At 55.1% G+C, this 68259-nt stretch overlaps 3 protein-coding genes and 1 non-coding gene across 5 annotated transcripts; 3 read left to right on the top strand and 1 right to left on the bottom strand.

The window, feature by feature from the left end:
- The first annotated feature begins 19187 nt into the window (after nucleotides 1–19187).
- Nucleotides 19188–28247, top strand: EEF2 (eukaryotic translation elongation factor 2). Its single transcript, NM_001185044.1, is given in 15 exon segments — nucleotides 19188–19273; nucleotides 20278–20492; nucleotides 21416–21597; nucleotides 21685–21896; nucleotides 22293–22471; nucleotides 22719–22824; nucleotides 23310–23423; nucleotides 23752–23890; nucleotides 24034–24229; nucleotides 24583–24841; nucleotides 25282–25389; nucleotides 26226–26579; nucleotides 26787–26969; nucleotides 27047–27179; nucleotides 27555–28247. Coding segments are annotated over 15 exon segments (2577 nt in total). The 5' UTR covers nucleotides 19188–19270; the 3' UTR covers nucleotides 27749–28247.
- On the top strand, nucleotides 22142–22207 carry LOC118150374 (small nucleolar RNA SNORD37). The gene has a single exon (XR_004738481.1). It is a non-coding gene; the product is annotated as a small nucleolar RNA SNORD37 (small nucleolar RNA).
- A 6025-nt stretch (nucleotides 28248–34272) lies between the features above and the next one.
- DAPK3 (death associated protein kinase 3) lies at nucleotides 34273–51146 on the top strand. The gene is made up of 9 exons (XM_008986995.5): nucleotides 34273–34364; nucleotides 35536–35691; nucleotides 44785–45145; nucleotides 45264–45393; nucleotides 45731–45779; nucleotides 46331–46357; nucleotides 48162–48314; nucleotides 49493–49538; nucleotides 49967–51146. The coding sequence occupies exons 2-9, from the start codon at nucleotides 35630–35632 to the stop codon at nucleotides 50501–50503; spliced, it is 1365 nt and encodes a 454-aa protein (XP_008985243.1). The 5' UTR covers nucleotides 34273–34364; nucleotides 35536–35629; the 3' UTR covers nucleotides 50504–51146.
- Nucleotides 51147–59012: 7866 nt separating this feature from the next.
- On the bottom strand, nucleotides 59013–67425 carry NMRK2 (nicotinamide riboside kinase 2). 2 transcript variants are annotated; one of them, XM_035286245.3, is made up of 7 exons: nucleotides 67322–67425; nucleotides 63468–63558; nucleotides 62849–62897; nucleotides 62605–62761; nucleotides 60976–61047; nucleotides 59923–60029; nucleotides 59013–59345 (listed from the first exon to the last, which is right to left on the bottom strand). In XM_035286245.3, exons 1-7 carry the CDS (start codon nucleotides 67345–67347, stop codon nucleotides 59149–59151), a joined length of 699 nt encoding a protein of 232 aa, XP_035142136.2. In that variant the 5' UTR covers nucleotides 67348–67425; the 3' UTR covers nucleotides 59013–59148. The 2 variants fall into 2 exon arrangements, with proteins under 2 accessions (XP_035142136.2, XP_035142137.2); XM_035286246.3 differs by lacking the exon at nucleotides 60976–61047.
- Between the last annotated feature and the right edge of the window lie 834 nt (nucleotides 67426–68259).

Below are 68259 nucleotides of genomic sequence, written 5' to 3'. Positions count from 1 at the left end.
TACTCGGGAGGCTGAGGCGGGAGAATTGCTTGAATCTGGGAGGCAGAGGTTGCAGTGAGCCGAGACTGGCGCCTGGCGACAGAGTATGACTCTGTCTCAAAAAAAAAAAAAAAAAAAAAAAGAGACAGAGTCTCGCTCTGTCACCAGGCTGGAGTGCAGTGGTGTGATCTTGGTGACTGCAACCTCTGCCTCCCAGGTTCAAGCAATTCTCCTGCCTCAGCCTCCTGAGTACCTGGGATTAAAGACGCACACCACCACACCCGGCTAATTTTTGGTATTTTTAGGAGAGATGGAATTTCACCATATTGGACAGGCTGGTCTCAAATTCCTGACCTTAAATGATCCGTTTGCCTCGGCCTCTCAAAGTGCTGGGAATACAAGTGTGAGCCAAAGTGCCTGGCCCGGTTTTTTAAATCATAAGTTGTGTGTGTTTCGGTGAAGTTTAAGATTCACAAGAAGTTGCAAAAGTAGTAGACGGTTCTGTGCACCTTTCTCCCAGCTTCCCCCAGTGATAACATTTTACACAACTGGCCAGACGCGGTGGCTCAGGCCTGTAATCCCAGCACTTTGGGTGGATCACCTGAGGTCAGGAGTTCAAGACCAGTCTGGCCAATATGGTGAAACCCCATCTCTAGTAAAAATACAAAATTTAGCAGGGCGTGTTGGTGCCTGTAATCCCAGCTATTTGGGAGGTCAGGGCAGGAGAATTGTTTGAACCTGGAGGGTGGAGGTTGCGGTGACCTGAGATCGTGCCATTGTACTCCAGCCTGAGCAACAGAGCAAGATTCCATCTCAAAAAAAAAAAAATTGCTGAGCCTGCCTGTAGAAACTGCCAGACCAAGGCGTTTCCATGTTAGCTGCTTCCCCATTGACCCCAGTTCTCTGATGATGAAAGCCAGGATCAGATGGGAACCGCCTGCTCAGGCCCTGGCCAAGCCACTTTTTTCTTCTTTTTTTATTAGAGTCCCACTCTGTCACCCAGGCTGGAGTGCAGAGGCATGATCTCTGCTCACTGTAATCTCCTGCCTCAGTCTCCTGAGTAGCTGGGATCACAGGTGCGTGCCAACACACCCAGCTAATTTTTGTATTTTTAATAGAGACAGGGTCTTGCCATGTTGGCCAGGGCAGTCTCGAACTCTTGACTTCAGGTGATGTACCTGCCTTGGCCTCCCAAAATGCTGGGATTACAGGCATGAGTTACCACACCTGGGCTTTTAAAAAAAAAAAAAATTGTTTATAGATTTGGGGGGTGGGGTGGGTGATACTATGCTGCTTAGGGTGGTCTCGAACTCTTGGCCTCAAGCCATCCTCCTACATTGGCCTCCCAGAGTGCTGAGATTACAGGTCTGAGTTGCCCTGCCCAACCTAAACCACTGTCTTCATCTGCATCCAACATGCCTTTGGAGACAGCTGGATGCAGATGAAGACAGTGGTTTAATAATGACCAGGCACAGTGGCTCATGCTCATAATCCCAGCCCTTTGGGAGGTCAAGCTGGTAGGATTGTGTGAGCCCAGGAGTTCGAGACCAGCCTGGGCAACACAGTGAGACCTGTCTCTGCAAAAAATAAAAAATCAGCTGGATGTGGTGGTGCACACCTGTAGTCCCAGTTACTCAGAAGGCTGAAGCAGGAGGATTGCTCAGGAGGTTGAGGCTGCAGTGAGCTGTGACTGTGGCACTGCACTCCAGCCTGGGCCGAAGAGACCTTGTCTCACAATTAAAATAAAACATGAAAAAGACGTGCAAGTAATGATCGCTCTGTGTTCTCCAGCGCCTACTGTATACAAGGCACGGTTTTGGTTCAGGGATTTGCAAACGTTTTCTGTAGAGAATCTGGCAGTATTTTCTAGTTTTTTGTTTTTTTGAGATGAAGTTTTGCTCTTTCAATCCTATTTTTGTTTTTGTTGTTTTTGTTGTTGTTTTGAGACGGAGTCTCACTTTGTCGCCAGGGTGGAGTGCAGTGGTGCTATCTCAGCTCACTGCAACCTCCGCCTCCTGGGTTCAAGTGATTCTTCTGCCTCAGCCTCCCAAGTAGCTGGGACTACCAGTGTGCACCACTACACCCGGGTAATTTTTTTTTTTTTTTTTGAGACAGAGTCTCACTCTGTAACCCAGGCTGGAGTGCCCTGGCACGATCTCAGCTCACTGTAACCTCTGCCTGCAGGTACAAGCAATTCTCCTGCTTCAGCCTTCCCAGTAGCTGGGACTACAGGCACCCACGACCATGCCCAGCTAATTTTTTTGTATTTTTAACAGAAACGGGGTTTCAGCATGTTGGCCAGGGTGATCTTGATCTCTTGGCTTCGTGATCCGCCCGCCTCGGCCTCCCAAAGTGCTGGGATCACAGGTGTGAGCCACTGTGCCCGGCCCTAATTCTTGTATTCTTAGTAGAGACAGGTTTCACCATGTTGGCCAGGATGGTCTCAATCTCTTGACCTCATGATCTCCCTGCCCGGGCCTCCAATCTTTTATTTTATTTATTTATTTATTTTTGTGGAGGGGGGGCCTCCAATCTTATGTATTTTCACATGTCATGGTATTATTATTATTACTACGCTTTTGTTTGAAGGTTTAAAAGATAAAAAAAGGCTGGGGACTATGAGTCATGCCTGTAACCCCAGCACTTTTGGAGAGCCGGGCGGAAGGATCGCGTGAACACAGGAGTTCTACACCAGACTGAGCAGCAGCAGCTCTGCCAAAAGTAAGACCTGAACCGCGCATGGTGGTGCACGCCTACAGTCCCACGTGCTCGGGAGGCTGAGGCAGGAGGATGGCCTGAGCCCGGGAGTTGGAGGCTGCAGTGAACTGTGATGGTGCCATTGCACTCCAGCCTGGGCGACAGAGCAAGACTGTCTCAAAAACAGTAATACAAGTGTCAAGTTAGATGAGGGCTGAAGGCTGTGGTTCGATACCCTGTTAGAGATGCTTGGACACAGCGCTGACAGCAGGCAAAATTCCCTGTTCTCGTGGAGTTGACGTTCCAGGAGATGAACGGCAAACACCATCAAAAGCTAATTACAGGGCCGGGCGCCGTGGCTCACACCTGTGATCCCAGCACTTTGGGAGGCCGAGGCGAGCAGATCACCCGAGGTCACGAGTTCGAGACCAGCCTGGCCAACATGGTGAAACCCCGTCTCTATCCAAAAATACAAAAATTAGCTGGGCGTTGTGGTGCATGCTTGTTAATCCCAGCTACTCAGGATGCTGAGGCAGGAGAATCGCTTGAACCCGGGAGGCGGAGTTTGCAATGAGCTGGGATCACGCCATTGTACTCCAGCCTGGGCGACAGAGGGAGTCTCCATTAAAAAAAAAAAAAAAGCTGAATACAGAACAAGTTCAGGCACTGCTAGGGGGTAGACAGCCAAGAAGGCAGAGAGGGAGGCTTTGGAAAATCCCCACACAACCAATTTAAAGCCTGTTTTAGGGCAGAATTTAGCAGATCTTAAATCAGATCCTTTGCGACAACCTTCACAAACCACCTCCACCGTTACGTAAGATGCACAGAGATAGATGGGGAGAGGCAGATACACAGACACAGTTATTCCCTTTGGCACTTAGATAAATGGAGTCGTTTCCTGGGTAAGCATACCTGTGAAACTGAGTTTGGTGTTAGCTGCATGTTAAAGCATCTCAGTTCTATGTGTTTGTGTATATACGTTTCAATACATAGCAATATATTGCCACAGTTGATTGCATTTCCTGGCTCTAAAAGATTGTAGGCTGGGCACCGTGGCTCACTCCTGGCATCCCAGAACTTGGGGAGGCGAGGCAGGAGGATCACCTGAGGTCAGGAGTTCTCGAGAAGACCGTGCGAAGTGGTGAAACCTCGTCTCCGCTAAAAATCCAAAAGACTGAGTACCGGCTCGGCCGGAGAGACCCCCACCCAAGCAACGGTGAAGGAACTGAGAGGCAAACACCCAGACAGAACAGCAAGGTGGGGGTATTGGAGGGCCAGCAACCTTCCGAATGGAGAGCCTCAGGAGCTGACAGCCTTCAGGGTCAGAAAGCCCCGAGTAGACACCGACCCCGGCATTTATTCTCCCTGATCAGGTGAGCCTCATTGACAAACAGGTGTTCAGTATTTTCTCCTAACAAAACACGCTAAGCAGGCAGCTGGTGCCCACTTACCGCGGATCACAGACAACCTAAAAAGTATTCCCCAGGAGGGAAGGGTCGGATATCTTAAAGAATTGTGGCTTTTGGGGGACAGGTGAGGGAAAGAAAAAAACAATCGTGGTTTTTGTTTGTTTTTGTTTTTTTGAGACAGAGTCTTGTTCTGTCGGGAGGCTGGACTGCAATGGCAGGATCTCAGCTTACTGTAACCTCCACCTCCCGGGTTCAAGCAATTCTGCCTCAGCCTCCCAAGTAGCTGGGATTACAGGCACGTGCCACCGCACCCAGCTAATTTTTGTATTTTCAGTAGAGATGGGGTTTCACCACGTTGGCCAGGCTGGTCTCGATCTCCTGACCTTGTGATCCACCCGCCTCAGCCTCCCAAAGTGCTGGGATTACAGGCGTGAGCCCCTGCGCCCGGCTGAAGAATTGTTTTAAACAGTGTATGATATTTATACATTGTCCTGCCCCTTTCGAACGCCCCAAGTAGTTTTCCACTTGGTGGGGGCGCTTAGGTTTTCCTTGCCATCGTTTTTCCTAGCAAACAATACATTCTATCATACACTCAGCATTCATCAATATTCATAAACTTAATATTTCTCAACAAAAATTAGCTGGGCATAGTGCTGTGCACCTGTAATTCCAGCTACTTGGGAGGCTGAGGCAGGAGAATTGCTTTAGCCTGGGAGGCAGAGGTTGCAGTGAGCCAAGATCATGTGTGCACTCCAGCCCCGTCAATAAATGAGACTCCCTCTAAAAAAACATGTAAGTAAATAAACCAAACAGATTGTAGAAACTAAATCTAATCTACTTAGGAGGTAGTTGGGTGCCAGGGCTCACAGCTGGAATCCCAGCACTTTGGGAGGCGGAGGAGGGAACATTGCTTGAGTTCAAGAGTTCAAGACCAGCCTAGGCAACATAGTCACACCCCATCTATACAAAAGTTTAAAAAGTACCGGAGCACAGTGGCGTGAACCTGTAGTCCCAGCTAATCAGTAGGCTGAAGTAGGATAACTGCTTGAGCTGGGAGGTTGAGGCAGCAGTGAGCTCTGATCACGCCAACGTTCTCCAGCCTGGGTAACAGCGAGATCCTGTCTAAACATAAATAAACAAGGAAGTAATTGAATTGGGAGTTAGGGAATGTGTTCTCGTTCCCACCACCCCACCCACAGGCCATGTTCTCAGGGACACAGAAGTCTCTCTCATAGACATAACCACTTACTTTTCTTTCTTTCTTTTTTTGAGACAGGGTCTCACTCTCTCAGGCTGGAGTGCAGGGGCACGATCTTGGCTCACTGCAACCTCCATCTCCCGGGCTCAAGCAATCCTCCCACCTCAGCCTCCTGAATTGCTGGTTTTCCGGGCACGAGCCACCATGCCTAGCTATTTTTTTTTTCATGTTTTGTGGAGATGGGGTTTCACCCTGTTGGCCAGGCCGGTCTCATGCTCTTTTTTGTTTTTTTTGGAGATGGAGTTGTGCTCTTGTTGTCACCCCACCTGGCCTCTTAATTTAAAAAAAGAAGGCTGGGTGCAGTGGCTCATACCTGTAATCCCAGCACTTTGAGAGGCTGAAGCAGGGAATCACCTGGGGTCGGAAGTTCGAGACCAGCCTGAGATATCCCGTCTCTACTGAAAATGCAATATAAGCTGAGCGTTGTGGCATATGCCTGTAATCCCAGCTTCTCGGGAGACTGAGGCAGGAGAATCGCTTGAACCCAGGAGGTAGAGGTTGAGGTGAGCCAAGATCACACCATTGCACTCCAGCCTGGGCAAGGAGAGCAAAACTCTGTCTCAAAAAAAAAAGTGCGTCTTCTTTGGTGCTTTTTTTTTCTTTTCTTTTCTTTTTTTTTTTTTTTGAGCTTAAGTCTTTCTCTGTCGTCCAGGTTGGAGTGTAGTGGTGTATTCTTAGCTCATTGCAACCTCTGACTTCCTGGTTCAAGTGATTCTCCTGTGAGCCGAGGCTGTGCCATTGCACTCCAGCCTGGGTCATAGAGCAAGACTCAAAACAAAACAAAACAAAAAACTGGCTGCACGTGACGGTTCATGCCTGTAATTCAGAACCTTGAGAAGCTGAAGTAGGAGGATCCCTTGAACCCAGGAGTTCAAGACCAGCTTGGGCAACACAGCAAGACCCGGTCTCACACAAAAAAAAGAAAGAAGGAAGGCCGGGCGCGGTGGCTCAAGCCTGTAATCCCAGCACTTTGGGAGGCCGAGGCGGGTGGATCACGAGGTCAAGAGATCGAGACCATCCTGGTCAACATGGTGAAACCCCGTCTCTACTAAAAGATACAAAAAATTAGCTGGGCATGGTGGCGCGTGCCTGTAATCCCAGCTACTCGGGAGGCTGAGGCAGGAGAACTGCCTGAACCCGGGAGGCGGAGGTTGCGGTGAGCCGAGATCGCGCCATTGCACTCCAGCCTGGGTAGCAACAGCGAAACTCCGTCTCAAAAAAAAAAAATAAAAAATAAAAAAGAAAGAAGGAAAGAAAGAAACAAGGAAGGAAAAAAGAAGGGAGGAAGGGAAGGAAAGGAAAAAAGACGGTTTTAAGTCAAACACATGGCCTCCCATACAAAAAAGACTACATGTCCCAGTCACCCTTGCAGCTGAGTGAGGTCACGTGACACAGTTCTGGCGAATAGCAGGAGTGGCGTGTAAACTTCCTGTTTTTCTCTTACCTTTTTCTTATTGGCTGACGGGTGGACGTGACGGTGGACGCTTTGGGTTATGATGCCGGCTGAGGACGATACTTCGGGGAAGAGCAAGGCCCAAAAAGGTGCTGGAGCTCTCGACGCCGCTGCTGTAAATAGGACTGTTTACCTGGAAGGGTAATTGTTTCGGTTACCTATTCACAAGGCAGCAGTCCCACGCCTGGGTGTATATACCCAAGGCCGGGCGCGGTGGCGTCACTTTGGGAGGTCGAGGCGGGCAAATCGCCTGACCTCCGGGTTCGAGACCAGCGTGAGCAACGTGACGAAACCCGGTCTCTACTAAAAAAAATACAAAATAATTAGCCGAGCGTTGTGGCGCGCGCCTGTAATCCCAGCTACCCAGGATACTGAAGCAGGAGAATCGCTTGAACCCGGGAGGCAGAGGTTGCAGGGAGCCGAGATCGCGCCATTGCACTGCAGCCCGGGAGACAGAGCGAGACCCTGTCTCAAAAAAAAAAGATAGACTCATGAAAGCATATAATGCTTGTTCATCACCTTTACAGCGCCATCATTCCAAATAGTCCACAAGTGCAAACAACCAAGGAACGTGGTGCAACCACACAATGGATTTTTTTTTTAATTTTAATTTTAATTTTTAGTTAGTACAGAGTCTCTCCCTGTCGTCCAGGCTGGAGTGCACTGGTGTGATCTTGGCTCACTGCAACCTCCGTCTCCAAGGTTCAAATAATTCTCGCGCCTCAGCTTCCTGAGTAGCTGAGATTACAAGCCTGTGTCACCACCCCTGGCTAAATTTTTTTTTGTATTTTCAGTAGAGATGGAGTTTCACGGCCGGGCGTGGTGGCTCACGCCTGTAATCCAAGCACTTTGGAGGCCAAGGCGGGCGGATCACCTGAGGTTGGGAGTTCAAGACCAGCCTGACTAACATGGAGAAACCCTGTCTTAAAAAAAAAAAAAAAAAAAAAAAAAAAGCTTCACGTCGGGCTGTAGTCCCAGCTACTCGGGAGGCTGTGGATGGAGGATCGCTTGAGCCCAGGAGTTCTGGGCTGTAGTGCGCTATGCCGATTGGGAGTCCACACTAAGTTCGGCATCAATATGATGACCTCCTGGGAATGGGGAACCACCAGGCTGCCTAAGGAGGAGTCAGCCGGCCCAGGTTGGAAATGGAGTAGGTCAAAACTCCCGTTCTGATCCGTAGTGGATCGAGCCTGTGAATAGCCACTGCACTCTAGCCTGGGCAACATAGCGAGACCCTGTCTTAAAAAAACAGAGATGAAGTTTCACCATGTTGGCTGGGTGGTCTCAAACTCCTGCCTTCAAATGATCTGCCTGCCGTGGCCTCCCAGAGCTCTGGGATTACAGGCGTGAGTTGCTGCACCTGGCCCATTTTTATTTTTAAAAAATAGAGACAGGAAAATCCTCCCAACTTGACCTCTCAAAAAGTACAGGGATTATAGGCAGGAGGCAGCATACCCGACCCACATAATGGAATATTATTCAACCATGGAAAGAATGAAGGTCTGTGACACACAGTCCAACGTGGATGAACCTTGAAAATTTTGTGCTCAGGCCAGGCATAGTGGCTCATGCGTGTAATCCCAGCACTTTGAGAAGCTGAGGTGGGCGGATCACCTGTGGTCAGGAGTTCGAGACCAGCCTGACCAACGTGGCGAAACCCCATCTCTACTAAAAATAAAAAATTAGCTGGATGTGGTGGCAGGTGCCTGTAATCCCAGCTACTCGGGAGGCTGAGGCAGGAGAATCACTTGAACCCAGGAGGCGGAGGTTGCAGTGAGCCGAGATCGCACCACTGCACTCCAGCGTGGATGACAGAGCAAGACTCTGTCTCTCAAACAACAAAAACAACCAAAATAAAAGAAAACCTTATGCTTGGCTGAGAGTGGTGGCTTCCCCCTGTAATCCCAGTAATTTGGGAGGCAGAGGCAGGAGGATTGCTTGAAGGCAGGAGTTTGACATCAGCCTGGGCAATGTAGCCAGACCCCAGCTCTACAAAAATAGAAACAAAAAAAGTAGGCATGGTGATGCATGCCTGTAGTCCCAGCTACTCAGGAGGCTGAGGCGGAAGGATCAGTTGATTCCAGGAGTTTGAGACTGCAGTGAGCTGTGATTCCACCTCTGTACTCCAGCCTTGGCCACAGAACAAGACCCTGTGTCAAAAAAAAAAAAAAGAAAAAAGAAAGAAAGAAAGAAAAGATAAGAAAGAAAACGTTAGCTGGTGTGGTAGCTCATGCCTGTAATCCCAGCACTTTGGGAGGCCAAGGTGGGCAGATCACCTGAGGTCAGGAGTTCGAGATCAGCTTGGCCAACATGGAGAAACCCCATCTCTACTAAAAAAAAAAAAAGAAAAAAGAAAGAAAATTAGCCAGGTTTGGTGGTGCATGCCTGGAATCCCAGCTACTCGGGAGGCTGAGGCAGGAGAATCGCTTAAAATGAAGCAGAGGTTGCCATGAGCCAAGATTGTGCCATTGCGCTCCAGCCAGGGCGAAAAGAGTGAAACTTTGTCTCAGGAAAAAGAAAATGAAAGAAGGAAAATGTCACTCTGAGTGAAAGAAGCCAGTTGTGGCCAGGCGTGGTGGCTCATGCCTATAATCCCAGCACTTTGGGAGGCTGAGGCGGGTGGATCACAAGGTCAAGAGATCGAGACCATCCCGGTCAACATGGTGAAACCCTGTCTCTACTAAAAATACAAAAATTAGCTGGGCATGGTGGTGCGTGCCTGTAGTCCCAGCTACTCGGGAGTCTGAGGCAGAATTGCTTGAACCCAGAAGGCGGAGGTTGCGGTGAGCCGAGATCGCGCCATTGCACTCCAGCCTGGGTAACAACAGTGAAACTCCGTCTCAAAAAAAATAAAATAAAAAATAAAAAAGGCCGATTGTAAAAGGTTAAATATGGCTGGGCGCCCTGGTTTGTGCTTGTAATTCCACCATTTGGGGAGGCCAAGATGGGAGGCTTGCTTGAGCCCAGAAGTTCCACACCAGCCTGGGCAACATAGTGACACTCTGTCTCTACAGAAAAAAAAAAAAAAAAAGTGGAAACCCAGCATGATGGCTTGCACCTGTGGTCCCAGCTACTCAGGAACCTGGGGCAAGAGGATCCTTTGAGCCTGGGAGATTGAGCCATGTTTGCACCACTGCACTCTAGCCTGGGTGAGCCAGCGAGATCCCGCCTCCGGAAATAAAAATTGTGCCTTATGGTATTTGCAGCTGAACGCATTCCTAAGTGACCCACCAATATTAAAGGCCAGGCATGGTGGCTCACGCTTGTAATCCCAGCACTTTGGCTGAGGCAGGCGGATCACTTGAGGTCAAGAGATTGAGACCATCCTGGCCAACATGGTAAAACCCCATCCCCACTAAACATACAAAAGTTAAGCGGATGTGCTTGCCTGTAGTCCCAGCTACTGGGGAGCCCGAGGCCGGAGAATCGCTTGAACCTGGGAGGTGGAGGTTGCAGTGAGCGGAGATTGAGCCACTGCACTGCAGCCCAGTCACAGAGCGAGACTCTGTCTCAAGCAAACAAACAGCAAACTCACACCACGGCAGGCCAAATGAACATCATGTTGGCATCTGGTCCCCACGCGGCCGTGGAAAGGGTCCGGGTGATCGCAGCCTCTTCCTGTTCTCCCCGCAGCAGCCAGCAGAGGGCGCGGGTGAGCACCCGAGTCAAACCCCATCTCTCTGCCCACCGCCCTAGGTGGCTCCCACCTTCCTCCAGATAAAAGCACCAGTCTTGGGCCGGGTGCGGTGGCTCAAGCCTGTAATCCCAGCACTTTGGGAGGCCGAGGTGGGTGGATCACCTGAGGTCAGGAGTTCGAAACCACCGTGACCAACAAGGTGAAACCCCGTCTCTATTAAAAACAAACAAACAAAAACCACATAATTTTAAACAATTATGTTCAGCGCTTCTCTTTTCTGGGGAGGGAGGTTTGCTCAGTCGTCCAGGCTGGAGTGCAGTGGCACGTGGTTCAAGCATTTCTCCTGCCTCAGCCTCCCAAGTAGCTGGGACTACAGGCATGTGCCACCACGCCTGGCTAATTTTTTTGTATGTTTACTAGAGACGGGGTTTCAGTGTGTTAACCAGAATGGTGTTGATCTCTTGACCTCATGATCCGCCTACCTCGGCCTCCCAACGTGCTGGGATTATAGGCATGAGCCACCACGCCCTGCCAATCACAGCACTATTGAGCATTGGGCTAGATGAGTCTCTTGGGTGGGGCCGTCTCGGACACTGCAGGGTGCTGAACAGCACCCACTCTGCCAGGACAAGCACAGATGTCCCCAGACCTTGCCAGTGTCCCCTGGGGAGGCAGGATCAACCTTGGCTGAGACCTCCCCTGGGTTAGGGGATTCTACGGAACTCCAAGAGACTCTGTGTCCCTCTATCCTGTGCCCTGCTGAGGTCCCAGGAGGCTGCACACATTGAAATCCACAGCCTGAGTGGGGACGGATGGAGGAGGTGAATCCCAGGAGCTGTGGTCTGTTCACCCCATTGGGAGTTTACTCGGGTGTCTCAATGGTTTTTTTTTTTTCCAAATAATTGATGCAGGGTTTCAACTGCAGCCTCAACGTCGTGACATTTGGGGCCAGATCCTTCTCTGGGGTCCGTCCTGCGTAGTCACCGCACTGAGCAGCTTCCCTGGCCTCCACACACTCTGTCCCAGGAGCACCCTGCATTTCTCCAGAAGTTTCTAGGTATCCCCTTGTGGCAGAATCCACACTGGGGTTTAGTTATGGGCAGGAATTCCTGCCTGTGACACCAGCTGCTCAGGAGTCTGAGACGGGAATCGCTTGAGCCTGTGGTTCCAAACCAGCCTGGCAGTGTCTTGCGGGGGGGAACCCTGGGGCAGCCGGGCAAGGGGGTTCATGCCTGTAATCCCAGCACTTTTGGAGGCCAGGGCAGGCAGATTACTGGAGGCCAGGAGTTTGAGACCAGCCTGGCCAACATGGTGAAACCCCATCTCTACTAAAAATACAGAAATTAGCCGGGCATGGTGGCGGGTGCCTGTAGTCCCAGCTACTTGAGAGGCTGAGGCAGGAGAATCGCTTGAGCCCAGGAGGTGGAGGTTGCAGTGAGCTGAGATTGTGCCATTGCACTCCAGCCTGGGGCACAGAGCGAGACTACGTCTCAAAAAAAAAAAAAAGAGGGACTCCATGTTTGGGTCCCCTTCCACGAACACTTTCTTCGTGGAATATGTTTTTCTCTCTCTGGATCTCCCCTCTGGAGTCCCCTTCCACACTCTCTCATGGAAGCCTGTCTTCCCTCCTAAACTCCATCTCTCTCTAATCCCTTCCACTCAGTATAGAAGCTGCTTTCCCCTCCTGGATTCCATCTTTCTGAATTCTCTCACTCAGTGTGAGAGTCAGCTGTTTCTTTCTCTCTTTAAATAAATCAATTTCTACAAAAAAAAAAACAAAAATTTTGTTTTCTTTTTTAAGAGAAAATTTCTTTTTTTTTGAGACAGAGTTTCGCTCTTGTTACCCAGGCTGGAGTGCAATGGCGCAATCTCGGCTCACCGCAACCTCCGCCTCCTGGGTTCAGGCAATTCTCCTGCCTCAGCCTCCCGAGTAGCTGGGATTACAGGCACGCGCCACCATGCCCAGCTAATTTTTTGTATTTTTAGTAGAGATGGGGTTTCACCATGTTGACCAGGATGGTCTCGATCTCTTGACCTCGTGATCCACCCGCCTCGGCCTCCCAAAGTGCTGGGACTACAGGCTTGAGCCAAATTTCGTTATTTTTAAAGAGATGATGTGCCGGGTGGTAGTCTTGCTCTGTCACCCAGGCTGGAGTGCAGTGGGCAGGATCAGAGTTCACTGGTTACTGGAACTCCTGGGCTCACCCGATCCTCCTGCCTTGGCCTCCCAAGGTGCTGGGATTACAGGCGTGAGCACCTCGCTGACCCTGTGCAAAGTCTTTTTTTTTTTTTTTTCTGAGACAGAGTCTTCCTCTGTCACCCAGGCTGCATGGAGCACAGCGGTGCCATCTCTGCTCACCGCAACCTCCACCTCCTGGGTTCAAGCAATTCTTGTGCCTCAGCCTCCCCAGTAGCTGGGACCACAAACCCCCGTCATCACGCCTGGCTAAGTTTTGTATTTTCAGTGGGTTTTGCTATGTTGCCCAGGTTGGTCTCTAACTCCCAACCACAAGTGATTTGCCCGCCTCGGCCTCCCAGAGTGCTGGGCTTATAGGCATGAGCCACGCTGCCCGGCCCCTGCGCAACTTCTCAAGCCCGAGTCCCACCCTCAGGGAACAGCTTAAAAATTACCTACTCAGGTTGGGCGCGGTGGCTCACATCTGTAATCCCAGCACTTTGGGAGGCCGAGGTGAGTGGATCACTTGAGGTCAGGAGTTCCAGGGTAGCCTGACCAACATGGCGAAACCCTGAATCTATTAAAAAAAAAAAAAAAAAAAAAGCCAGGGATGGTGGCAAGTGCTGTAATCCCAGCTACTCAGGTGGCTGAGGCAGGAGAGTTGCCTGAACCTGGGAGGCGGGGGGTTGTAGTGGGCCGATATGCCACTGCATTCCAGTCTGGGTGACAGAACAAGACTCTGTCTCAAAAAAAAAAAAAAAAATTAAAGCAAAAATAACCTCCTCCAGGAAGCCCTCCTTGATCCCCCACGCTTGATCTCAATCCTCTCCTGCTCCTTTCTTTTTTTATTGTTGAGACGGAGTCTTGCTCCCTTTGTGAAGCCTGGAGTGCAGTAGTGTGATCTCAGCTCACTGCAACCTCTGCCCTCCCTGCTTCAAGCAATTCTCCTGTGTCAGCCTCCTGACGGAGGGATTACAGGTGCCCGCCACCACACCTGGCTAATTTTTGTATTTTTAGTAGAGATGGGGTTTTGCCACGTTGGCCGGGCTGATCTCGAACTCCTCACCTCAGGTGAGCCACGTGCCTTTACCTCCCAAAGTGCTGGGATTACCGGTGTGAGCCACCGCGCCCGGCCTATCCTCCACTATGATGCCCTCTCCTGACTCAGTCTCCCCCGCCCTCCCGGGGCAATTTGAGAGCTTCCACCTGTGCAGCTGTTTCATTGGCTGTGACCTCTCCAGCGTCTCCTGAGGGCCGGGATTTCCGCGTGAGTCTTTTCCAGCTGTGTCCCAGGTTTGCTGGACCCATGAGTGCTGGGGGCTGAGTTATGTTAGGAACTGGGTTTCGGGAGAAGTTGAAAACCAGGGGAAAATCTGATGGGTGTGTTTGCCGGCAAGATGGGTGTGGCCCAGTGGAAAGTCCCCCAGCCCGGAGGCCCCAGGGCGGCTACAACACCAGAGAAATGCGAAACAGGTGCCAGGGCTCTGCTGCCCGTCCCTGAGGTTGCACTGGGAGCCCTCGGCAGAAGGGGGAGCTCTGCACACGCTGACACCCGGTGTTTAAGCCTCAGTTATCTGGGGCTGCATAAATCTGTATTCACCATAAAGGCTCTGCATAGCCCTGTGGTCAGAAGTACCAGCTTTTGCTTGGAGCTCCTGTCCTTCCTTCCTTCCTTCCTTCCTGCCTTCCTTCCCTCCTTCCTTCCTTTATTCCTTCCCTCCTTCCTTTATTCCTTCCTTCCTTCCCCTCTCTCCCCTCTCCTCCCCCTTCCCTCCTTCCTTCTTTCCTTCCTTCCTTCCTCCTTCCTTTCCTTCCCCTTCTCTCCTTCCTTCTCCCTTCCCTCCTTCCTTCTTTCCTTCCTTCCTTCCTCCTTCCTTTCCTTCCTTCTTCCTTCCCTCCCCTTCCCTCCTTCGTTCTTTCCTTCCTTCCTTCCCTCCTTCCTTTCCTTCCCCTTCTCTCCTTCCTTCTTCCTTCCCTCCTTCCTTCTTTCCTTCCTTCCTCCTCCCCTTCCCTCCTTCTTCCTTCCTTCCTTCTCTCCCTCTCTCTCTCTTTTTTTTTTTTTGGATGGAGTTTTGCTCTTGTTGCCCAGGCTGCAGTGCAAGGGCATGATCTCGGCTCACTGCAACCACTGCCTCCTGGGTTCAAGGGATTCTCAGGTCTCAGCCACCCAAGTAGCTGGGATAACAGGCATGTGCCATCACACCCAGCTAATTTTTGTATTTTTTGTGGAGATGGGCTTTTCCCATGTTGGCCAGGCTGGTCTTGAACTCCTGACCTCAGGCGATCCGCCCGCCTGGGCCTCCCAAAGTGCTGGGATTACAGGCGTGCGCCACCACGCCCAGCTAATTTTGTATTTTTAGTAGAGACGGGGTTTTACCATGTTAGTCAGACTGGTCTCGAACTCTTGACTTCAGATGATCTGCCCACCTTGGCCTCCCAAAGTGATGGGGTTACAGGCGTGAGCCACCACGTCTGGCCTTACTAATTTCTTTAAATCTCACAAGAGCCCTATAAAACCATTTCTGCTATGATTCAATACATTACATGCAGCACCTGCGGCTCAGAGAGGTTGAGTAACTCGCCTAAGGTCACACAGCCAGAGAGGGCAGAAGCTAAGTGTAAACTCAGCACGCCTGGCTTTGTTTTCCCCAATTTTTTTTTCCTTTGAGACAGTTTTGCTGTCGCCCAGAGCTCTGCGACCTTGGGCAAACGCCTTAACTTTGCTGAGCCTGTTTTCTCGGGTGTGAAGGAGCCCACCCAAAGCCCAGGGTGTGGGTGGGTTAGGTGAAGGATTTGATTTAAAGGGCAGTGAATGAATAAAAGCTTGAAAGGTTAAAAGAAAGAAAAGGGTGGGCTGGGCGCGGGGGCTCACGCCTATAATCCCAGCACTTTGGGAGGCCGAGGCAGGTGGATCACGAGGTCAAGAGATCAAGACCATCCTGGTCAACATGGTGAAACCCCGTCTCTACTAAAAATACAAAAAATTAGCTGGGCATGGTGGTGCGTGCCTGTAATCCCAGCTACTCGGGAGGCGGAGGCAGGAGAATTGCCTGAACCCAGGAGGCGGAAGTTGCGGTGAGCCGAGATCGCGCCATTGCACTCCAGCCTGGGTAACAAGAGCGAAACTCCGTCTCAAAAAAAAAAAAAAAAGAAAAAAGAAAGAAAGAAAAGGGGAGTGAGGTCAGGACCTGGTACGCGATCAATAAGTAATTAAAAGGCAGCGTTGGCCGGGCGCGGTGGCTCACGCCTGTAATCCCAGCACTTTGGGAGGCCGAGGCGGGCGGATCACAAGGTCAGGAGTTTGAGACCAGCAAGGCCAACATGGTGCAAACCCCCCCCCCACTAAAATACAAAAAAATTAGCCGGGCGTGGTGGCAGTCGGCTGTAATCTCAGCTGCTCGGGAGGGTGAGGCAGGAAAATCGCTTGAACCCGGGAGGCGGAGGTTGCAGTGAGCAATAGCGCACGACTCTGTCTCAAAAGAATAAAATAAATAAATAAAAGAAAATTTAAAAAATGCTGTGTCGAGAGGCGTCCACGTGCACTGGCGACTGCCGGTCAGCAGGGGTCGCTGCTGCCGTCGCTGGGTCCTCCTGGCGCCGCAGCAGGCGCATGCGCAGCGGAGCCTCCCTGCAGAGGTGAATTTGATGCTTGGTCCCCACCCTTCAAACCCAGCCCGTATTTATTCCTGTACTTATTACAGCTGTGGCTGCTTGTGGTACCCCAGGATTCTGCTATTCGTGAATATGGGGATAGATCCTTCCCTGCCAACACCTGGCTTCCCCCCTGCAGCTGTGGGGTTGAAAATCTCCGTTCTTCCCTTAACACTGTCTCCTTACTTTTTTAAATTACATGATATTCGAATTTTTCAATAAGCAATCCATGCACATGAGAACAAATCCAACCCTTTTTTTATTAAGTTCCGGGATCCAAGCCTCCCCCACCAACCCCCCCCTTTTTTTTTTTTGAAACGGAATTGCAGGCACCTGCCATGACGTCTGCCTAAGTTTTGTAATTTTAGTAGAGACGGGGTTTCACCGTGTTGGCTCGAGAGGAGCACTTGACCTTGTGATCCTCCCACCGCCTCTCAAAGCGCCGGGGTTACAGGCGTGAGTCACCGCGCTCGGCCTCTTTTATTTATTTATTTTTTTTATTTTTGAGACAGAGTGTTGCTCTGTTGCCCAGGCTGGAGTGCAGTGGCCTGATCTTGACTCACTGCAACCTGTGACTCCCCAGGTTCAAGCGATTCTCCTGCCTCAGCCTCCCCGCTAGCTGGGATTACAGGCACTCACCACCACGTCTGGCTGATTTTTGTATTTTGGTAGAGACAGAGTTTCGCTGGGTTGGCCTGGCTGGTCTTGAACTGCTGACCTCGTGATCTGCTTGCCTCGATCTCCCAAAGTGCTGGGATTACAGGCGTGAGACACCGCGCCCGGTCTTTAAAGGATTTTATTAAGAAAGCAAAACCAGATTAAAAACTCATCCCCCAGGCTGGGCGCGGTGGCTCATGCCTGTAAATCCCAGCACTTTGGGAGGCCGTGGGGATCGGATCACAACGTCAGGAGTTCGAGACCAGACTGGCCAACATCGTGACCTGCCGTCTCTACTAAAAACACAAAAATTAGCCGGGTATGGTGGTGTGCACCTGTAATCCCAGCTACTCGGGAAGCAGAGGCAGGGGAATCGCTTGAATCAGGGAGGTGGAGGTTGTGGTGAACTGACATCTCGTCACGGCACTGCAGCCTGGCAAGAGAGGCAGACTCCATCTCAAGAAAAGAAAAGAAAAGAAAAAAAAAAAAACCCTCATTCCCCAAATGGCGCATGCGCTTGCCTTGTAACAATATTAGACACGTCTGGGACACAGGTGTAGGTGGTTAAGAACCCCTAGCGCTCACCTCTGCTCTCTGCCACTCCCTCTGCCTTTCAGAGCATTTCAATCCGTTCAGTTTTCCCCTGGGTTAAATGGTGATAGCAAGATCAATCATCGATTAAATGAAAGCCAAGGTTGATGGCGCTTTGTAAAGCACAGTGCCCGAAGCATCTGCAAGGGGGAGGCATGTTCAGGTTTATTTTAGAGTCCAGCCTGGAATTTGCATTTCTTTTTGTGGTCCCCACACCTCCCCCTCTCCCAGCCCAGGAAGAACACTGCGGTCGCTCTCCTGTTTCACAAAGTGAGTTTAGGGAAAGGTTTACCGCAGGGGATTCGTTTGCATCGTGCCAGAAATACTGAGTGCCTACTACGTGCAAAACGTTGGCTGGACTCTTCATAGCGAATAGAGATACTCATTGAACGCCAATTCATTCCCTCGAGCCAAAGATAGGAAATACATTCAACTGTTTCTTAGGGTCAGATTAGGACACAAATGCTGAACAGTCTTCCTGCGCCGCCTCCTGGAGAGGAAATGAAATAGAAAATGAAGTTGCGCCAGTAAGGCCCTTAGCCGGGGTGCCCGGGACATGGTAAAACAGTCCTGACATAAGTAACTTTTATTAATAGCAATGTTAGCTAATTAAAATAGCGTTTATTGAGCGTTGGATATCAGGCACGGTGCTAATTCTTTTAGATATAGTTTGTTTTACTCTCCCCCAAACAATAGGGTGGTATTGATCACCCTCGATTTGCAGACGAGGAAACTGAGGCACAGATAAATCCTGGTAGCTCTTAGAAGAAACACGCAGTGTAGTCAAGCTAGCAAGGTGTTCACTGCTGTTTCTACAAAACCCCTCACAATGCCTGGTGCGGAGAAGCTCAGCATGCATCTGTGGGATCAGTGATTTCGATGCCTGCTTCTTCCTTTTTTTTTTTTTTTTTTTTTTTTCCGGGACGGAGTTTCGCTCTTGTTGCCCAGGCTGAAGTGCAATGGCGCGATCTCGTCTCACTGAAACCTCCGCCGCCTCCTGGATTCAAGCCATTCTCCTGCCTCAGCCTCCCGAGCAGCTGGGATTACAGGCGCCTGCCACCGCGCCAGCGAATTTTCCTGTATTTTTAGTAGAGACGGGGGTTTCTCCATGTTGGCCAGGCAGGTCTCGAACTTCTGACCTCAGGTGATCCACCCGCCTCGGCCATCGAAAGTGCTGGGATTACGGATCCACCGCGCCCGGCCCCTTATAAAGCTTTGTGTTTTGAAATAATTACAGGCAAGGAGTTGCAAAAACAGTGGACTGGTCGCGAGTGTCCTTTTTCCTTGGTTTCTCCCGGGAGGATCGTCTTACATAACAATGGCCAAACCTGGAAAATGAGTTGGGTGTAATCCACAGACTCTCTTCAGCTTGTCATGGGGGTTTTAATAGAAGTGCTGGACATTTTGCAAGCTAATATCGTTGCTATGGTTTCATTCTCAGTTAAAACGGCGCTCTCTGCTTTGTGCACCTGAAGACTTGCACACCAAGGGCGACCACAACAGCCCCCGAGACGTCCAGTCTGTATCCAAGAGCAGCCGTGCCGGCGCTGAAGGGGTCAACAGGAGACCCTTCCCCCGTGCGCCTGCGCGGCGACGCTTCGCCCCGCCTCCGCAGAGCGGTCACATGACCCGCCCAACCGGCGTCCGCCTATAAATTGCTGAGTGTTGACGTCAGCGTTCTCTTCCGCCGTCGTCGCCGCCATAATCGGCGCGACTCGTTTCTTTCGGATCTACCTGGAAGAATCCACCGCCATCCGCCACCATGGTGAGTAACTCTGCCTCACTGGTGCTCTAGAACGGCGGCGGGGCCTCCGCGGGGCCGACGCTGCCTAGTCTGGGACGCTGGGGCTGTCCGCGCCTGGAGGAGACGTGGAGCCGGCGGGACCGGAGGAGCCGGGGCTGGGGAAGCGGCCGCCGCCATGTCTGTGCGCCGCGCTGTTCGCCGAGCCCCTTCTCCGCTTCCGGGGACGCCGTAACCTTGCCTGGAGCCGGCTGGAGCTGGGGTAGCGGCGGGGGTGGGGGTGGGGAACGATGATGTGGCAGGTGTTGTAATGGCGGGCGCCGCGGTGGAAGCGGGGAGACGGGGAAGCGCCTTATGTAACCCCGCGGGCCGCAAGTTTGAGATCGATTTTCTGCCGGAGGACGAGGGGCGGCAGAGAAATGGCAGAACGAGCAAAGCCCGCTTTCCTCTCCCAATACCCGCTGCCGTCGGCCCTAGGCGCTTGTCCTTCCCGTGACTCCCAGACGTGCAGTCTGTATTTGAGACACGAGGTGTAGGCTGGTGCCTTAGGGCCGTTCAGGCTCCGCGTTGTGTCTCCGGCTGGGTGGTCTTGTCTCATCATCCCCCTTGCTGGGGGGGTGACCTGGCATTTTATAATGGAGCTTTTTCTTCGGGGAAGCCTGGGTGGCCTGGTGACAACGTGGAGGGAGGGGGCTTTGGGAGCGGGTCCATTCCTTATGCGTTTGACCCTAAACACTCCTTAGCATCGTGTTTGGTATCAAGGAATTGCGTTGCCACCCGGTTTTATTCCCGAGGAGTTTTGTTTCTGGGTTGTCAATCCTGAATGACCCCTATTAACGGTGGTTCTTTGGGAGATTTCGTGGTGATTCCCAAGGGGTGTTAGGGTGGCAAGATTGGATGGCCTTGGGGCACTCTAGCGACAACCCCCTCCTGGCCTTGGGCCTGGTGTTCCGTTTGGACTGAATGCTCCATGCCAAGCTGTGTTCCTGGGAGTGGCGAGCTTGTCTGAGCCTCCCCTCCTTGCCCAGGTGAACTTCACGGTAGACCAGATTCGCGCCATCATGGACAAGAAGGCCAATATCCGCAACATGTCTGTCATTGCCCACGTGGACCACGGCAAGTCCACGCTGACAGACTCCCTGGTGTGCAAGGCTGGCATCATCGCCTCTGCCCGGGCCGGGGAGACACGCTTCACTGACACCCGGAAGGATGAGCAGGAGCGCTGTATCACCATCAAGTCAACGTGAGCGCCCGTGCCCTCTGCACCCTGGCAGGAGGTGCTGGCCTGGTAGCTGGAGGCCACCAGGCCAGGGTCGGGGGGGGGGAGACTAGGCAGTGTCTGTTTCCCTTGGTTTTTTTCATTTCTGGGAAGAATGGGTGACGTTCAGTCCAGCAAGACAGGTTGGAGAGGCCCAGGGATAGGGGACTGGGAGCTGGAGGGGTGTCTTGAGGAGGGAGCTTAACTCTGGTCTCCCTCCCTGGGGGACTTTTTTCTGCTCCTGAAATTTCTGGAGATTTGTTGTCACGTCTGGGAGGGGAGGGTGTTCCTGGCACTAGGGATGCTGGGAAACTCCTGTCTGTCACACTCGGAAGGGGATGGCGTTCCTGGCATGAGGAGTGCTGGGAAACTCCTGTGTTGCACAGGACAGCATTTATTTCATGACAGTTTCTGGCCCCTGATGTGAGCAGGGTGAGTCTGAAAGGTGAGAGCAGAGCTCAGTGACCCCAGCTGCTCTCACCTTTCAGTTCTGGGTTGGTGCCAGTGTGAGGGTTTTCCACTTAAGCTTTTCATTTTTGCTGGAGGTGGGGGAGAAATGAGTAGGGAAGGGTTGGAGTCTCTGGAGGCTTTGGCTGTCTAGCTGGGTCTTTTACTTGTTACTTTGAGTTGGGCGTGATGAGTCTTGGGGAACCAAGTCGGCTGGGAGGGGGGTCTGGACAGGCGGACTTTGGCTCTTGAGGAGCTGTCTATGGAGCTTGTACCAGGAGTTTCCTGTCTTGGGGAGAAAGGACTGCAGAGGCAAATGACAAGGGTGGGTTGGTTCTTGTGGGAGCCTCTCCAGGGATGAGTCATGGAGGGAGGAGCAGCCTGACTTCTGACAGCATCCCAGCCTCCGTGGGCCAGGTGTGGCTCCTGTCCCCTGACCGGTCCCTCCCTCCCTCCCTCAGTGCCATCTCCCTCTTCTACGAGCTCTCGGAGAACGACTTGAACTTCATCAAGCAGAGCAAGGATGGCGCTGGCTTCCTCATCAACCTCATTGACTCCCCCGGGCACGTGGACTTCTCCTCGGAGGTGACTGCTGCCCTCCGAGTCACTGACGGCGCCTTGGTGGTGGTGGACTGCGTGTCAGGTAAGCATGGAGTCCTGAGGCAGGGCCCAGAATCCGGGGCTGTCCCAGCTTGAGGATGACAGCGCGCCTGGTCCCCTGCGTCCCCAGGCGTGTGCGTGCAGACCGAGACGGTGCTGCGGCAGGCCATTGCTGAGCGCATCAAGCCCGTGCTGATGATGAACAAGATGGACCGCGCCCTGCTGGAGCTGCAGCTGGAGCCCGAGGAGCTCTACCAGACCTTCCAGCGCATCGTGGAGAATGTGAACGTCATCATTTCCACCTACGGCGAGGGCGAGAGCGGCCCCATGGGCAACATCATGGTACGTACGGCCTTCCCCGGCTGCGTGTGCTTCCACAGCGGGATTTTCAGGAGCTGTTGGGAGACAGAGGAGACTTGAAAGGACCAAAAGTGTGTCATTGGCAGGATTAATGGGGTGACAGAGAAGGGGGCTGGCATGTTCTAAACCGACCTGACTAGCCCTTGATCTTTGGGCAGCCAGAGGCGATGGGCTCAGGGAACGGCGCCCCTGGGTGGTGGAGGGACTCCAGGCGGGGCTGGCCCCTTGTTCGTGATGACTGACCATTTCTTCACTTTGACCTGATATCTGCTGAAGAAATCCAGTGTCTGAGACTTGCACCCCTGGTGCTCGGCCTGCAGCTGCCGGCGCTGCCCAGGGCCGCTGCTCACTGCTGCCTCCTGCCTCTCATGCTTTCAGATTGATCCTGTCCTTGGGACTGTGGGCTTCGGGTCTGGCCTCCACGGGTGGGCCTTCACCCTGAAGCAGTTTGCCGAGATGTATGTGGCCAAGTTTGCTGCCAAGGGGGAGGGCCAGCTGGGGCCTGCCGAGCGGGCCAAGAAAGTGGAGGACATGATGAAGAAGCTGTGGGGTGACAGGTGAGCCCCACGGGATATGGTGGGGAGTTGCTGACACCTGAGGGGGTGGCAGTGATGCAGGGTTATGGTGCAGTATTCACAGCACGGCTGGTGCCCACCAGTCACCCTACAGAGCCCTGCCCAAGTTGTAGGGGTGTGGTGTGGTGTGGTCACAGTGCGGCTCAAGCCCATTAGTTGCCCCACAGTCCTGCCCAAGCATGTCCCCTTGGCAGCCCTGACTTGTTTTGACCTGGTTTCTGCCCACCAGGTACTTTGACCCCGCCACTGGCAAGTTCAGCAAGTCCGCCAGCAGCCCTGATGGGAAGAAGCTGCCTCGCACCTTCTGCCAGCTGATCCTGGACCCCATCTTCAAGGTAGGTGGGAGGGCTGCACCAGCACCCTGCGCTGTGTGCCAGTGGGACTATTGGCCCTTGGATGTGGGGGCTCCCTTGCTTCCCTGTCAGCCGACTGGGCCCATCTCCCCATGGGGCAGGCGTGAGACAGGAGGCACAGCTCCTAACTGAGGTGGAGTCAGGGCTCCTCTCCCGAGATCTGGACTGCAAGGCCAGAGCCTTGGGACTGCCCTGTTAAGCGGGGGTGGATGACCAGGGGCTTTGGTTACAGGTGACCATTCAGTGGCTAAGTTAGGGCTGTGCACTCGTCTAGAAGTCAGAATGGGCTCTCTGCTCTTCCATGGCGTCTCCTCCAGGTCCTGATCTGCTCAGCTGGCCCTGGTGGCAGGCCACGCTTGCTCCCGCTCCTGCGTTGCCCTCGCGCTGGCCCAGGTCTCTTGAGGAATCAGCACCAGCTGTCCTCGGGCTGTTCCCAAACGTGCTTTCTTGTCTCTGGGCGAATTTAGGTGTTCGATGCGATCATGAATTTCAAGAAGGAGGAGACGGCAAAGCTGATAGAGAAGCTGGATATCAAGCTGGACAGCGAGGACAAGGACAAGGAAGGCAAACCCCTGTTGAAGGTGCGGCCCAGGCCTGGCCTCGGGATGGCAGTGCATGCTGCATCCTCCGGTGCTCCGACAGCGCAGGCCCGGGGCCGGGGTCCTCAGCTGGGCAGGAATGGCGGCCTCCCCTTTAGGCTCTGGGTGGTGCTGAGGTCACATCCCAGCAGCCAGCCCCATCTGGGAAAGGTGTGGGTGAGGGCCTCGGCAGGTGTGTGCCTGGCCTCTGCTGCCTTCCAGGAGGGGCGTGCTGGGGGAGAAGGCGGCTCCTGACTTGGGCTTCCTTGGCTCGTGCACGGGGCTGTCCTGGGCGTCACATGTGTCTCACGCGCTGTCCTCTGCCCCGCAGGCTGTGATGCGCCGCTGGCTGCCCGCTGGAGACGCCTTGTTGCAGATGATCACCATACACCTGCCCTCCCCTGTGACAGCCCAGAAGTACCGCTGTGAGCTCCTGTATGAGGGGCCCCCGGACGACGAGGCTGCTATGGGTATGTGGTCCTGGGGGCCAGGCCTGAGCTGCAGCTTGAGGCTGTGGCCGGAAGACTGGACATTGCCAAGGTTGCTTGGGCTGCGGGGTTCCAAAAGGACGAGCCGAGCTGGAATGAACCTCTGGCTTTCCTCTGTTTGTCAGGCATTAAAAGCTGTGACCCCAAAGGCCCCCTTATGATGTATATTTCCAAAATGGTGCCAACCTCCGACAAAGGTCGGTTCTATGCCTTTGGACGGGTCTTCTCGGGGCTGGTCTCTACCGGCCTGAAGGTCAGGATCATGGGGCCAAACTACACCCCCGGGAAGAAGGAGGACCTCTACCTGAAGCCCATCCAGAGGTGAGTGGCTGGGTGATGGCCCGTCAGGAGCATCGAGGGAGTGCAGGGTGACACTTGTGCTAGTCATGGCTTTTGTCGTCATGGCCTAGCGGGGGAATCCCTGGAGCATAGCAAACCTTAGCTCATTTGTGTCCCTGGGCTCCAAGTTGGTAGCAGCAGTCTTGTTCCATACCCAGGGAGAGGGCAGCAGTTAACTCCAAAGAGGATGTGTTTCCTGGCAGCCCCCACGCAGCAGTCGGGGCCTTGTGGCAGCTGCCTGCCTTGGGACCAGGCAGGAGGGCCACCAACTCTGGGAGGTACCCACCCTGGACCTAGAGGATCCAGCAGAACCATGGCCTTCTGCTTCTTCCCAGAACAATCCTGATGATGGGCCGCTACGTGGAGCCCATCGAGGATGTGCCTTGTGGGAACATTGTGGGCCTGGTGGGTGTGGACCAGTTCCTGGTGAAGACGGGCACCATCACCACCTTCGAGCATGCCCACAACATGCGTGTGATGAAGTTCAGCGTCAGCCCCGTCGTCAGGGTGGCCGTGGAGGCCAAGAACCCGGCTGACCTGCCCAAGCTTGTGGAGGGTCTGAAGAGGCTGGCCAAGTCCGACCCCATGGTGCAGGTGGGCGCGGAGTGCACTCGCTGTGGGTAGACCCTCGGAGGGGGTCAGCTTAGGGCCTCGTCTGTAGCTGTGTGGATTGCTGTGGTTATAAGATTGGAAAGGAGGGATTCCTAGCTGTGTGGAAAACTGCTTGAGTGGGGATCATGCCTCGAAGCTGGAAGTCCTATAGATGGGTACTCCTGCCTAGTACCACCCTCTCCTAGGCTGCTCTGCGCATGTGCACTGTAGCCTGTGGTCTTAGGTTTCTTCAGTTCATACTGAGAAGCAGCACAAAGTGTCTGGGCTTTGTGCTGTCTCCGATGGTCCCAGGATCCCAGCACCTTCCTCTGAAATCTTGTCCTGTTAGAGTCCAGCTTCTCCCCAGCTAAAGGGAACCAGGGAGCCTATTCCCAGCCCCGCAGCCCGCACCCCACGCTGCTGCTGACACGTGTCCCTTTCAGTGCATCATCGAGGAGTCCGGAGAGCACATCATTGCGGGTGCTGGCGAGCTGCACCTGGAGATCTGCCTCAAGGACCTAGAAGAGGACCATGCCTGCATCCCCATCAAGGTGAGCTTGGAGCACCAGTGATCGGCTGTCCCCGTGCCCCCCAGGCTGAGACAGTCTGTTTCCACTGCGTTCTGGGCACTCAATCCCACTCTCAGCTTTAAAGCTGAGCTGGGCTCTGCACAGGCTCCTAGACTTGATTTTGGCCTTGGTCTTCATTAGGGTCTTCTGCAGACGAGTGGGACTGTTTTGTTTTGAGATGGTGTCTCGTTCCAGTCCTGGATGGTGGAGCGCAGTGGCGCCATCGCTGCTCAATGCAGTTGCCATCTCCTGACTTCAAGCGATTCTCCCGCCTCACTTTCCCAAGTAGCTGAGATTACAGGTGCCTGCCACCACGCTCAGCTGATTTTTGTATGCTTATTGGAGGCTGGATTTCACCATGTTAGCCAGGCTAGTCTAGAACGCCTGACTTCGTGATCCACCTGCCTTGGTCCTCCCCAAGCTGCTAGGACTATAGGCATGAGCCACCGTGCCCAGCCAGCGGAGCCGACTGAGTTCCTCACAGACCGCTCATCCCACTGGCTTCTGTCCACAAACATAAATGCTCAGTGCGGTCGGGCCAGGCCTGCTCCAGACCTGGTTTCTCGCCCATGGATGCTTAGAATTGGGCAAGCCCATGGTTGTCTGTGCCGGAGAGCTCAGTGGAGCCCTGCTCCTTGTCCCAGGTGGCGGTGAGATACGTTTGCCGGTGCATCACTTGACACCTTGATTCTGACTGGTGTGACTCTGCCAGGCTGTATTAAGTCTGCCTTGCTGAGAAAATCTTTTTAAGGATGCCTCTGCGTGTTAAGTTCCTGCTTTCTCCAGGCAGGTGTGTGACCTTTTTCTTCTTTCTGCAGAAATCTGACCCTGTCGTCTCTTACCGTGAGACGGTCAGTGAAGAGTCCAACGTGCTCTGTCTCTCCAAGTCCCCCAACAAGCACAACCGGCTGTACATGAAGGCACGGCCCTTCCCCGATGGCCTGGCTGAGGACATTGACAAGGGTGAGGTGTCTGCCCGCCAGGAGCTCAAGCAGCGGGCGCGCTACCTGGCTGAGAAGTACGAGTGGGATGTGGCTGAGGCCCGAAAGATCTGGTGCTTTGGGCCCGACGGCACCGGCCCCAACATCCTCACCGACATCACCAAGGGCGTGCAGTACCTCAACGAGATCAAGGACAGCGTGGTGGCCGGCTTCCAGTGGGCCACCAAGGAGGTGAGGCACAGCCACCATAGGCAGGCCACACCCATGCTTCCAGCGTCTTGAAGGGACCTTAGGGTCCTGCCTTCTGGGACAAGGGACCCTGGGGCTGAGGTGGGCAAGACCAGTTCCCTTAGTGGAGACCTGCAGGGCTTGGCATGGGGAGGGAGGGCAACAGCCAGGGTGCATTCAGCCCTAGACGGCGGCTCTCCCCTTGCCCAGGGTGCACTTTGTGAGGAGAACATGCGGGGCGTGCGCTTCGACGTCCATGACGTGACCCTGCATGCCGACGCCATCCACCGCGGGGGTGGTCAGATCATCCCCACGGCGCGGCGCTGCCTCTACGCCAGTGTGCTGACCGCCCAGCCGCGCCTCATGGAGCCCATCTACTTGGTGGAGATCCAGGTGAGGCCCCCCACCCGCCTCTCCCCTGCCCCTGTCCTGCCTGACGGCCATTGACAGTATCTCTTCCACTCCGGCAGTGCCCAGAGCAGGTGGTCGGTGGCATCTATGGGGTGTTGAACAGGAAGCGGGGCCATGTGTTTGAGGAGTCTCAGGTGGCCGGTACCCCCATGTTTGTCGTCAAGGCATACCTGCCCGTCAATGAGTCCTTCGGTGAGTTCCGGCCTGGCGTGGCCCACAGAGCCCAGCAAGCAAGGGAGGTGGGACAGAGGCCCAGTTAAGCTGAGCAGGGGGTTAAAGGAGGTGGCCGATGGGGCATGTGACCCCAAAATCACTCAATTCACCAGGGAGGGCACTCTCATCTTCAGGGTGAGAAGGACTCGGCCAGTAGAGCAGCTGAGCTGTTGGCACAGAGTCGTCCAGAATGATCAGGGGCATGAGTCCCAGGAGGGGCCTTTGAGCAGGCCCTTGGTGAAGTGCTGGGCACCAGGCTGAGTCTCTGGTCTGCAGGGTGACTGGCTGAGGAAGCATCTTCTCCCGCCTGCCACCTTCCTGGCGGCCCAGTGAGCCTCTTGCTTCCCTCTGCAGGCTTCACCGCCGACCTGAGGTCTAACACGGGCGGTCAGGCCTTCCCCCAGTGCGTGTTCGACCACTGGCAGATCCTGCCTGGAGACCCCTTCGACAACACCAGCCGCCCCAGCCAGGTGGTGGCAGAGACCCGAAAGCGCAAGGGCCTGAAGGAAGGCATCCCGGCCCTGGACAACTTCCTGGACAAATTGTAGGCGGCAACTCCTGCAGCATCTGCCACCCCGGGGACTCACAGCACCCACAGCACCACGTCCTCACGTTCTCAGACAACACCTGGAGACTGTGTCCCGACACAGCGACGCTCCCCTGAGGTTTCTGGGGCCCGCTGCGCGCCATCACTCAACCTCGACACTTGATGCTGTTTCTTTCGATATTTATTTCCAGAGTCCAGAGGCAGCAGACATGCCCTCTTTGCAGGGACTTACTGGGCCTGTGGGGGAGGGGGAGGTGGGATGGGACACCCAACACTTTCCATTTCTTCAGAGGGAAACTCAGATGTCCAAACAAATTTAACAAACGCATTAAGAGGTTTATTTGGGTAATTGGCCCGTTGTGGCTTTTGCCCCAGAAAGGGGAAAGGGACAAGCAGATAGATGATTTCTGGCAGGCAGGAAGTTCTGTGTGGCGTCACCATGCACACCTCCAGCTTGTACCAGTGCCATTGGAATAATAAATCTGCTATGGTGGTGACTCCATGCTGGGTCTTTATTACACTGTCTGAGCAGGGGAGCAGGGGTGCCCTGCACAGCGTTCACCAGAACCTGGAAGGGGACCCGGGCTTTAGTTAGGTGCAGCCTGGGGCTGCCTCTGTTAGAACGTTCTGGAATGGTGAGAATGTCCTACCCCTGTGTCGTTCAGAGAAGCAGCTGCCCGCCTCGTGGGTCTACTGCACACTTGAAGGAGGTCGGATCAGCGTGGTAAAGAACTAGATTACAAGAGGTCACTGTGTTTCCGTGGGCCGTGCAGCTCCCGGAAGGATCTGGAGGCTTCAGCGACCCTCCGACTTGCTCGTGAGCTCACAAGCTCTCTGCCATCAAAGTTTCTGTGGTCCTGACGAGCTTGCTAGAAACCCACCTGCTTGCTTTTAAACTTTCTTTTGAGACAGAGTCTTGCTTTGTCATCTAGGCTGGTGTACGCAGCCTCCACCACCTGGGTTCAAGCATCCCACCTCAGTCAGCCATCCGAGTAGCTGGGACTACAGGCACCAGCTGCCATTCCCAGCTGAGTTTTGTAGAGATGAGGTTTCACCATATTGGCCAGGCTGGTCTCAAACCCTTAACCTTGTGATCTGCCTGCCTCAGCCTCCCAAAGTGCTTGAATTGCAGGTGTGAGCCACCTCACCTAGCTGAGCTCACAAGTTGTGTTCATCAGGTTTCACTGGTCATGTTAGTCCTGACTAGCTCCTGGAAACCCATCGGGTTTTTTTTTTGACAGTCTTGTTCTTGTCAGGGGTGCAGTCAGCTCACTGCAGCCTCCACCTCACTCTTCTGTCTCCGCCTCCTTAGTAGCTGGGACCACAGGCACCCGCCACCACACCCTGCTGATTTTGGTATTTTTAGTAGAGATGGTTTCACCTCGTTGACCAGGCTGGTCTACTCATGACCTAGTGATTTACCCACTTAAGCCTCCCAAAGTGCTGGGATCACAGGCGTGAGCCACCACGGCCTGCCTTTTTAACATTATTTTAGAGGGAAGGTCTCGCTGTCTTCCAGGCCGGGGTCTAGTAGTGTCGCCAGCTCACTGCACCCTCCACCTCCTGGACTCAGTCCTGCTTCAGTCTGCCCAGTAGCTGGGACTAGAGACACGCACCACCATTCCCAGCTAATTTTGAGAGGGCATTTTGCTCTGGCCATGCTGGTGTTGAGCTGACCTCAAGTCTGTCCACCTCAGCCTCCCAAAGTTCAGTGAGTTAACAGGTGTGAGCCACTGTGCCTGCCTAATTTTACTTGTTCGTAGTGATGAGGTCTGACTTGTCCAGGCTGGTCAGGGTCTCCTGGGCTCAAGCGGTCCTCCTGCCTCCGCCTCTGAAAGTGCTGGGATTTCATGTGTGAGCTGTGACACCCAGCCTCATTTGTTCTCTTAAGTGGTGCCTAAGATGTTAGTAGGCCCAGTCTCGTCAGTACTAGTAAGAAGAAGGTCAACATCATTTTTCACCTTTTTCTTTGTCCTCAGGATGGCAGGTGGGGACTATGGAGTAGTGCTGTGGGTTCCTGGCGAGAGGGAGGGGCCACTCTGGCCCTCCACTGCCAAGGCTAAGCTTCAGCTAAGGCCTTGCCCACATGCGGGTGTACCTGAGATTTGGTGTGGCTGTCCCAGTTGAATTGGGGCCAGAACTGACATTTCCCAGTAGCAAGGGGTAACTTCGATTACTCTTTTGAGAGGGTGAGTCTCATTCTGTCGCCCAGGCTGGGGTGCAGTGGCGTGACCTCTACTCACTACAACCTCCCCCTCCCAGGTTCAAGGGTTCAAGTGACTTACGCTTCATTCTGAGCAACTGGGATTACAGGTGCCAGTCACCCTGTCTGGCTAATTTTTGTATTTTTAGGTGAGCAGGTTTCACCACGTTGGACAGGCTGGTCTCGAACTCATGATGTCAAGAGAGCTGCCCATCTTCGTTATAGGGGTGAGGCACCGCATTAGGCCCTACTGTCTTTTTGTTTGTTTTTGAGGTGGAGTCCTGCTCTGCTGCCAGGTTGGAGAGCAGTGGAACGATCTTGGCTCACTGCAACCTCTGCCTCCCAGGTTCAAGCAATTCTGCCTCAGCGTCCCAAGTAGCTGGGACTACAGGTGTGCACCACCATGCCCAGCTAATTTTTGTATTTTTAGTAGAGATGGGGTTTCCCCATGTTGGCCAGGATGGTCTCGATCTCCTGACCTTGTGATCTGCCCGCCTTGGCCTCCCAAAGTGCTAGGATTACAGGAGTGAGCCATTGCGCCCGGTTTTTTTTTTTTTTTTTTTTTTAGACAGTTTTGCTCATATAACCCAGGCTGGAGTGCAGTGGTGTGATCTCGGCTCACCGCAACCTCTGCCTCCCAGGTTCAAGAAGTTGTCCTGCCTCAGCCTCCTGAGTAGCTGGAATTACAGTCGCCCCCCTTATCACACCTGTCTGATTTTTTTTGTATTTTTGGTAGAGACAGGGTTTCTCCATGTTGGTCAGGCTGGTCTTGAACTCCTGACCTCAGGTGATCTGCTCACCTCGGCCTTCCAAAATGCTGGTATTACAGGTGTGAGTCACTGCGCCTGGTCTGAGGGTCAGAATCTTGTAGCCTCCAGCTGTGTGACTCCTAAACCATAATTTCTCATTTGTGGCTGATTTGTTAGCCCTACAGTCTAGTCCTCAATCAAGAGTCTAGTCCTCAGCCAGCCCTTTTTGGGAAAGGGCTGTTAACCTTTTTTTGTTTGTTTGAGATGAAGTCTCTTGTCTCCCAGACTGGAGTGCAGTGGCTCGATTTCAGCTAATGGCAACCTCCGCCTCCCAGGTTCAAGGGATTCTCTCCTCCTGAGTAGCTGGGATTACAGGCGCCTGCCCAGCACACCTGGCTAATTTTTGTATTTTGAGTAGAGATGGGGTTTCAACATGTCGACCAGTCTGGTCTCGAACACCTGACCTCAGGTGATCCGCCCACCTCGGCCTCCCAAAGTGTTGGGATTACGGGTGTGAGCCACCGTGCCCGGCCATCATCTTTGTTTTAAACTAAGTTCCTCCAGAAGTTAGTTGAGCCTAACCCACGAATGAACAAGGACAGCCTGGAGGTCAGAAGCAAGATGGGGTTGGTGAGGTCAGATCTCTTTCACCGTCTCAGTTACAATTTTGCAATGGCGGTTTCACTGGAAGACTTCCTTTGCGAAATAAGCCAGCATCCAATGCCATGAGACTCAGTAACTTGGGGTCATGGATGTATTTCTAGAGTGGACCCGGGTCCAGTTGACAGTCTGCCCCCTTGTGTCCCCTGTCATTAGGAAACAGGAAGGTTGGCCTTTAGGGCTGGGGTCCAGCTTGTGGCTGCTGATGCTGGCCCCTGTTAGCAACATCATGCTATTGCCGCCTCGGAGGAACGTCTGGATTCAAATATAGATGCTTCTCAGCTGACAATGGGCTCACATCCTGGCAAACCCATTATATGTGTGTGGGTGTATTTTTTGAGACTCAAACGCTTGTTGCCAGGCTGCAGGGTAGTGGCAGGATCTTGGCTCACCACAACCTCTGCCTCTGGGTTTGAACCTCCTGCCTCAGTCTCCCAAGTAGCTGGGAGTACAGGTGCACGCCACCATGCCCAGCTAATTTTTGTACTGTTAACTAGAGATGGGTTTCACCATGTTCGTCAGGGTGGTCTTGATCTCTCGATCTTGTGATCTGCCCACCTTTGCCTCCGAAAGTGCTGGGATTACAGGCATGAGCCGCTGCACCTGGCTATTTTGACACGAATCTTCCTTTAGTCTCCCAAGCTGGAGTGCAATTTTTTGATCTCGGCTCACTGTGACCTCCACCTCTTGGGTTCAAGTGATTCTCTTGCCTCAGCCTCCCGAGTACCTGAGATTACAGACACCCACCATCATGCCTGGCTAATTTTTATATTTTTAGTAAAGGACAGAGTTTGACCATGACCTCAGGTGATCTGCCCACCTTGGCCTCCCAAAGTGTTGGGATTACAGGCATGAGGTACTGTGTCCGGCCTATTTTTTTTCTTTTTTGGGGGGACAGTGTTTCACTCTGTCGCCAGGCACGATCTTGGCTCACTGCAACCTCTACCTCCTTGGTTCAAGCAATTGTCCTGCCTCAGCCTCCCAAGTAGCTGGGATTACAGATGCCTGCCACCACGCCAGGCTAATTTTTGTATTTTTAGTAGAAATGGAGTTTCTACATGTTGTTCAGGCTGATCTCGAACCCATGACCTCAAGTGATCTGCCTGCCTCGGCCTCCCAAAGTGTTGGGATTACAGGCATGAGCCACTATGCCTGGCCAATCCATTGTATGTTGAAATGTAAATTAAAAAATAAATAAAAAATGCATTTAGTACCTGGGTCGGGTAGCCTTGACCTCTGGGGCTCAGGTGATCCTTCCACCTCAGCCTCCTAAAGTGCTGGGATTATTGTCTTCCCAAAATGTTGAACTTTTAAGAGAAGTAATACTTTTTTTTTTTTTTTTGAGACGGAGTTTTGCTGTTGTTACCCAGACTGAAGTGCAATGGCATGATCTCGGCTCACTGCAACCTCCGCCTTCTGGGTTCTCCTGAGGCAGCAATTCTCCTGCCTCAGCCTCCCGAGTAGCTGGGACTACAGGCATACAACACCATGCCCAGCTAATTTTTGTAGTTTTAGTAGAGACAGGGTTTCACCTTGTTGACCAGGATGGTCTCGATCTCTTGACCTCATGATCCACCTGCCTTGGCCTTCCAAAGTGCTGGGATTACAGGCATGAGCCACTGCGCTGGCCATGACTCTTATTACTGATGAGTCACACTTCATGGATTTATGTTATTTTAAGCTCAGTTACGTGGACATGGTAACAGTGGGGGTGAAGGTTCACTTGGCAAGGGGATGCCCGGGAGCATGCCCTGGGTTTGCTTTGCAGATGGAGCAGAGTGAGGCATTGATCACATTACTTGAGTGGTGGTCAATGAGGAGGGCATCTAGAGTTACAACAGGATCTGTGAAGATGTCATCCAGGGTCGAACGCGGTGGCTCGCACGTGTGATCCCAGCACTTTGGGAGGCGGTGGTGGGTGGATCACTTGAGGCCAGGAGTTCAGGACCAGCCTGGGCAACATAGTGAGACACGCCTCCTTCTCTACCAAAAATTAAAAAATCAGCCAGGCGTGGTGGCACACGCCTGTACTGCCAGCTACTCCGGAGGCTGAGGTGAAGGATCGCTTGAGCCCAGGAGGTCTCGGCTGCAGTGAGCCAAGATCGCACCACTGCGCTCCAGCCTCAGCCTCACTGCACTCCAGACTCCGTCTCCAAATAAATAAATAAAAATACATAGGGTCTTGTGTCTGATGGTGGCAGTTTGATCTGTGGTGGTTGAACGTTGGCTTTGGGTTTGTGCCTCCCTGGCCGTGAATCTCAGCTCTGCCCTTTGCTAGTTTATGTGACCGTGTGTGGGTGACTTAGCGTCACTTGTAGAATGGGGGAAATAACACGTTAGCTCCCAGTGTTGTCAGTTGGCACATACTAAGTCTCAATCAAGTGCTTGCTGTTTTATCCTCAATTTTGAGACGAACAGGACCCTGTGAATGACAACCCTGGAACGCCCTTATTTGCATTTTCAGTATTTAGAATGGGGGTAATAGTTTTCAGAGGATGAAACTGCCACATAGGGATTAAAGCAGTCCCAGGGTCCATCCCAAGAGCTGCCTTGCGCCCTCAGCCACAGGTGAGCCATCCATTCTCGCATGCGGTGCTCCAGAAAGGCAGGAAGCGGGATGCAGGGCTTCAGCCTCGCTTCTCGCGGCTTCAGCACCAGGGTCAGAGGAGAGGCTGGCGGGGAGTCCGGAAGTCGGCCATTTTCCGTCCGCTTGACCGGCGTCCACTACAGCCAATCAAATTAGGGTACGTCTATCGCTAAGCCAATGGCGAAGCCGCATCCGGCTGCGGGGGCCGAAAAGTCAGCTGGGGGTGGGGCGTCGAGGTGCGGCACGAGTGGCGGGCGGACTGGCCAATAGGCGACGGGGTCCGCTTCCCAAGGGCGGGCACTGGCGGGCACGGTGACGCCGACGCCGGCGCAGGCGCGTCGCGGCGACAGAGGCGGCAGGGCCGCAGCAGGAGGCGGCAGTGGCCAGCGCGGCGGGGACGGGTCTGGGGCTGAGCAGGGTGAGGAACGGGTTTGGGAGGAGGATGGAGGGCTGGGTGGGGCCGGGGCCCGGACGGCGCTCCGGGGGCCCGCGGAGAACGGGGGAGGGAGACAACCTGAGGGGCCGGTAGGTTTGGGGACCAGTCTGGGTGGCCGAAACGGAGAAGGGGCTCGGCCGGGCCTGCCGAGGGGTGTGGCGGCCCCCGAGATGCTGGAGCGGAGCCTTGGGAGGGATTCTGCGGAGGGAGCCACTGGGGGTCTGCTTAGGGGCTTGTGCAGAGATTGCGGGCGAGAGAGGGCGGAAGACGGTGGAGGAGACTCAGATGGGGCCTCTCTGGACTCCCGTTTTGGGGGTGGGGTAGACTGCGATTGGGGGAGTTTGATACGTGGGACGGGGAGGAAGACGTTAATCTTTCGAGGACGGTGGAGGTCGGCGAAGTGGGGAGGCAAAGGGGGCTTGCAGGAGCGTGGAAGGCGTCGTCGTTTTTGGAAAATGCAGATTTGGAGGGAGTCAGAGATGTTGGGGGCGGGGGCGTCTGATCGATAAGGGTCTTAAGAGAGCTGCCGAGGGCAGGGACAAGGAGGGGTTAAGGTCATAACTTCCTCTGGGAACTCTGACCGGAACCGCAGCACTTCGGGGTGCCCAGGTGGGAGAATCGCTTGGACCCGGGAGGCGGAGGTTGCAGCTGAGCCGAGATCGTGCCACTGCACTCCAGCCTGGGCGACAGAGCGACGAATCTCCTCAAAAACAGCAGCAACAACAAAAGAAGTGGATTTGAGAACTTGGATAAGACACTGAACCGGGAGTAAGGGAGCCCTGGGATTTGGGGTTGAGAGCCTGGGGAACTCGCAGGAATGCTGGGGACCTCGGCCGAGCAGGTTGGCAGAAGTCTAGGAGGGAGAGGCAAAGAAAGGACGCAGCAGCCTCGGGGAAGTCAGTGATGTGTCTGGAGGGATTTCTACTGGGCGAAGGTGGTCCATTTGGGCTGTTACCGACCTTTTAGGCCTTGGAGCTCTAAAAGAGGTGACATGACAGGACCCAGCCCACTAAACGCTGCCCCTCTGTGAGGTGTTTGGAGCTTCAGAGTGGAGAGGTGGAGGCTTGCGTTTGGTGGGCAGGTCTGTCCATTTATCTAGGAGATAAAGATGGTGTCTCAGTTCCTCCCTTCTCTCATTCCCTGTCTCCTCCAGGGCCATCGTTAGGGGACTCCTGAGGTCCTGTCCCCAGGCTGCAGTGACTGCATTTCCCGTGGAGTGGAAGCTGCTGGAAGGCAGACCGGCCGCCATGTCCACGTTCCGGCAGGAGGACGTGGAGGACCACTATGAGATGGGGGAGGAGCTGGGCAGGTGAGCTGGGCTGGGCTCCAGGGATAGGAGAGCGGTTCTGTGGGGTTTTCTGAATGCTAACTCTCCTTTCGGGTCCTTTATCCTGTATTCCAAGAAGGACTGAGTCAGTATCATGTGCTGGTGGAGTGAATTTGGGCCTTGGAGTCAGACGGCCCCGGCTGTGAATTCCTGCTTGGGAATCCTCTGTGTAGTTTCCCATGGGGAGGAAAATAATTGAGCCATGACAGCAGCCAATACCATGCCTGGCATGGGGCACCAGAGCTGTAGATGCCAGCTGTTTTTGTTATTAAAAGATCTGTCGGCTGGGCGCAGTGGCTCACGCCTGTAATCCCAGCACTTTGGGAGGTCGAGGCGGGCCTCGGATCATGAGGTCAAGAGATCGAGACCGTCCTGGACAACATGGTAAAGCCCAATCTCTACTAAAAAAAAAACAAAAAAAAAACCCAAAAATTAGCCGGGCATAGTGGCACGCACCTGTGTAGTCCCAGCTACTCTGGAGGCTGAGGCGGAAGAATCGCTTGAACCTGGGAGTGGAGGTTGCCGTGAGCCAAGATTGTGCCACTATGCTTCAGCCTGGGTGTCAGAGCAAGACTCTGAAAAAAAAAAAAAAAAAAAGATATGTGTTCTGCCTGGGTAATACAGCAAGACTCCATCTCTACAAAACATAAAGATGAAAAAAAATTAGCCAGGTGTGGTAGCCCATCCATGTAGCTCCAGCTACTAGGGACGCTGAGACGAGACGAGAGGATCACTTGAGCCCAGGAGTTGGAGGCTGCAGTAAGCTGTGATTGTGCCACTGCACACTGCAGCCTGGACCGTAGAGTGAAACCTCATTTATTTAAAAAAAAACTTCTCCCTGTGTTAATCTTCCTTTGTGGGAGACACTTTAGTTTTTTCCCAGCCCTTGCCTGTTTAAAGCAGGGGGAGGAGGGGCAGTGTCTCCCAGCTGGGCCCACACCTCAGTCAATTGTTTCACGTTTTTGTGGGAAAAAGCAGAGGTTTCCTCTTCCAGGGCGGCAGCTGATTTCCTGCCTGCCTGGGCCTTGGAGGGTCCCCTGGGACCCCGCCCCCTCCAGGCCTGCCGGGCTCCACCAGGCCCTGCCTCCTTTTGTAGAGCCTCCAGCCTTATTTGGTGAGTGCTGCGGGCCAGCCTCCCTGGAGCCGCCCCGTGATGTCATCAGAAGGGAATGTAAATATTTGAGCCCTGCTGCAGGCTAAGGGAGGGCGGGGTGGGGGGGGGTGGGGGGGGAGCGCTGTGGGCTCCTTCAGGATCCCGGGTCCTCCTGGAATTTCCTCCTCTGGTGGTGGAAGAGGCACGCCCCTCCTCCCACGCAGGCCTCAGGCAGGCTTCAGTGTTGAAAAGGTGTCCCGACTACCTGCTAGGGGTCATTTGGCAACAGTCAGCAAATTCAGCCAAATTGATGATTTCTTTTAACCCGCTGATTTTACCTGTCGGAGTTAATTCATGGGAACAGTGTGCATACGTCATGGGTGGAAAGACTTAAGACTTTGTTGCTAGAACAATGTGCACCAGAGCAGCAGCCTTGTTTTTTGAAATGATGTCATCCTCTTCGCTCAGACTGAAGTGCAGTGGTGTGATCTCGGCTCACTGCAACCTCGGCCTCCTGAGTAGCTGGGATTACAGGCACCTACCGCCACACCCAGCTTCTTTTTGTGTTTTTAGTATTAGAGGCGGTTTCTCCATATTGGCCAGGCTGGTCTGGAACTCCTGACCTCAGGTGATCAGCCTGCCTTGGCCTCTCAGGGTGCTGGGATCACAGACTTGAGCCACTGCGCCCCGCTGGGAACAACAGCCTCTTAAATGGCCCTCCCCAAACCACTGTATCGGGTGGCGTAGGGTGCAGCTCTTAAAGAGAACCAGGCAGTGCCAGGCGCAGTGGCTCATGCCAGCGCTTTGGGAGGCTGAGGTGGGAGGATCGCTTGAGCCCGGGACTTCAAGACTAGCCTGGGCAGCATAGGTAGACCCCCATCTCTCAAACGAACAAGTTCATAATTAAGAAAATATAGTCAAGGCGCTGTAGCTCCCGCCTGTAATCCCAGCACTTTGGGAGGCTGAGGTGGGCAGATCACCTGAGGTCCAGAGTTCCAGACCAGCCTGACCAATACGGTGAAACTCCATCTGTACTAAAAATACAAAAACTAGCTGGTGGGGTGGCGGATGCCTGTAATCACAGGTACTCTGGAGGCTAAGGCAGGAGAATCTCTTGAATCCCGGAGGTGGCGATTGCAGTGAGCCGAGATCGCCCAACTGCACTCCAGCCTGAGTGAGAGTGAGATTTTGTCTCAAAAAAAATGCGGCCAGGCGCGGTGGCTCAAGCCTGTAATCCCAGCACTTTGGGAGGCCGAGGTGGGTGGATCACGAGGTCAAAAGATCGAGACCATCCTGGTCAACATGGTGAAACCCCATCTCTACTAAAAATACAAAAAATTAGCCCGGCACAGTGGCACGTGCCTGTAATCCCAGCTACTCAGGAGGCTGAGGCAGGAGAATTGCTTGAACCCAGGAGGTGGAGGTTGCGGTGAGCCGAGATCGCGCCATTGCACTCCAGCCTGGGTAACAAGAGCGAAACTCCGTCTCAAAAAAAAAAGGAAAAGAAAAGAAATTATGGGTGTGTAGACCATGCTTGTGTCATATCTGGGTCATGGCAGGCCCTTAGGAAGTGGCTTGGGAGTGACACCTGAGATCATCATGGAGAGCCTGCTGTGCACCCACCTGCACTAGCCCGGGGAAGTTACAGAGAAGTGAGTGGGTGGGCTCGGCTCTCCGGGAGTTTCTCTCCTGGTGTGGGAGATCAGGCACCTTTCATGCCCCAGAGAGGAACTGAGACTATGCTGAGTGTCCTGGCCTCTAAGGAGCAAGTCTGCCTGTGGCTAGTGAGCTGGCTGGAGGTGGGCTCCTTTGGTCTGGTGTTGCTGTAGGACTCAGTGGCAGAAACTGATTCCTTTGGCAAAACAGGGAAAGGCGTGGCTAAAACAGGAACGGGGTTTTAGCAGGTGTGGGTGCGGGCTGGCGTACAGTGCCCTGTGTCCCCGGGGCCGAGGTCCACCCCAGCATGGAGGCTGCACCCTGGCAGAGTGAGTGCCAGGGCTACCGTGCCACCCGCAGTGCCTGGTCGCGCCCCTCTCCTGACCTGGTCTGTCAGATCAGGAGGCCCCTGCCACCAGCCTGAAGCCAAGTCCTACAGAGAGAGAGAGAGAGAGAGAGAGAGAGAGAGACAGACACAAAGAGACACAGACAGACAGACAGATGCTCTCTTTCCAGCAGGCATCAGAGCTGTGCGGGCCTGGGCCAGTCTCTTTGGGCTGGGAGGCGTGGTTTTCTGCTTGCCCTGGTCTAGTGATGTCCTCTCCCACCCCTTTCCTGGGCCCCTGAGTCCCACAGGCTGAGAGTATGTGGTGAAGCTACTCCAGGTGCAACATAGGTAGATGCCATCTCTCAAACAAACAGAAATTCATAATTTAAGAAACATAGGCCAGGCTGGCGCCTATAATCCCAGCACTTTGGGAGGCCGAGTCTGGGTCTGTTAGCAGGAGACAGGCCAGAGCCAGGAGCTGGGCAGGCAGGAACCCAGTGCCCACCACCAGGTGCCCACCTCCTGTTAGAGCACATGGGCTCTGGAGCCTGCAGCACCTGGATTGAAGATTTGAACCCCCCCTCCCAATTACCTCAGACTAGTTGCTTTCCTTTTCTCAGCCTTAGTTTCTTTAAAATGCGGATAGTGGCTAGGTGCAGTGGCCCTACCTGTAATCCCAGCACGTCGGGGGAGGTGGAGGTGGGAGGATCTCTTGAGGCCAGGAGGTCCAAACCAGCCTGGGCAACACAGCAAGACCCCATCTCTACAAAAAAATTTGAAAAATAGCTGGGCGCGGTGGCTCACACCTGTAATCCCAGCACTTTGGGAGGCTGAGGCGGGCGGATCGCCTGAGGTTGGGGATTTGAGACCAGCCTGACCAACATGGAGAAACCCGTCTCTAAAAAATAAATGAATAATAAAAATAAATAAATTAGGTGTGGTAAAGAATACACACACAAAAAATACATAAATACAATAAATTAGGTGTGCTGGCATGTGCCTGTAGTCCCACCTACTCGGGAGGGATGGCTTGAGCCCAGGAGTTTGAGACCAGCCTGGGCAACATAGTGAGACCTCATCCTTACAAAATAAAAATTAAAAAATTAACTTGGCGTGGTGGCATGTGCCTGTCATCCCAGCTGCCTGAGAGGCTGAGGCAGGAGGATTGCTCGAACCCAGGAGGTCGAGGCTGCTGTGAGCCACGATTGAACCGCTGCACTCCAGCCTGAGCTACAGAGACAGACACACCTGCCCTGTGGGATCAAGTTGGAGACGAATGGAAATGACGGCCTGGAGCCCCCGTGCCCAGCCACGTCTTTTGTTGTTGTTGGGAGAGAGTCTCACTCTGTCACTCACAGCTCACTGCAGCCTCAGCCTCCCAGGCTCGGCGGATCCTCCTGCCTCAGTCCCTGAGTAGCCGGCATTACAGGAATGTGCCGTCTTGCCTGGAGAGTTAGCTTTTGTAGAGTTGAGGTCTCACTGTGTTACCCAGGCTGGACTTGAACTCTGGGCCTCAAGGGATCCTCCCATCTCGGCCTCCCAAAGTGCTGGGGTTGCGGATGCAAGCCTCTGTGCCTCTTCTTTTTATTTGTTAGTTCAGCTCGGAATAACACTAGAAGGATAAAATCTGCATGTTTAAAAAGGAGGCAGCCCGGCCGGGCGTGGGGCTCATGCCTGTAATCCCAGCCCTTTAGAAGGCCGAGGTGGCCGAATTACTTGAGGTCAGGAGTTTGAGACCAGTCTGGCCGACATAGCGGAGTCCCGTCTCCACTAAAAATACAAAATTAGCCAGGGTTGGTGGTACGTGCCTGTAGTCCTAGCTACTCAGGAGGCTGAGGCAGGAGAATCATTTGAACTCAGGAGGCGGAGGTTGCAGTGAGACAAGATCCTGCCACTGCACTCCAGCTTGGGTGACACAGAGTGAGATTCTGTCTCATAAAAAAAAAAAGGAAGCGGGCCTGGCGTGGTGGCTCACGCCTGTAATCCCAGCACTTTGGGAGACTGACATGGGCGAATCATGAGGTCGGGAGATTGAGACAATCCTGGCTGACGTGGTGAAACCCGTCTCTACTAAAAGTACAAAAAATTAGCTGGGTGTGGTGGCACGTGCCTGTAATCCCAGCTACCTGGGAGGCTGAGGCAGGAGAATTGCTTGAACCTGGGAGGCGGAAGTTGCAGTGAGCCGAGATTGCACCACTGCGCTCCAGCCTGAGTGACAGAGCAAGACTCCGTCTCAAAAAAAAAATAGATAAGTAAAAGGAAGCGGCACATCCAGGGATTTCTGCAGAGTTCCTGGCACGTGGGAAACACTGGGTTTTGGATGCTGTGACTGCTTGCTGGATGCAAACAGGGGAAGCAGGAAGGAAGCCCAGGTGCAGGGAGCGTTACAGCAAAGACGAGGCAGCTCAGAGCAGAACCTATGCTGGGGACACTGAGTTTCACGCAGGCCAGGCCAGTGAGCCACGTCTGATCAGTTCCGCCGCCTCGCTTTCCTGCCGGGTCGGTCCTGGCCGAGCTATGAATGAAAGGAGTACTCAGACACAGGTACGCAGTAAAGAGCGGGGGTGGGGGGGCGCTGGCTAGTGGTTGAAGGAGAGAGAGCAGCCCTGAACAGCCAGATAATTTAGTGTGGATGATGCCGAGAGCCTGCAGTCAGCGCAATCTCTGGTCAATTAACCTTATTGTTCCACCAGACAGAGGGCAGTGTCCAGCCCTCTGGAGCCTGCCTATTTAGATAAGTTCCCCTATACTGCCTTGCGCCTACTCCTGGCCCTCTGCCTCAGGGGAAGAGAACAGCTGCCTTCAGCTGCTTCTCCCCGCCACCTTTCAAGAAGGTTTGTGTCCTTTCCCTATGGTCCCCCCGCACCTCTGACCGATCTCCACTTTCCTCCTCCCTCTGCCCTGGGCTGTCAGTCAGCACAAGGCTCCTGCAATTGCAGGAGTGAGTCCCCGCAAGTGAGTGCCCTGGATGACCGTGTCTTCCCTTGGGGGTTCTGAGTCTGCAGTGGACCTGCAGGGCTGGCCCACCCGGGTGGTTCCAGGGAGAATGCAGGTCCGCCCTTCCCAACGTCTAGAGGCACCCGCTTGGCTCTTGGGGACCCCTTCCTCCCCCTTGACAGCCACCGCGCAGCCTCTTCCATCTCTCTCTGACACTCACCTTGTGAGGACACGGAGCTTGGATCCCCCAGGATGTGTTCCTGTCTCCAGATCCTTGGCCTCATCCCCACTGCTCAGCCCGTTTCGCTGTTGAAGGCGCCTTCTTGGCCAGTCCCAGGGGCTAGCATGCAGATGACGTCTTTGAAGGCATTGGTATATTTGGTCTACCCTACTCTCAGTAATCCTTTGGCACCACCCCTTGCCCACCTCGAGTGTCCCTGCCTCTAACCCCTGGTGGCCCGCCACGGGGGTTTTGTTACCAGCACACCCCGACGTGGGTCTTAGGGAGGTGGCAGTGAGCACACATTGTTACAAGGACTGGCCCACGCCCAGCCCGTGCCCGTGACCGAGCGCCTGGAACAGGGCTGAAGGGCTTGAGCTATTTGTGTCTGGCGTGATGTCCTCGAGGTTCCAAGGAGCTGTCGCCCGTGTCAGAGCTTGTTCCTGTGTTCACGGCTGGGACAGGCTCTGGTGTGTGACAGGACACGCTCTGTTGGCCACTCTTCCGTTGATGGGCGTTGGCGCTGTTTCCATCTGTGGTCTCTGTGGCGGGGCTGCTGTGAGTGTCCCTGTGAAAGTGACTGCCTGGATATGTGTGTGCACGTTTCCCTCGGGGAGGTCCGGGAGTGGAATGGTGGGTTATGTGGAAACTCTTGAAGCTTCTGAGGGGTCGGGCTGTTTCCACACCATTTCTGATGGCGGCACGGGCGGTGCCAGTCCCACGTCCTCAGTCTGGTCTCTCGTATCGGCAACATGCGCCTCTCGTTCACTCTGTCCGCTGACTACGGAGCTCTTTGAAGTCAGTGGCGTAGGGTTACAAAAATGGTAAAGATAAAATGGATTCTGCTGTGACTAGTTGAGTCAGGATGGAATTGCACCCAATAAAAAGCAAAACCCTCCCTCTGCACACACACCCTGAACCCCACTCCCGGGGGCCTGCTGTGGACAGCCTCCCAGCCTTTCTAAATAAAAGACTGTTCTCCGCTGCACTGGGTGGGTGGCGTCATGCAGGTCTCTGCTTGTCCACGCATAAAGCGCCGGTCTCTTCTTTGTTGTGACTGGGTACAATTCCCCTGGATCTGGCATCATCTCTCCCAGCTCCTACTTAGTGATTTCTTTACAATCCTTGTTTGGTTGGAAACCACACCCTCTTTTTTTTTTTTTTTTTTTGAGACGGAGTTTCGCTCTTGTTACCCAGGCTGGAGTGCAATGGCGCGATCTCGGCTCACCGCAACCTCCGCCTCCTGGGTTCAGGCAATTCTCCTGCCTCAGCCTCCCGAGTAGCTGGGATTACAGGCATGCGCCACCATGCCCAGCTAATTTTTGTACTTCTAGTAGAGACGGGGTTTCACCATGTTGACCAGGATGGTCTCGATCTCTTGACCTCGTGATCCACCCGCCTCGGCCTCCCAAAGTGCTGGGATTACAGGCATGAGTGATGACTGCGCCTGGCCTTTTTTTTTCTTTTTTAAAGAGACAAGGATTCTATTGGCCAACCCAGAGTGCAGTGGTGTGATCACGGCTCACGGCAGCCTTGGACTCCGGGGTGTAAGTGACGGTGATTCTGTTGCCTCAGCCCCCCGAGCGGCCACCACACCTTGCTCTTATTTGTTTATTTATGTGAGACACGCCTCACTCTGTTGCCCGGGCTGGAGTGCAGTGGTCCAAGCTGTGCTCACTGCAACCTCCGCTTCCCAGGTTCAGGCGATTCTCCTACCTTGGCCTCTCCAGTAGCTGAGACTACAGGCGCCCGCCGCTACACCTGGCTAATTTTTGTGTTTTTCGTAGACACTAGGTTTCACCGTGTTGGCCAGAATGGTCTCGAACGCCGGACCTCAAGTGATCCACCCACCTTAGCCTCCCAAAGTGCTGGGATTACAGGCATGAGCCACCACGCCTGGCCACCTTGCTCATGTTTTAATATTTATTTTCTGTAGAGATGGGGTCTTTACTGTGTTATCCAGGTTGGTCTTAAACTCCTGGGCTCAAGCGATCCTCCCTCCTCAGCCTCCCAAAGTGCTAGGATTACAGATGTGAGCCACTGCACCTGGCTTAGTTCCCTCTCTATATTTTATTTATTTTATTTATTTTTAATAAGAGACAGGGTCTCACTATGTTGCCCAGGCTGGAGTGCAGTGGCTATTCACAGGCGCGATCCCACTACTGATCAGCACAGGAGTTTTGACCTGCTCTGTTTCTGACCTAGGCCGGTTCACCCCTCCTTAGGTAACCTGGTGGTCCCCCGCTCCCAGGAGGTCACCATACTGATGGTGAATTTGGTGCAGTCACCTGATCGGCATAGCGCACTACAGCCCAGAACTTCTGGGCTCAAGCGATCCTCCCGCCTCAGCCTCCCTAGTAGCTGGGATTTCAGGCACCTGCCACCATGCCCAGCTAAATTTTTGTAGTTTTGGTAGAGACACAGTTTCACCGTGTTGGCCAGGGTGGTCTCAAACTCCTGACCTCAAGTGATCCACCCACCTCATCCTCCCAAAGTGCTGGGATTACAGGCATAGGTATGAGCCACCACACCCGGCCACCTCAGTTCCCTCTTGATATGCGTTGAACTCTTCATTTTTTCACTTTCCAACACATGGTGTCGTGTGTGGCTCTGCCCTCTCCTCTGTACACCTGCTGGGCATAGCCCTGGGAGGGTGGGAATGGTGTGTTTGCTGGTGCTGGGTGCTGGGGAGCTGCTCTCTGAGGAGGCCGAGGAGGCTGCGCTCCCCCAGCAGCACGCTCATGTCCTCCTCCCATGTGGCTGGTGCAGGGCTGCGCCCAGAGGAGCAGGAGGCTGAGATGGGGAGCCAGCCACCCCCACTCACTCCCTCCCCTCCTCCAGCGGCCAGTTTGCCATCGTGCGGAAGTGCCGGCAGAAGGGCACGGGCAAGGAGTACGCGGCCAAGTTCATCAAGAAGCGCCGTCTGTCATCCAGCCGGCGTGGGGTGAGCCGGGAGGAGATTGAGCGGGAGGTGAACATCCTGCGGGAGATCCGGCACCCCAACATCATCACCCTGCACGACATCTTCGAGAACAAGACGGACGTGGTCCTCATCCTGGAGCTGGTCTCCGGCGGGGAGCTCTTTGACTTCCTGGCAGAGAAGGAGTCGCTGACGGAGGACGAGGCCACCCAGTTCCTCAAGCAGATCCTGGATGGCGTCCACTACCTGCACTCCAAGCGCATCGCACACTTTGACCTGAAGGTGAGCCCCGTGGGGCCGGTGTGGCCAGTGTGGGCCGACAGGGAGAGCCTGGAGGGCACCTCTGAGCGTGGGGTGAGGCCGGGGCCTGTGCTGCGCTGCTCACCCCCTCCCGCCTCAGCCAGAAAACATCATGCTGCTGGACAAGAACGTGCCCAACCCACGCATCAAGCTCATCGACTTCGGCATCGCGCACAAGATCGAGGCGGGGAATGAGTTCAAGAACATCTTTGGCACCCCGGAGTTTGTGGGTGAGGCCCTGCGCGGTGGGCGGCCCTAGCCTGGGGAGGGTCATCTGGGGAGGGGTGTCTGGAGCTGCCTGCTGGGCATGGGGTGGATCGTGCCTGGTCTGTGTCCACGGCCCTGCGGCTGCCCCTTTCAGGCCCAGCATTGCGGGAGGTCAGCCCAGCCGTCCTACCCATCAGGCCTGGAGTGCCAGCCTTGCCGCATTCATGCCCCCAGGGGCTATGATATGTGAGAGAGAGTCTTGACCCCATGTCTGTTTCCTGAGCCTGGAAACCTGTGTCCTGAGCCTCTTACTTGGCCGGCGTGTCCCCAGCGCCTGACCCACATCTCCCTGTTCCACAGCCCCAGAGATCGTAAACTACGAGCCGCTGGGCCTGGAGGCGGACATGTGGTGAGTGCGGTGTTCCCTCCACCTGGGCCTCCCTGCTATCCTGGAGCACAGGCGGGTGCGCAGCTGGGGACACAGTGGGGCCTTGCTGCTGCTGGGGTTTGGGGGGACTGTTGCCCTAGAACAGGGGTTGTTGGGCTCTTGCCCAAGACCCAGGTCTGGCCTGTGGGTTGAGAACCATGTTCACATTTTCAAAGGGCTGTTAAAAACAGATGAGTGCTTGACCATGACGTAGTGGCCTGCAGACCTGAAGCACTCAGTGTCACCCTTCATAGGAGAGCCTGCCAGCCACCAGAGACCACCCCAGGCAGGGTCACCCGGTGTGGGTAGCTGCCTGGGTTGCTCGGCCCATTTGTCCATCTGTGGCCATGGTGCCCTCTGCCCTGTGCCCACCCCTGCCTGGTCTGAACTTGGGCAGGCGGCTGTGGCCAAAGGTGCTTGTGGCTGGGGCTGGTCTCCGCAACCACTCACTGCCATGGGGCTCTGGATGCCACAGCCCTGGGAGGGTGGGTGGCCCCGCACGGCGCTGACCTTTGCCTCTTGTCTGTCCCCAGGAGCATTGGAGTTATCACCTACATCCTGTGAGTACCTGGCGGGGAACCCTTAGCTGCGCAGAACAGCTGGTGTGAGTCCTGGGCTCCCTGTGTTTCTTGCGGACGCCAGGGGTCCCCAGCCTGGCTGTGACCCATCTCGGGTGCTCAGTGGAGATGAGTGATTCTGTGGGGCTGCTGTCACAGAGGCTTCCGGAGAGTTCTGAAGGCAGGACACAGAGTGGCTGAGCAGACCCCGGGACAGGGCTGTGTGTGCTCCTGTCCCTTCCTGTGGCCGCTAGGAAGTCCAGCCTCCTCCCAAAGTGTGACTCCCCTCCCTGGACCACACATGTGCCTGCCGTTGTTTTTTTTTTTTTTTTTTTTTTTGTGAGACGGAGTTTCGCTCTTGTCACCCAGGCTGGAGGGCAGTGGCGCGATCTCGGCTCACCGCAACCTCCGCCTCCTTGGTTCAGGCAATTCTCCTGCCTCAGCCTCCCAAGTAGCTGGGATTACAGGCGCACACCACCACGCCCGGTTAATTTTTATATTTTTAGTAGAGACGGGGTTTCACCATGTTAGCCAGGCTGGTCCCGACCTCCTGACCTCGTGATCTGCCTGCCTCAGCCTCCAAAAGTGCTAGAATTACAGGCATGAGCCACCGCACCCGGCCTGTATTGTTTTTTAAATGTTCCAATAATTTCGGACTTACAGAAGAGCGACAGAAACAGCATGGAGCCCCCCGCACCCTCTCCGAACCTCCTCCAGTTCACGTCTGTCTTTGTTTTTGAAATGGAGCCTTGCTCTGTCACCCAGGCTGGAGTGCAGTGGCACCACATCAGCTCACTGCAACTTCCGCCCCCTGGGTTTAAGTGATTCTCCTGCCTCACCTCCTGAGTAGGTGGGATTACAGGCATGTGCCACCATGCCCAGCTAATTTTTAGTAGAGATGGGGGTTTCACCATGTTAGTCAGGCTGGTCTCGAACTCCTGACCTTGTGTTCTGCCCGCCTCGGCCTCCCAAAGTGCTGGGATCACAGGCATGAGCCACCGCTCCCAGCTGGTTCCCGTCTTTCATGAATGAGATGTTACGGACACCAAGATGTAGCCTTGGTGCTACGCTAGTAACCAACTTGCCAGGCATGGTCAGACAGCCCCGGGTTTTCCACTCAGGTCCTCTCTGAGGTCCATGGCCCTGTCCAGGAGCCCACCTGGCATTTAGCCACTCAGGTCCTTAGCCGAGTCTAGTCTGAGGCTGTTCCTCCATCTGGCCTTGTCCTTCACGCCCTCGACTCTCTGAGGAGCACTCGCTGGTCACGTGTTTTGTGGAAGGCACCTGAGTGCATGTTCGTCCCATGTGCTCTCATGATCAGAGGGGGCTTCAGCGTCTCTGCTCAGTAGCCCAGGGATGGCGCCGTGTGGGCCTCCAAGCATCAGGTCGGGAGGCAGGTGCTGTCGGTGCCTCTCGCTGCCGGGCTTTGACCTTGATCCCTTGCTAAGCTGCTGTTGGCTGGGGCTCCCCCCTGTGGTTGCCCTCCTCCCCTCTCGGTGTTACGGGCCGTGGGGGCTTTCAGGCTCTGTGTCTGCATGGATACTCTGAGTTTCCAAGGAGGCTTCTGCCCGTTCCTTTATGCTGCCGTCAGTGACGGGGGTTGGGGGTGGACTTTTACGCCTCTTGGGTGGTGGTTGGGATCCTTGCCGGAAGGTTCTAGGGGCTCAGGAATGTGAGTGGCCTGGGTACCCACCATCAGCCTGTCCTCTGTGCTCCGCCTGTCTTGGGCAGGATGGAGTTGGGGGCAGCCAGGGAGGCGGGGCGGTCGTGGGAGCCCAGGACCCCACTGAGCGCACCCGTTTCACAGCCTGAGTGGCGCATCCCCGTTCCTGGGCGAGACTAAGCAGGAGACGCTCACCAACATCTCGGCCGTGAACTACGACTTCGACGAGGAGTACTTTAGCAACACCAGCGAGCTGGCCAAGGACTTCATTCGCCGGCTGCTCGTCAAAGATCCCAAGTATGAGGGGCTGGGCAGGGGCTCGGGGCGGGACGTGGGACGCGGGACATGGGCCCTTTCCACTGTGGAGGCTCCAGAGGCCTCTCCTCCTAGCACCGACTCCCTGCGGCTAGAAATCGGGCATGACTCCTCATTGGGCCGGAGAGCACGAGCTGCTGGCTGGTTAGCCCTTGCTGTGGTTTTTTTGTTTTTTTTTTTTGAGCCGGCGCCTCGCTCTGTTGCCAAGGCTGGAGTGTAGTGGTGCGGTGCCACCATCTAGGCTCGCTGCAACCTCCGCCTCCCGGGTTCAAGCGATTCTCACACCTCATCCTCCTGAGTAGCTGGGATTACAGGCACCTGCCATGCTCAGCTAAGTTTTGTATTTTTTTTTTTTTGAGATGGAGTTTCGCTGTTGTGACCCAGGCTGGAGTGCAATGGCGCGATCTCGGCTCACCGCAACCTCCGCCTCCTGGGTTCAGGCAATTCTCCTGCCTCAGCCTCCCAAGTAGCTGGGATTACAGGCACGCACCACCATGCTCAGCTAATTTTTTGTATTTTTAGTAGAGACGGGGTTTCACCATGTTGACCAGGATGGTTTTGATCTCTTGACCTCGTGATCCGCCCATCTCGGCCTCCCAAAGCGCTGGGATTACAGGCTTGAGCCACCGCGCCCGGCCAGTTTTGTATTTTTTTTTGATAGAGACGGGGTTTCACTGTGTTGGCCTGGCTGGCCTTGAACTCCTAACCTCAGGTGATCCGTCTGCCTCAGCCTCCCAAAATACTGAGATTACAGGCATGAGCCACCACGCCCAACCTTGCTTGCTGTGTTTTTAACAAACTTTTAATTAGCTGCCAGTGTGTAGAATAAGGTTCCTTGTGAAATTCCAGCTGGCTCGTTTTCCTATAAACACTCAGTGCTGAGTCCTCACTCGAAGCCTCCCTGGGCCTCCCCAGCCGCCGGCCCCTCTCACAGGCACCTGGGTTTGCAACTGCACTGTCTGCAGCCCGAGGTGTCAGCCCTCTTCACCACCCCCCAGAAAACCCTGCGCTCCTTGCAGTCTCCTTTTTCAGCTTCTGCGGTTGACTGAGCAGAGGCTGGGGGGTGACTTGAGGGCTTCCGGGGGTCCTGGGAGTCAGTTGTCTGTGGGAGGACAGGACAGATGGTGCAGGTGTAACTAACCAGGGCGGGGGCCTTCCAGGCGGAGAATGACCATTGCCCAGAGCCTGGAACATTCCTGGATTAAGGTAAGGAGGGCAGGGGTTCCCCGGACTTCCCGCCTTGGCCTTCTCGCCAGGGTGCTGGTGGCCATTAGCATTTAAGGCTTGTGGCTGTGACACCCCCAGTGGCTGGGGGGGTTCCCCAGAGGAGTGGGCCTGGGTGTCGGGGGTCCTCAAACTGGGAGGTGTCGGAGCTCGGGTCTTCAGTGTGGGACGTGGCCACCCCACAGACCTGGTGGCGTCCTTGGCTGGTCTGTGTCCAGCGTGGCAGACTTCCCCGGAGATGCCTAGGCTGGCTTTTCCCCAGTGGGTACTTTTGGCTTTACATTGGGCCAGAGAATCTCTGTCGCGAGGCCTCGACTCCACTGCCAGATGAGCCTCTGAGCACTGGCAGATGGGGCTGGCGGGGCTGGGTGTCACTGCAGGCACCCAGCACAGGCCTCCCTCTCCCCCAGGCGATCCGGCGGCGCAACGTGCGTGGTGAAGACAGCGGCCGAAAGCCCGAGCGGCGGCGCCTGAAGACCACGCGGCTGAAGGAGTACACCATCAAGTCGCACTCCAGCATGCCGCCCAACAATAGCTACGCCAACTTCGAGCGCTTCTCCAAGGTGCTGGAGGAGGTGGCGGCAGCCGAGGAGGGCCTGCGCGAGCTGGAGCGCAGCCGGCAGCTCTGCCATGAGGACGTGGAGGCGCTGGCCGCCATCTACGAGGAGAAGGAAGCCTGGTACCGCGAGGAGAGCGACAGCCTGGGCCAGGACCTGCGGCGGCTGCGGCAGGAGCTGCTCAAGACCGAGGCGCTCAAGCGCCAGGCGCAGGAGGAGGCCAAGGGCACACTGCTGGGGACCAGTGGCCTCAAGCGCCGCTTCAGCCGCCTGGAGAACCGCTACGAGGCGCTGGCCAAGCAGGTGGCTTCCGAGATGCGCTTCGTGCAGGACCTGGTGCGTGCCCTGGAGCAGGAGAAGCTGCAGGGTGTGGAGTGTGGGCTGCGCTAGGCACACGGGTAGGCCGGGCCCTGGGACAGCTGGAGCTCAGCCTGGGGTTGGGGCGCCTCCTGTGGACACTGCTCCAGGCTGGAGGTGGAGTGGGAGCAGCTGGCCCGTAGGTTCGCAGGTTCGCAGGTTCGCAGGTGGGGTGGGTGTGGGAGGGGGCTGCTTCTCTGTGTAGCTTCTACACTGGCCCTCCTCATTGTTCCTGCGTCGTCGGTGACACCGGGCAGCATGGCCTTGGGCGCTGAGGGTTGGGACCCAGGACCGGATCAGCCGCTGTGCTACCGAGACAGCAGTGGCCTGAGTGTAGCCCTAGTCCAGGCCCGGAGGAGGGGGAGTGGTCTCAGGCAGGTCGGAAGGGTGCCACCTGCCACCGCCTCTACCCAGGAGGAGGTTGTGGGGCGGGGAGGGTAGGGTGGATGGTGAGCTAGAACCAGCTGGAACTGCTGCCAGGTGGTGCCAGGCTTCAGGACCTGCAGAGGGCTTGGTGGGGCCTTCTGCCTTGTGCCCTCCCAGCCGAGGCCTGTCTCCTGAGTGCGGAGGTCCCTTGCCTTGGACCCCTGCACTAGCCCCATTTTGTCACACTCGGAGCACAGCTAGGCAAGAGTGGCCCTCTGCAGCCAAGAGAAATAAAACCCTGGCTTCCTGATTCTTGTGCGTGTTCTGTGCTTCAGGCCTTGGCAGGGAACAGCCAGCCCTTGGTCACCAGACACGTGCTCTCCGAGGCTCTCGTGTTTCTCCCTGGGTTCCCAGCCTGCCACTGTGCTCCTCTGGAAGAAGGGGACAATCCTGGGGGCCTTGCAGACCCACACGGTGTCCTGGGAGTTGCTGGATCTTGGTCTCAGCCGCCCCTGGGTGTTTTGATTGCAGTGAGATGGGTGCTCCGGGCAGCTGAGGTGGATCAGAGGCGTTTCCTGTTCCCTTGCATCCTGTGGGATTCTGCCACGTCCCACGTGGGAGCCCCTGCCCTGCCTGGAGCCACGTGCAGGTGGCCTTGGAGCAGGAGTGGCTCAGCTAAGCCGCTGGGTCTGACATGAGGTTTCAGAGAGGAAGAGGGGCCCCGACCCTGCCCATCCTCCCTGGAGGAGGTGGTTTGTTTTTCCTCTGAGATGTCTTGCTCTGCCGCCCAGGCTGGATGATCTTGGCACACAGCAATGTTCGCCCCCTGGGTTCCAGGGATTCTCCTGTCTCAGCCTCCCAAGTAGCTGGGATTACAGGCATCCACCACCACACTTGGATAATTTTTGTATTTTTAGTAGAGGCGGGGTTTCACCATGTCGGTCGGGCTGGTCTTGAACTCCTGACCTCAGGTGATTCACTCGCCTTGGCCTCCCAAAGTGCTGGGATTATAGGCATGAGCCCCTGCGCTCAGCCCATTTTTTTTTTTTTAGCTTTTAATTTTTTTCATTGAGACACGATTCATGCACCCTAAAATTTTCCTTTTAAAATGTACAGTTCAGTGGCGTCAGTACATTCACAGAGGCAGGAAAATGTACGTCCACACAGACTTGTGTGTGAGCTGGGCATGGTGGGGCTGCCTGTGGTCCCAGCTACTCAGGAGACTGAGGCAGGAGGATCGCTTGAACCCTGAAGGTGGAGGCTGCAGTGAATTGTGATCCTGGCCCTGCCCTGTGGCTTGGGTGACAGAGCAACACTGTCTCATAAAGAAAGAAATGCGTAGTGCGTCTCCTGGTGACAGCAAGAAGCATGTTAAGACAGTGGACCAGACGTGCCTTCCTCTTCCCACCCATCTCATCTGGCCCCGTGGGCAGCATGGATGCCTCAGAACTCACAAGGGTCAGGCCGGGCACAGTGGCTCACGCCTGTAATCCCAGCACTTTGGGAGGCCGAGGCGGGTGGATCACGAGGTCAAGAGATCGAGACCATCCTGGTCAACATGGTGAAACCCTGTCTCTACTAAAAATACAAAAAATTAGCTGGGCATGGTGGCGCGTGCCTGTAATCCCAGCTACTCAGGAGGCTGAGGCAGGAGAATTGCCTGAACCCAGGAGGCGGAGGTTGCGGTGAGCCGAGATTGCGCCATTGCACTCCAGCCTGGGTAACAAGAGCGAAACTCCGTCTCAAAAAAAAAAAAAAGAAAAAAAAAAGAACTCCCAAGGGTCGACAGGCACAGTGGCTCACGCCTGTAATCCCTGCACTTTGGGAGGCCAAGGCAGGCTTATCACCTGAAATAGGGAGTTGGAGACCAGCCTGGTCAACATGGAGAAATCTCGTCTCTACTAAAAATACAAAAATTAGCTGGGTATGGTGGCGCATGCCTGTGATCCCACGCCTGGAATGGGGAGGCTGAGGCAGGAGAATTGCTTGAACCCAGGAGGTGGAGGTTGTGGTGAGCCGAGATTGCGCCACTGCACTCCAGCCTAGACAACAAGAGCAAAACTCTGTCTCAAAAAAAAAAAACCAAAACCCCAAGGGTCACCTGCCACAGAACCACTGGGAACCACAGCATAGCCACAGAGGAACCCTGTGGGGACACAGCCACTAGGTGGCACCAGGGAGGCTGACCCATTCAGTGCCCCATGTCTGCAGCTGGACTCTGCCTGGGGAGTCCAGGAGGACGCTCGGCTGGGTGGCCAGGGGTGGACAGAGCAGCTGAGGGATTGAAGGACCCGGGGCTCAGGCAGACGCTTGCACACCACTGTTCGGAGCAGCACGACTCGATAGCCAAAGGGTGGAGGGAGCCCAGGCGCCCATCCCCACATGAGTAGAGAGATGATGTGGACCTCCTGCAGTGGAACATGACCCCAACTGAAAGGAATCCTGACACAGGCCACAGTGTAAGAGGGACCTCAAGGATGTCACACTCCGTGAAAGAAGCCTGGCACAAAAGGACAAACACGTAGGGTGCAGTGGCTCAGGCCTGTAATCCCAGCACTTTGGAAGGTGAGGAGGGCAGATCGCCTGAGGTCAGGAGTTCGAGGCCAGCCTGACCAACATGGATGGAGAAACCCTGTCTCTATTTAAAAACAAAATTAGCCAGGCGTCGTTGTGCATGTCTGTTATCCGAGCTACTTGGAAGGCTGAGGCGTGAGAATCACTTGAACCTGGAAGGTGGAGGTTGCGGTGACTGGGGACAAAGTGAGATTGTCACACACACACACACAACACTATGATTCCATTCCTAGGAGGGCCATCAGACTAAGAGAGACAGAAGGCAGGATGGGGGTGCCAGGGGCTGGGAAGGTGGGTGGGGAGTGTTTCAGGAGACGGAGTTTCGATTTGGGAAGGTGACAAAGTTCCAGGGATGTGACCGGACTTGGTGGCTTGGCACTTTGGGAGACTGAGGCAGGAGGACTGGTTGAGTGCAGGAGTTTGAGACAAGCCTGGGCAACATAGTGAGACCCCCTTCCTCTACAAAAAGTTAGAAAATAAGCTGAATGTGGCGGCCCATACCTGTTGTCCCAGCCTCTAGGGAGGCTGAGGTAGGAGGATCACGAGCCCAGGAGGTTGAGACTACAGGGAGCCATGATTGCACTACTACAACCTGGGCAACAGAGTGAGGCCCTATCTCAAAAAATAAATAAATAAAGGCCAGGTATACTGGCTCATGCCTGTCATCCCAGCACTTTGGGAGGCTGAGGCAGGAGAGATCACTGGAGGCCAGGAGTTCAAGACCAGCCAGGGCAACATTACGAAACCCTAGAGTAAGACCCTGTCTCTCTCTCAAAAAAAGAAAAAAAAAAAAAAAAAGCCAGGCCCAGTGGCTCACACCTGTAATCCTGGCACTTTGGGATGTTGAGGTGGGCGGATCACGAGGTCAGGAGTTCAAGACCAGCCTGACCAACATGACAAAACCCTGTCTCTACTTAAAGATACAAAAATTAGCTGGGCTTGGTGGCGCGCACCTATAATCCCAGCTACTTGGGAGGCTGAGGCAGGAGAATCGCTTGAACCCAGGAGATGGAGGGTGCGATGAACCAAGAGTGCACTATTGCACTCCAGCCTGGATGATGGAGGGAGACACTGTCTCAAAAAAAAAAAAAAAAAAAAAAAGGGGGGGGGTGTTGTGTAAGCCCAGCCTTCGCTCTTCTGTGTTAGGACTCCGCTGAATGAGGTGGAGTGGAGTGGGGCAGTCTCAGCTCACTGCAACCTCTGCCTCCCAGGTAAAAACGATTCTCCTGCCTCAGCCTTCCAAGTAGCTGGGTTTACAGGTACCTGCCACCACACCTGGCTAATTTTTTTGTCTTTTTAGTAGAGATGGGATTTTGCCATGTTGGTCAGGCTGGTCTCAAACTCCTGATCTCAGGTCATTCACTTGCCTGGGCCTCCTAAAGTGTTTGGAGGTCCCCCAGGTCAGCCTCCCTGGTCAGATCCGGAAATTGAGGCCTTGGAAGCGCAGCAGGTCTCCAAACTCACACTCATTCCCAGCCCTGTTCCTGGAACCAGCAGAATATGAACCCTGCTGGGGAGGGGCAGAGCAAGTACTCCAGGAGGCTAGGACCGCCGGGGATCCCACTGCTGGGAGCATCTGCTCATACTCTGGCCCAGCCTTCCTCAGTGGGGTAACCTTGAGCCCCTGGCCTGGCCTTCCTCTTGGCATCTGAGAGGGGGCTGGTGCCCGTGGAGTGCTCAGTATTGTGGAGGACACCCCAAACAGTCCACGTTGGGTGGCAGCGGTGTGCACTAGCCCCAGAGGCTCACAGTTCCACCAGACTCCCACTCCACAGCAGGCTGGACCTGAGTTCCATGGGCAGAGGGTCAGATGGGGCCACCTTCTCCCCACCTCAGGGTGTCCTCCACAAAAGTGCATCCTCACACCTGGTACCAGTGACCCGGACCTTATTTGGAAATAGGGTAGATGTCATTAGTTGCAATGCAGACGCAGAGGTAATGAGTTACAGCGACTGTGGGGGCTGCTTACAGCACAGCGGCTCATGCCTGTGATCCCCGCACTTTGGGAGGCCTAGGTGGGTAGATCACCTGAGGTCAGGAGCTCGAGACCACAGCCTGGCCAATATGGCGAAACCTCATCTCTAGTAAAAAGATAAAAATTAGCCAGGTGTGGCAGCATGCTCCTGTAATCCCAGCTGCTCCAGAGGCTGAGGCAGGAGAATCCCTTGAACCCAGGAGGCAGAGGTTGTAGTGAGCTGAGGTTGCACCACTGCACTCTAGCCTGGGCAACATAGCAAGACTATGTCTAAAAAAGAAAAAGGTGGGGGGAAGAGATAAGTTGCAACAAGGAGAAACAGGACTTGGCCCAGCCCCCAACCCACTGAGGACAGAGGGCTGTTGGCCTCAGGGTGGCATCTGCAGGGGCAGAGGAGGCCATCGGGGCCCTCCAGTTCCCCAGGCTGAGTAACAGCGCACAGGACCTGGAACACCCATTTTAGGCCTCGCTGCAGCTTGGATTTAGTTACACGCCGTCTGCAAAATGTGTCCTGGGTTCAAGCACATCCTGGCCGAGTTCCTGCCTCTGCCGTTTCTCCCTCCCCAGGGACAGCAGTTCCATCTGCCTCCCAAGGTGGTGGCGAGGGCAGAAGGAAGGGTGCGGCGGGGCCTGGCACGGTCTGGGGGCCCCCAGCTATGAGTCTTGTTTGATCCTAGGGTCTCAGACCTAGTCATCGCCAGGTCACGTTGAGTGGGGCAAGCGCTGCCCAGCGCCTCCAGGTCAGGGTCAGGGCCTGGAGCAGGTGTTGGGTGAGGGCCTCAGTCCGCAGAGCCGGCAGCTGCTGTGCCCTTGACCATACACGGGCATGAAGCTGCTGTGGTCACTATTAATAACCATGATGCCCGTGCCCGGGCCCAGGGTGACGGCCGCTATAAAGCCAGGTCTGCCAGCCCCAAGCGGCTCCTTCAGCCCCCGAGAACCTTAACCCCCCTGTTGTGAGACAGAAAGTAAGTACCAAAACCATCTCCCCTGCCCCGTTCCTATCGTCAGCCTCGTGCAGAACACGGGCCGCGCTCGGTGGCCGGAAGTCAGACACAGAACAGTGGTGAAACGAGCCCCCCCTCAAGGACATCTGAAGCACAGATCGGGGTGGTACCTACTTGTCCCAGGCGGTTTGGTGGCCTCCAGGACAGCCCAGGCCCATCCCTCTCTAAGGAGCAGGGAAGAGGGCTGTGGGGGGTGGGGGTGAGGAGGAGGAGGCCGTCGCAGGGCCTGAGCTGTTGGGGACTGGACCTGCTCACTGCTTCTCCTCGTCTAAGAGGGGACAGAGCCGGGGATCCCGCCGCAGGCCGGGTGACCCCAACAATGCATGTGTCTTGTGATGACGTGGCCACCTCAGTGGCTCCCTCAGTGGGGGAGGTGAATGGCAAGGACGTTGAGATGGGGGCTCCGGCCCTCTCCACCCCCGCCCTTGTCCGTTCTGGGGTCTCCCATCCCCCTCTGGGGCTTGAGGGTCCCCTTGGGGAGGACTTACAGGCTGGGTCCACAGTGAGCCCTGTGTGCACTGACTGCACCCCAAGGCGTCCGTGCTTCCAGAGCCGCCGGACCCGCAGCCCTTCACCCCCCTCCCCTACCTTGGAGGAGGCTGGGCTCATCCTCTGGAAGCTCTGTGGTTTCTCGACCTCCCCTCGCTGAATGCTGCAGAGGCTTAAAGGGGGCAGGGAGGAGACAAGGCCATTTCTTAGGAATCCACAGCTCCCCCAGAATGTGCAGGGTGGATCCTGTCTGACCCCTTCAGCCCATTTCTCCCCCAGGCCCTGGCTGGGGCCCCAGCTGGCCCCAAGGACACCCCCTTAGGGGACTGGCAGCAGGGAGTCCGGGGCACCCAAACTCAGTGGCCTTGGAGGTGACAGCTTTGGCCTCGGCGGGGCCCTGGGGTGGGGGTGGTGGCGGTGCCAGCAGAGTAACTGCTGATTAAGGGGCCGGCTGAGTGCTACTTGATGTGAGTGGCAGATGCTTGGGGGTGGGGTGGGGGGTGCCTGAAATAGAGTTGGGGGGAGGCCGGCAGTGAAGCCTCATCCCCCCACCTCCCGGGGCCTCTCTGCTTCCATCAGGGTGTCTCAGTCTCTCTCTTCATGTGGCCAGCAGGACTTTTGGGGACGGGCCCGAGGTCAGAGTCCCAGGGCTAGGCCGTCCCAGGGGAGTGGTCAGAGCAGGACGTCAGGTTCTCTGTGGAAGGGACTGTCTGACTGTGCACACACCCTCCAGAGCCTCCCAGGCAGGGAGGGGGCTGCAGACTGGCTTCCTGATGCCCCTGCCAGGTGATTTATCTTGTAATCCCAGCACTTTGGGAGGCCGAGGCGGGAGGATCACTTGAGCTCAGGAGTTCGAGACCAGCCTGGGTAATATAGTGAGATCCTGTCTCCACATAAAATTTAAAAATTAGGCTGTGGCTCACACCTGTAATTCCAGCACTTTGGGAGGCCGAGGCAGGTGGATCACAAGGTCAGGAGTTCGAGAGCAGCCTGGCCAACACAGTGAAACCTGTCTCTACTAAAAATACAAAAATGAGCGGGGCATGGTGGCATATGCCTGTAATCCCAGCTATTCTGGAGGCTGAGGCAGGAGAATCACTTTAACCAGGGAGGCGGAGGTTGCAGTGAGCTGAGATTGTGCCCCTGCACTCCAGCCTGAGCAACAGAGCAAGACTCCATCTCAAAAAAAAAAAAAGCAGGGTGTGGTGGCAAACGCCTGTAGCCCCAGCTACTCGGGAGGCTGAAGCAGGAGGATTGCTGGAGGTCAAGACGAGGCTGTAGTGAGCCACGTTGGTGCCACTGCACTCCAGCCTAAGTGACAGAGTGAGACCCTGTCTTAAAAAGCCCCCAAAAGTTGCCTTCCCAGTTGGAGAAGCAGGGCTCCATCAGGGTCCTGCCTGCCTGCCTCAGGCCCCGGGAACCCTGATACACCCCTCTCTGGCTCCTTACAGGGAAAGCCCTCAGAAGTCGTGGACTGGGTGCCCCACTGTGGGCATGAGACTCCCGCCCTCACACGGGAGCTCGAAAGGCCAGCTTCCAACGAGATCTTCTACCATCTGTAGACCCCGTGGACTCCCTGTCACCTGGGTCCTCCAGGGGTCAAGGAGGGAGGCCCCTAGGCAGGAGACTTTGAGCAGAGCCAGGCTCCCCTCAGCCAAGTTGCGCACGTTTTGGGAGTGACTTGGTCCGGAGACGTGTCGGCCACGGGACGGCATGGGGACCTGTGTGTGAGGGTTGGTGCCTGTCCTGGAAACTCAGTCCCTTGCTGGGCCCATGATGGGTACCTCAAGGGAGGAGGGCAGGATTTTTTTTTTTTTTGAGATGGAGTTTGGCTCTGTCACCCAGGCTAGAGTGCAGTGGCGCAATCTCAGTTCACTGCAGCCTCCGCCTCCTGAGTTCAAGTGATTCTCCTGCCTCAGCCTCCGAGTAGCTGGGACTACAGGTGTGCACCACCATGCCTGGCTCATTTTTGTATTTTTAGTAGAGATGGGGTTTCCCCATGTTTATCAGGCTGGTCTTGAACTCCTGACCTCGGGTGATCCACCAGCCTCGCCCTCCCAAAGTGCAGGCATGAGCCACCATGCCCGGCCTGACAGGATCTTTAAACAGAGCACGGTGGACACCAACAGGTAAAAAAAACAGGACGCAGTTTAATATTTAAGCTGCAGCAAGGTGACAGAGGTATCTTGAGTCCAGGAGCCCAGGGATGCCCAACTGGGAGTAGGGCCTCCTCCTTCCTACGTACAGAACCCCTCAGAGGGAAACAGTCACACACTGTCGGGCTGGGACACCACAGGCCTGGCCGTTCTGTGGCTGCATCCATGTCTGGGTCCCTGGGGCCCGGCTGGGCGAGCCGGGGCGGGGGCTGGGAGCTCCTCCTGGGAGCAGTTCAGCAGCGAGTTCTGAATGTCTTCTAGGACCTCACGGAACAGCTCCTCTCGGGACTTCATGCCGTCCAGGTAGACTGCAGTCAGAAAGGCCACGGTCAGGGCCGCCAGGAGGACAGGGACCGGAACACAAGGGGAAGACTGGACGGCGGGGTCGGGAGGAAGGCGACATGCAGAGCTGGGCTGCTGGAGTCAGTTTCTTGGACCGACGGCAAGAGGGACTAGGGCAAGACTCGGGGAGGAACGTCGGGGTTTCCCTAAGGTCCTGAGTGCGGAGAACCGAAGGGGGTTTAGGGTGGTGGCGGGTGCAGTGGCTCACGCCTGTAATCCCAGCACTTTGGGAGACCGAAGTGGGGAGATCACCTGAGGCCAGGAGTTCGAGACCAGCCTGGCCAACATGGGCAAACCTCGTCTCTACTAAAAATACAAAATTAGCAAGGTGTGGTGGCAGGTGCCTGTAATCCCAGCTACTTGGGAGGCTGAGGCAGGAGAATGGCTTGAACCCAGGAGGCAGAAGTTGCAGTGAGCCAAGATTGCGTCACTGCACTCCAGCCTGGGCGACAGAGCCAAACTCTGTCTTGGAAAAAAAAGATGGAGAGAGGCTGGGCTCAGGGTCCCAGCCAGGGTGAGGCCTGGTCATGCTGAGGGGCTTACCCACTTCCACACCGTTGGCTTCCATCTCCTGCCTGTACTTCTGGTACATGGGCCACACATGGCCGTCGAAGAGGCCGGGGGGATCCGGGACTGTGTAGTTGCGGGTACTGCAGAGGGAGAGGGCAAGGGCGGCTTAGAGCTCTGAAGGGCGATGCCAACAGTATACCCCCGGCGGGGGCCTGAAAGTTGTCACAGTCATGGACGGAGCCCATGAGAAAGGGGACCCTCGGTCAGAAGCCCCGGGCCAGAGGCTCTGACTCCTGGCATGTCCACTCTGTGTAGATACCCGGCGCAGGCATGGGGTGGGCCGTGCTATCCAGGCCTCAGGCTCTGGGCGCCTGGCACAGAGCTCCAGCCAGCGAAGTGCCCGCTGCCTGCGGCGTTGGGTGGCCTGTGTCCAGTGGCATTTTTTTTTTTTTGAGATGGAGTCTTGCTCTGTCGTCCAGACTAGAGTACAGTGGCCCAATGTCAGCTCACAGCAACCTCTGCCTCCTGGGTTCAAGCCATTCTCTTGCTTAAATATCCCAAATAGCTGGGGTTATAGGAGCCTGCCACCATGCCTAATTTTTATATTTTTAGTAGAGACGGGGTTTTACCATGTTGGCCAGGCTGGTCTTGAACTCCTCACTTTAGGTGATCCACCCACCTAAGCATCCTAAAGTGCTGGGATTATAGGCGTGAGCCACCGTGCCTGGCCGCCCCCTTGGAGGCTGGAGTGCAGTGTGGGATCTCGGCTCACTGCAACCTCCACCTCAGGTTCAAGCGATTCTCCTGCCTCAGCCGCCCCAGTAGTTGGGATTACAGGTGCATGTCACCATGACCAGCTAATTTTTGTATTTTTAGTAGAGACAGGGTTTCACCATGTTGGCCAGGCTGGTCTTGAACTCCTGACCTCAGGAGATTCGCCTGCCTCGGCCTCCCAAAGTGCTGGGATTACAGGCAGGAGCCACCGCGACTGGCCCCCAGTGGTATTTTCTGTGTTACTGCTGGTCCCACCTGGGAATTCAGGCCAGGGCCCTCGGGAGCCCATTGCAACCTGGACACCAAGCACACCTTCTCCTCCACTTGCACTCTTCATACGGGACGGTCAGGAAGTAGCGGCGGCTGTACAAATCCACCAGGGGCCTGGGCAGGGCAGGGGGGACACGGTCAGCACCCGGGAGCTTTCCTTCAGCTGCGGTCAAAATACCCGACCCCCCGGCCTTGGCTTTCAGAGGGTGGCAAGGGCAGGGGTTGGTCTGGGCCAGTGGGTTTAGGGGTCAAGGAGGGAAGTCACATTGACCAAACTCCCTGCAGCAGCCCCCCAGAAAATTGAATCATGCTGCTTCTCCAACGTGGATGGGCACGGAGAGACAGAATGTCTTGTTCAAGGTCGCACTGAGGCCCAAGGGCCCAGCCTCGGTTACTGGTCTGTCTGAGAAGGCTGAGGTTCTAGAAGACTCAGTTTCCCCAAGAAGTATGGCTGTTTGCCCTGACTTTTTTTTTTTTTTGAGATGGAGTCCCGCCCTGTCACCCAGGCTAGAGTGCAGTGGCGAGATCTCGGCTCACTGCAACCTCCGCTCACTTGGTCCAAGCGATTCTCCTGGCTCAGCCTCCTGAGTAGCTGGGATTACAGGTGCATGCCACCATGCCCGGCTAATTTTCTTCTATTTTTAGTAGAGACGGGGTTTCACCTTGTTGGTCAGGCTGGTCTTGAACTCCTGACCTCAGGTGATCCACCTGTGTCAGCCTCCCAAAGTGCTGGGATTACAGCGTGAGCCACCTTGCCTGGGCTTATTTTTGTTTTTAGATAGGGTCTCACTCTATTGCCCAGGCTGGAGTGCAGTGGTGCAATTAGAGCTCCCTGCAACATCAGACTCCCAAGGCTCAAACTATCCTCCCACCTTAGCCTCCCAAGTAGCAGAGACTACAGGCGCACACTACCATGCCCAGGTAATTTTTTTTTTTTTTGAGACAGAGTTTTACTCTGTCACCGAGGTTGGAATGCAGTGGCATGATCTCAACTCAATGCAACCTCTGCTTTCCAGGTTCAAGCGATTCTCCTGCCTCAGCCTCCTAAGTAGGTGGGACTACAGGTGTGCACCACCACACAAATCTGGCTAATTTTTGTATTTTTAGAAGAGATGGGGTTTCACCATGTTTCCCAGTTTGGTCTTGAACTCCTGACCTCAGGTGATCCACCTGCCTCAGCATCCCAAAGTGCTGAACCACTGCACCCAGCTCCCAGACTTGGGTTGATTCCGGCTCTGCCTCCGACTCCTGCCTTCCCATGACGGCTCCACCCCCAGGTCTCCTGTCTGTTAAAACAGGCCAGGCGCAATGGCTCACGCCTGTAATCCCAGCACTTTCGGAGGCCGAGGCGGGTGGATCACCTGAGGTCAGGAGTTCAAGACCAGCCTGACCAACATGGAGAAACCCTGTCTCTACTAAAAACACAAAATTAGCTGGGAGTGGTGGTGGGCGTCTGTAATCCCAGCTACTTTGGAGGCTGAGGTAGGAGAATCGCTTGCACCTGGGAGGCAGAGGTTGCAGTGAGCAGAGATCTCGCCATTACAATCCAGCCTGGGCAATAGAGCCAGACTCCATCTCAAAAAAAGAAAAAAAAATGAGATGTGGCTAGACCTGCCCAGGGTGGGCCATGCCCAGGGCCTCTAGTCCCCTCCCCTCCCGGAAGATGCTCACTTGTAGCTGTAGAGCAGGAGGCCTTCCAGGAGGAGGATATGGGTGTCTGAGGCCTCTGACTGGACACCGACCCCGTGGGCGCGGGCGAACTTCTGCGGGCTGCTCAGCCAGGCCTGCACCGTGTCCAGCATGGCTGCCATGTCCAGGGACTCCAGCACTGGGCACAGAGAGAGCAGGTATTGCAGGAGGGTGGACCCCGGGGACAGGGGCTCAGGGGTCACACGGGTGCTGCCATTCTCCTTACCGTCCCACTGTTTGAAGCCGTCTTCCCCAACTGCTATTTGGTCTTGGGGCTGAAACAGAGGAGCCTGAACCTGGGGCTCAGCGCCCAGTCCTACCCCCCACCTGCCCTGGGTGATGAAGTCTTGGGGGGTCCCTTGGTGGAGCTGCTGCTGACAGGGTCCGAGGTCCCTGAGGGGTGGGGGATTGGGGCTGGCCCTCAGATTGTCCCCTGATCATCTATCACGTAATTAGCCCTCACCCCCAACCATGCAGCATGCCAGGCTCAGAGTCCATTTTGCAGATGGGAAAGGTGGGGTGGGGAGGAATGAAGGGTGTTCGCCTGGAAAGCGACAGCCGGCTGCCCTGTTGAGGAATGGTGGTTTTCCCGTCTAATCTGGTTTCCCATTGCAGGGATGTCCAGTGAAAACGGGCTGAATACCAAGCAGGTGCTCAGGAAATGAGAACGCGACACCCATCCCTTGCTCTCCTGGCCCAGTCTATCCCAGAGACCCCCCGGAGGGGTCAGCGGAGCCGGTTCTTAGCCCACCCGGGCACTGGGCAGTGGAGGGCGGGGCTTGCCGGGCCTGGCTGCCCGCCCTGTGCCCCCTCCCGGCTCCACCTCCCTGGGCGAGGGCGGCCACCTTGTAGAAGTCGTCCTGGTGGATCACGCAGCAGTTGGGCAGGGCTCTCAGCAGGCTGGCGGTCAGCGTGGTCTTGCCGCCGTTGGTCATGCTGCGGAGAGAGCGTGTCTCTGAAGCTGCCTGGCCCCACCCACCCCAGAGAAGGTCAGGGTGCTCAGAAGGGGGCCTGAGGTGCAGCCTGGACTCCCTGGGGCCTGTCCAGGTCTCAGGGTCTTCCTGAAAATGAGCTCCCAGGATTTTTTCTTTTTCTTTTGTTTTTGGAGATGGAGTTTTGCTCTTGTTGCCCAGGCTAGAGTGTAATGGTGTGATCTCGGCTCAACACAGCCTCCGCCTCCCGGTTTCAAGCGATTCTCCTGCCTCAGCCTCTCGCGTGGCTGGGATTGCGGGCAATCCCACATGCTTGGCTAAGTTTATATTTTTAGTAGAGATGGCGTTTCTCCATTTTGGTCAGGGTGGTCTTGAACTCCCTACCTCAGGTGATCCACCTGCCTCGGCCTCACAGAGTACTAGGACTACAGGTGTGAGCCACCGTGACTGACCTTTTCTTTCTTCTTTTTTTAAACAGAGTCACTCTGTCGCTCACGCTGGAGTGCAGTGGCACAATCTCGGCTCACTGCAACCTCCGCCTCCCAGGTTCAAGCAATTCTCTTGCCTCAGCCGAGCGCCTGAGTAGGCTGGGGTTACAGGTTTGCGCCATCATGCTTGGCTAATTTTTGTATTTTTAGTAGAGACCATTTTGGCCAGGCTGGTCTTGAACTCTTGACGTCATGATCCGCCTGCCTCAGCCTCCCAAAGTGCTGGGATTACAGGCGTGAGCCACTGCGCCTGGCCTACCTATCTTTGCAGATGAAGAAACTGAGACCCAAGCCTGATTTGGTCCCAGCAGGCCTTTTACAAAATACATTAAAAAAAGCTCCGGCCATGCACGGTGGCTCATGTCTGTAATCTGAGCACTTTGGGAGGCTGAGGCTGGAAGGGTGCTTGAGCTCAGGAGTTCAGGACAAGCCTGGGCAACATAGTAAGACCCCATGTCTACAAAAAATTGAAAACTAGCCAGGCATGGTGGTGCATGCCTGTAGTCCCAGCTACTCTGCAGGCTGAAATGGGAGGATGGCCTGAGCCTGGGAGTTTGAGGCTGCAATGAGCTGTGATCACCGAAATGCAGTCCAGCCTGGGTGAGAGCGAAACCCTGTCTTTAAATGCAAAAATACATAATAGAAACAATTTTAGCGGAGCACAGTGGCTCACTGTGCCTGTGATCCCAGCACTTAGGCGGGCAGATCACCTGAGACCAGGAGTTTGAGACCCAACGTGGTGAAACCCCTTCTCTAGTAAAAATACAAAGATTAGCCTGGCATGGTGGTGGGCACTGGTCTCAGATCCTCAGGAGGCTGAGGCAGGAGAATCACTCGAACCCGGGAGGCGGAGGGTGCAGAGCAAGACTCCATCAAAAACAAAACCAGCAACCCCCACATTTTTTAAAAAGCACCAAAACGTTAAGTCAAGTGCAGCTAGAGAAACAAAAATATTTACTGTAGACGAATCAGAGCCCGCTTAGGGAAGGATACACAACCTTGCTGGTAAACAAGAGAAAAAAGGAAAAGAAGGGGAAAAAAAAAGCATACAGTGACCAGGATTGTCCTGGGCTGCCCAGGGAAAGCCAGGCGGATGGTGACCCTATGGCAGAGAGCACCAAGGCTCTCCCATCCTGCGGCTTACAAAGGACAGGCTGACTCCCAGGGTCCTTCTGCAATCCAACGTCTCATTCCCCCAGGGATCGCTCTGGTAGGAATTCGGAGCATAAAGCCAGATGTGGGACAAGGGAACCAGCAGCAGCCCTTAAAAAGGACTGATGTGCCGGGCGCGGTGGCTCACACCTGTAATCCCAGCACTTTGGGAGGCCGAGGTGGGTGGATCACGAGGTTAAGAGATCGAGACCATCCTGGTCAACATGGTGAAACCCTGTCTCTACTAAAAATACAAAAAATTAGCTGGGCATGGTGGCGCGTGCCTGTAATCCCAGCTACTCAGGAGGCTGAGGCAGGAGAATTGCCTGAACCCAGGAGGTGGAGGTTGCGGTGAGCCGAGATCGCGCCATTGCACTCCAGCCTGGGTGACAAGAGCGAAACTCCATCTCAAAAAAACAAAGAAAGAAAAAAAGGACTGATGGAGGCGGGCGGACCACAAGATCAGGAGATAGAGACCAGTCTGGTCAATATGGTGAAACCCCATCTCTACTAAAAATACAAAAATTAGCTGGATGTGGTGGTGGGCACCTGTAATCCCAGCTACTTGGGAGGCTGAGGCAGGAGAATTGCCTGAACCCAGGAGGCCGAGGTTGCAGTGAGCCGAGATCGCGCCATTGCACTCCGGCCTGGGTGACAGGGCAAGACTGTCTCAAAAAAAAAAAAAAAAAGCGGGGGAGGAGAGGGAACTGATGGAAAAAGAGGACCCCGGTATTATATCCAGAAGAAGCAGTTTAGAAAATGCCTGATACTGGTCAGGCCTAGTGGCTCCCGCCTGTATTCGCAGCACTTTGGGAGGCTGAGACCTCCGGACCTCAAGTGATCCACCTGCCTCGGCCTCCCAAAGTGCTAGGATTCCAGGCCTGAGCCACTGCACCCGGCCTATTGGTTTTTGGTTTTTTTATGCTGAGTATAATTGAAGGGTGGTGGGAATCATTTCCATTTAAGAAATAAAAGATGGGGCTAAGCATCCAGCCCTCTCCCCACCGGGGGCACAGAGACCCCCAGGACAAAAATCTCCTCCCTACACTCAGACCTTGGGCGTCAGGAGTTCAGGACCAGCCTGGCTGACATGGTGAAAACCCGTCTCTACTAAAAATGCAAAAGTTAGCCAGGCACGGTGGCAGGTGCCTGTAGTCCCAGCTACTCGGGAGGCCGAGGCAGGAGAGTTGTTTGAACCCGGGAGGCGGAGGTTGCAGCGAGCCGAGATTGTGCCATTGCACTCCAGCCTGGGCAACAGAGCAAGACTCCTCTCAAACAATAACAACCCCTCAAAAAACAAAAATAGGAAATTCAAGAGGGAGGCAGGCCAGCATGAGACCAAGCTCCCGTTCCTTCTGAGGCCGGGGTGTCAGCCCCGCAAAGCCAGCCCTGCTAGTTACAGAGAGTTTAAATCTCTAGCCTGAGATCGTTGGAGAGAAGCTTCAAAGGCACAGTCATGTGCAATGACATTTTGGGGACTCCACCCCACCTGCCCACGTGTCAGTCCCCAATTTAGCCACGACAGCCGGGAGGCAGGAGGAGGGTCCGCCTGAGGTTTGATTCACTATCCCCACGGATTTTTTTTTGTTTTTGAGATGCAGTCCTGCTCTGTCCCCCAGGCTGGAGTGCCCGATCTCGGCTCACTGCAGCCTCCACCTCCCTGATGCAAGCAGTTTTCCCACCTCAGCCTCCCCAGTAGCTGGGATGACAGGCATGCACCGCAGTGCCAGACTCATTTTTGTATTTTTAGTAGAGACGGGGGTTTCACCCTTTTGGCCAGGTTCGTCTCGAACTCCTGACCTAAAGTGAGCCACACACCTTGGCCTCCCAAAGTGCGGGGATTCCAGGCCTGATCCAGGCCACCTGGCCTATTAATTTTTTTTTTTTTTTAGATGGAGTCTCGATATTGTTACCCAGACTGGAGTGCAATGGGGAGGATGGCGGGAATCATTTCCATTTAAAAAATATAAGATTGGGCTAAGCATCCGGCCCCCTCCCCAGTGGGGTCACGGAGACCCCCCAGGACAAAAAATCCTCCCTACACTCAGACCTGGGGCGGCGGGCTGGCGACCTCAGGCGCCGGGCATCCCTCCATTCATTCCTGGGCCTCCCCCCAGCAGCGCTCACCCTCCGATGCCCACGATGAGCTTCATGCTGGTGCGGAGAGGCGGCGGGGAGGACTTCCAAGGCAGCCCGGGCTAGGCGAGACCAGGCAGTGCGCTCTGCGTCCCGGCTTCATTGAGAAAACCCAGCGCCTTTATAGGTCTCGGCAGCCTGGAGGCCGCCACGGGGGAGGCGGCCCGTGGCAGGGGAGCGTGGGGAGGAGGCTCCAGCACCTGTTCCCGCCCGCCGAATGGAAAGAGCTCCAGGCTGCCTTTTGCCTAAATTAGTCAGAAGCTGGCCGGGTAGGGGGCTGCCTCTTCCCTCCCCCCACCTCCCTCCTCCTCTTCCCTCCCCCCACCTCCCTCCTCCTCTTCCACTCCCTGCTCTCCTCCTCTTCCTCCCTCCTCCCTCCTCTCCAGCCCCACCCCCTGCCCTCCTCCTGGCCAGAGAGCTCAGGTCAGCAGCCCCACACTTTCTCCTCCCTAAAAATATCCCTGTGTCCTCTGGCCTGACCCTGACATTAAGACTGGTTCTCGTGGTGTCCAGGAGGAGAACTCAGCCATCCCGCTCTGACAGCAGCCCTAGAGGCCCTGCCCTCCGGGAGCTTCGTTTTCCGAGGGGGACAAGGCCAGGGTGGGCTTAAGATCCTTAGCAGTGATCACAAGGTAGCCTTGCCCTGGTGACTGACCGGAGCCCCGCCACAAGATCCCGGCGTGACAGCAGGGGCCTTTCACGGTGTGCCTGGAGTCACTTGACTGGGTGGGGGGCCAAGGGGAGGAATGACATGCTGTTACTCCTCCCTTTTACTGGTAAGTGGAAAAAGTATTCTTTTATTACATTTTCATTATTTTATTTTAATATGAGACAGAGTTTTACCCTTTCACTTAGGCTGGTGTGCAATGGCACCATCTCAGCTCACTGCAACCTCCGCCTCCTGGGTTCAAGCGATTCTCCTGCCTCAG

Source organism: Callithrix jacchus, chromosome 22 (genome assembly GCF_049354715.1).
Source record: "Callithrix jacchus isolate 240 chromosome 22, calJac240_pri, whole genome shotgun sequence".
NCBI lineage: Eukaryota > Metazoa > Chordata > Mammalia > Primates > Cebidae > Callithrix > Callithrix jacchus.
This window is presented reverse-complemented; position numbering and strand designations above follow the sequence as displayed.

What these genes read in the sequence shown, in the direction of transcription:
- DAPK3 (XM_008986995.5), top strand. Translation starts at nt 35,630, where the DNA reads ATGTCCACGTTCCGGCAGGAGGACGTGGAGGACCACTATGAGATGGGG. An exon ending in TCGCACACTTTGACCTGAAG is followed by an intron (nt 45,146 to 45,263) that starts GTGAGCCCCGTG and finishes CTCCCGCCTCAG; the next exon opens with CCAGAAAACATCATGCTGCT. An exon ending in TGGAACATTCCTGGATTAAG is followed by an intron (nt 49,539 to 49,966) that starts GTAAGGAGGGCA and finishes CCTCTCCCCCAG; the next exon opens with GCGATCCGGCGGCGCAACGT.
- NMRK2 (XM_035286245.3), bottom strand. Translation starts at nt 67,347, where the DNA reads ATGAAGCTCATCGTGGGCATCGGAGG. An exon ending in CTCATCGTGGGCATCGGAGG is followed by an intron (nt 63,559 to 67,321) that starts GTGAGCGCTGCT and finishes CTCTCTCCGCAG; the next exon opens with CATGACCAACGGCGGCAAGA. An exon ending in CTCCTGCTCTACAGCTACAA is followed by an intron (nt 61,048 to 62,604) that starts GTGAGCATCTTC and finishes TGCCCTGCCCAG; the next exon opens with GCCCCTGGTGGATTTGTACA.